The 72089-nt window shown below is 32.1% G+C and overlaps 1 protein-coding gene and 2 long non-coding RNA genes across 3 annotated transcripts; 1 reads left to right on the top strand and 2 right to left on the bottom strand.

Moving 5' to 3' along the window:
* Positions 1-29926: 29926 nt before the first annotated feature.
* Positions 29927-33202, bottom strand: LOC143058035 (uncharacterized). The gene is made up of 3 exons (XR_012972921.1): positions 32926-33202; positions 32006-32311; positions 29927-30211 (listed from the first exon to the last, which is right to left on the bottom strand). It is a non-coding gene; the product is annotated as an uncharacterized LOC143058035 (long non-coding RNA).
* Positions 33203-55238: 22036 nt separating this feature from the next.
* On the bottom strand, positions 55239-59757 carry LOC143058654 (uncharacterized). Its single transcript, XR_012973172.1, has 3 exons — positions 58935-59757; positions 57035-57144; positions 55239-56540 (listed from the first exon to the last, which is right to left on the bottom strand). It is a non-coding gene; the product is annotated as an uncharacterized LOC143058654 (long non-coding RNA).
* A 2152-nt stretch (positions 59758-61909) lies between these two features.
* Positions 61910-71833, top strand: LOC143058564 (uncharacterized). Its single transcript, XM_076232055.1, has 6 exons — positions 61910-61988; positions 66014-66183; positions 67558-67709; positions 68322-68447; positions 69941-70034; positions 71724-71833. Exons 1-6 carry the CDS (start codon positions 61969-61971, stop codon positions 71795-71797), a joined length of 636 nt encoding a protein of 211 aa, XP_076088170.1. The 5' UTR covers positions 61910-61968; the 3' UTR covers positions 71798-71833.
* Positions 71834-72089: the final 256 nt, after the last annotated feature.

Genomic DNA, 72089 nt, shown 5'->3' with positions numbered 1-72089 from the left:
TCAATATATTAACGTATGAAACTTTCAAGACCATTTGACATACCTGATAAGCGTCCAAGCATGTATCCTGTAGATAATGTTCCAAATAGCAAAATTATCATTCGAGGACCCAATGCACAACTAGACTTTAATTTAGATTACTATTAATAGTATTATTTCCTGCACTTCAATCTCAACAGCAAATTGTGTAGAATCCACTAAATCTGATTATTTCAATTCCTTTTCAAAAATGTCTATCAAGGCACACAAAAGGAAGCAAAATACAACTACTTTTCTTCTCGATAAGACTTTGAAGTTAACTTATTTCTAACTAGTTATGACAAATGCATATACAACAGATACGTTGCAAGTATTACTACATATGTCATTTCTTTTATCAATTGTTTTGACCAATTCTCATCTTCAGGAGGTTATTTAGGCTACATCACACTTTTTGTTTCTTTCAATAAAATCAGTATAGTAATGCCATGCAGAAGTAATAGTTTATACAATTTCGTTGTATGATTTGATAATTTGAGTAGCTATTGATTGTCTAATTTATATTAATTGTGTTTTAGTGTTAAAGAGTAGTACAACTGTTAAAAGTCAATATGAAAATCCAGAAAATACAACTTCTTCTGATTCGGATCGAATGCTTTTAACGCATCATACTTCAGGTGTGTGCTGCCTATTGTCTTGGGGGGGGAGGGGGGTTCTTGTATAACTTGATAATTGATATGTATGAACGCATATACTTTGTATTCTTATCGAAAAATAGGGTACTACATATTAAAAAAAAGATATGTTATGATTGTTAGTGATCTTCTTAGACAACTCGCCACAAGATGCCAAATGACACATACACTACATGTAGATCACCATATGCCCTTCAACCACGAGTAAAAAGTAAAATCAAAATACTGAACTCCAAGGAAAATTCCAAAAATCCCTTTAATGTAATCTTAAAATATATACCATATCGTCCGTTATAAATTGCCTCGAAATGAGAAATATAAAACAATTCTTGAAAGGAGAAAACTAAGGGCCTGATTTTTGTGTAAAAGATAATGAACGAAAAACAACTATGATACACAGCAACGAACACAGTATTGGAAAAAGTACACTAGTTGAAGAGGCTAACTCCATTTATTGGATACACACCGAAATACCTCTAACAAAACACATTGCGAACAAGACTCTTAAACATCCGAACATCAAAAAGACACTAAATACAGATATTGGAATAATACACCTTATCGCTTATCCCGGCTGACCCGGCCTCTTGAATTTCTGACGCATACAGCAATCACTTTACTATTATGGCTTTAGATATTTTGTTTTATGACGTCAAAATTTTACGGGAACCTGTATGATATGCAGTAATGGCGGACAAATAGTGATAAGGTGTATTGTACTTTGTCTTCATTTTTCGTTATGTTATCATGGTTATGTTACACTTCAATAATATATGTATTACATTATTTCATAAAAGCAAAATCTTCAAAACTTTCGTCAATACGATACTCCATAAAAAAAATCCCCTTAAAAATCACTGCGACGAGCAACGTATACAAAATAATGATTATACTAAACTTTACCAAATTATAAAGTGTAGCACGAGTTTTATGTTTTTCCGTTTTACTGAAAAAAAAGAAACTCGCTTTTTTCACGTAAACACTGAAGTAAACGCAAAAGAAAACTCCCGTTTGCTCTTTACAAAATTAGAAGACGTTTTTGAGTAAACGCTGAGGAAAACGGAAAAATAAAAGCCTGTTTTCTTTTTATGTCTACTGAAATTCCGTAGTTAAAGCAGAGATAACGCGGCGTTCACATGAAGTGCATGTTCGTAAATAAACTTTTCTGCCCGTCTAGATGTAATGCCCATCGACTGATTGTTGAATAACAGATGACCTCTGATTGATCGCTAAAATTGAAAAGCCAAATATTGCAAATCAATCATTGTACTATTTCATATAGAAAATCAACGTTTCATCAAACCCATCTGGCCGTTAAATAATACAGTATAGAATAATTTATTATACACATCGTTGATCAAATGCATGGCTAAATTTTATGTCCTTCTTATTATTTCTTCTGTTTTTCCTTGTTTCCTGTTCTTCAACATCGACAACTAATGAAATCCATTAAATTCATGCAACAAGCTTTAAAAGCTAGCCCAGCACAAAATTACTGTGAATGTATAACATCTATAGTTTTGATCAATCGGTTATGAGTGCTTATTTTCATCAACTCCAAGTAAAAGTTCTGTTATGTAATTAATGCAAAGGAACAATTTTTGATTGCTTATATGAAATTACCACTCACTTTTTTTTAAGGAAAGGGTGCAATTGATTTTATACCTAGACGATCTGAAATATATGGTACGTTATCTATAATTTGTATTATAACTATAGAAATGGAGATGTCTTATTGTCAAATAATGAAACTGTCTATATCAGCTTATTAATTACATGTGCATGCTCCAGATAGTTTATAAACATTTCTCAATCTTGTAGTATTTCTCAATTACGCTAAATGTAATAAATAAAATGTATGTTCATCAACAATATGTACGTGTCATACTAGTGGGAGATTTAGCGCTATAAAACCAGTGTCAATCCACCATTTTCTACATAAGGAATGCCTGTACCAAGTCTGGAATATGACAGTTGTTATCCAGTCGTTTGATGTGTTTTAGCTTTTGATTTTGTCATTGGATTATGACTTATATCTAGAAATTGACTATGGGGGTCGGTTGAAAGCAAAAAGTTACGACAAAAGAGATGATTTCAGCTTCCCAATTGTTACCTTTTCATTTGTGCAGGAAATGCTTACGCTTCATGAGCACCTGATTTCACTCCCGGTTTTTAGTGGAGTTCTTGTTGTTTCTTATTTCTTATTTATAATTTTTACGATTCTTTGTTTACTCCTTTGTTTTTTATTGTTTTTGTTTTTAAACCAAGAGATCATAATGGTGAAGTCGTAATCATTACTACGTAAATTTTACGGACGCCATCACGACTTGGTTGAACGTTATGGAATATTTGTCATATATTCGTCAAATACATCACATCGAGATAATCACTATAAAACAGCATTACCATGTAAAGAAAATTTGCTTGAGCTACCGAGGAACTATAACGTGACCGAGAACAGAACATCGAAAATGTTCCGTAGAATGAACAGGGAACTAGAAATACAAAAATTGTACAGTAGCCGATAAAACAAATTGTCCGATTGATGAAATATACTCATTGACTTGAAGGTTCGATATTGTAAATGCTACCAAATTTCGTCGATCTCATGTTTGTGATTTACATTGAGATTGTTCAGTAAATCTAATTTCTTTATACATATATATATATATATGACCCTTAAAGTGATTCTAATTTATTGTGAAATTTGAAATTTTATTTATTACGTTTTTTTCATTTCTTTTCACTTTCCTGTGACCGGAGTGTTACGAATTAACCGCAATACAGAGACACTTACTCGTTGTTAACGTACCGTATTGTAAAGTCACATGTTTATTACGTCTTTGTATATCATATCATTTTTATGTAGAAAAGTAAACAGTCAAAGTTTATACACGTCTTTAATCATTTACACAACAAAGCGTAGTACAAATACTAATCCCAAACACCCATATTTTGACTTTTTTGCCTATTGTGTCTGTTTTGATCCCGCATCGTTGTAAATATAACGTAATTTGATGCGACTATCATACCAGTGATATTTTTCAATTACGCTTATTGTAATAAATAAAATGCCTGTTCATCAACAATATGTATGTGTCATACTAGTGAGAGGTTTGGCGCTTTAAAGCTAGGTTCAATTTACCATTAGGAATTTAACATTTGTTGTCCATTCGTTTGATGTGTTTTGTCATTTGATTTCGACATTTGATTAGGGACGCTCCGTTTTGAATTTTTCTTACAATGTAAGTATTGTACACACCAATATCTATATAACGTGTGTATGTCATAGGGATCAGCCATGTCGATCGAGGTATTACAAGTGCGAGGTACTTAAATATCCAAAATGGTGCCTTTTTTAAAACCAACAGCGAAGATTGCGTGTGTTATTTGAGTCACGGTTGCAATTTTGGTTTGTTTTCCATCCGTCCCTATTTTGTAATGTAATGAAAAACAAGACATAAAACTTGATTTTACTCATAATGTTATAGTGGTAGGAAGAAAATGTAATCTCGGAATTGAATGTTTCTTTAATAATTTTGTAAGATTGAAAACCGTTGCTCGTATGTACATGTGATATACAAAGCCATTCGTTAATATCGCTTAATAAAAGCTAATCAAACCTTTAAACATACTTATTCGGAAAGGATAAAGTTAGAAAACTGTTATGTTAAGGATTGCATATGTTGCTATTAATTTTGATTCACTCATGGGGTCTTTGCTTTTGTTAGTCTTGTACGTTTTTTATTCTAATTCATTGATATCTTTTGGAGTTTAGTGTGACGTCCATTTTCACCTTATTATAACCTAGTGCACAATTTTATCTAGGGTCCAACTCAGAACTACTTCCTGGTGCAAGATTTTTCTGGTTGCGTTGAAAAGCCATTAGGGGCCTTCGGCTGCTATCTGCTCTTTGGTCGGGTGGTTGTCTTTTTGACATATTTCCCGTTTCGATTCTTAATTATTTTTTATAATACACATTGTGCTTCGCTTAACATTTGTTCACCACAAATAAGTTATAAAAAGAAGCATTAACTTCTAACTATTTTATTTTCCTCCTACAACCATACAACATTCAATTATATTTGCATGTCAAATAATCAAGATAATCAACTGTATTTTTGCGTTGTTCAATTCTGAAAACGGCTAAACAGATTGAGGTAACTAACAAAACTGAGAGAAAACACAAACACAAACAGTACTGAAACCGTTTGCGCAATCAATTTAGGCGTTCCCTGATATACTAGCATTACTCACAAAACGAATCCATTCTAAGTGTAACATTTAATGTAAACAAACTTGTCGAAATTATAGATAACACGACTGTTATGATATCTGAATACATGAGACTACAGAAATATAATGCTAGTGAGATGAGACACCAACATATCTTATAAGTCAATCAAACTGTTCTTCAGTTTAACAAGTGTTTTACTTATTTATCTGATACGAATTTATATTCGGTGACCCTAATTCTTCACAAAAAAGCCAAAGAGAATCCATCAACATGATGAAATTACTGTATTTTGATTTTCATTCTTCATATGGAAAACAAGTAAACTGTATATTGATTGTCTCAAAGCTTCATCACAAATGTAAATTTTATCCTTAACAAAATGTATTTTATTTCATTTAGGAGACGGACCGGAATGTGATGGCTTTGAAAATCGTATGTAAAACCTATCAATTTTTTTTCATTTTTTTTTTTGGCATTCTCAAATATGATTCTCATTTAATTTGTCTAACTTTTTTTTGTTAAATGCATACATGAGACGCATTTTATTTTAATGATTTCTTGTTCTGCCTATCACATGTATGATGTTACAAGACATTTAATCAGACAATGTATTGGTTTTGACCTATTGATAATGACTCTAAAGTAATGAACAATTTCGAATCACAATATTAACATTCGTTGGCCAATATGAAAGAATTAATACTCATAAAATAACAATCGGACACAGCAGGCACAGCGTGTTGCTCTGATTTCATGCTTTTGTTTATTTTCTTTTAACAATATGGAAAAGGGTAAATTATTTAGAGAACAAACTTTATTTCATCTATGAATTTTACAAATAAAATGCAAAAAACTTCAGACAAAGTTTAATTGGAACAAGTTTATCAACGACTGCAGGTTTCGCCTCGGCTTTTGAACTTATGTTGCGTTCCTTACTGTAAATTATTGATCAGTATAGTTTCTCCTCCTTTATAATGTTAAAGTAATGTTATTAAATACACATTGTTAAGTTGCGTTAATGTGTAATGGTTACCTCAAATACAGTAGCTGCCAAAAAGTCAAGGGGTTATTCTTCAGAGACAGCCGCTTTGGGTATCTTACCTATTTGAGTTTCCAAAAATACCTTCAGTAAATTAGTCAACACATTTAACAACTCTGAGATTTCCTTTATAGAAAATAGCTGCCCACAGAAATTGTGATATTGACGGTCTAAACGTTATTGATTAAACATCTTTTGAATAAATCCAACTGCTATTTTATAAAAAACCTTTTTGAAGAAAATATAGTTGTAAGATGAACTAGGTTGACCCCCGGTTAAATATTGTATTGCGAATAGTTAATACAGGATTATAACTTAGTACACCAGACGCGCGTTCCGTCTAGAAAAGATTCATCAGTGACGCTCATTTCAAAGCAATTTATTTGATGTCTTGCTAGACTTACTATTGATTACTTAAAATATTTTGTTTTAGATCTGCTTCGATTGCAAAAAAAAAGCGACAACTTTACACATGTTCCAAAACATAACGAAATTAACAACTATAGGTCAACGAACAGCCTTCAACACATAGGCACAGTCAGCTATTAGCATATTAAAAGGCACCCAAATAGCAAATGTAAAACAAAATCCAACAAAAAAATAACGGTCTAATGTATTTACAAAATAGAGAACAAATAAAAAAATATCATATATTGAAACAAACGATCATCAATGTTTTACATGCTCTTGAGGTTGAGCAGGCATATAAATGAAACGTATCGAGGTTAAACATGGTAGCAGGTGCCTAACTCCGTGCTTATTATTAGATTAAAAAAGATGAGTGCCAATGAGACAACTCAAAATGTATAAAGATAACCTTGGACAGTTTGGAAAAGACGGGCAAAATATATCAGAGGCACATTCAATGCTTAAGAAGAAAAAAAATAGTGCAACATATGACACACTATTCAAAGCACGCTAATTATCGTAAAACATCCAAAGAATGTGTTACACTATCAAATAGTTAATTCTACTGTTTTCTTACATGCTTTCTTCTACAGAACCATAATATATCATATTTATACACGTAGAAAATTTCTTTATACAATTTGAACATTTCCATTTGACTGTATAAGAATATTCATTTTCTTTTATTTGTTATCTCATCCAAAATTGTATGCATTTATTATGCATTGTCATTTTTAGGAAAACATTTTTTTAACTTCTCTGTTTTACCTGCACGGTTTTGTGAAAATACAATATCTATCTACTGTATATATATAAAAAAATGTCATAATTATTTGTTTGATAGTAGTTAATTCTGAGGCACTGGTTGATAGCATTGAAAGAAAACGTGTATAAAACAAAACATTTCTGTTGTGTTTTTTGTATGTATTTTATGTAGCCAATAAACGCATTCTTGAAAATAGGCCTTTGATTTTACAAATTCATTCAATTATCAAAGTGTATATTCCTGGTATATACAATGATTCTTGGTATATATATGCTAAAATATCTTGAAATAACTTGAAAGACAAAGTGGTTAAATGTAAGAATATTACAGATGAAAATCATTTTGAATCAGAATTTTTTATGACATAAATGACTATTTCATTTAACTCTGAAATAAAAACTACACCATTATATCAGACACAATTGTTTAATGATATAAGATTGATTTGATTATTAAAAGAATATGATACATATTTGTTTGTGCTAAATTACATGTAGTAATATATTTAATTTATAATATATTTTCAGCCGCAATTGGAGAAACAGAAATGTAATATGCTAAGTTGAAAACATAATGCTTGATTTGCAACGATTAACTTTGTTCATTCCGGTACGATTCATTATATATACAAATATACCATATATATACTACGCTAAAGTTATTTTTAACATAGACGTTATGTGAAATAAATTGACTGCTATTAAGAATCCATTTTGTTATATTTTTTTTTGTTATTCTGTTGTTGTACATGCCTTCATACATTGTATACTCTACATTTTCTTCAACATAACAGATGTATTATTTCTAAACATAAATTGTTTGCACGTCATATATTTTGTTTCTGAAAATGTTATTACAAGGTGTAATTTTTAAATGATAGAAATTCCTGTAACAGTAAAGTACAGTTTATTCATATTCATCATCTGGAAACTTTATAGTCCTTTGAATAATCAACGATTCCATTTACATTCGATAATGACTTTAGAATACGACAAAAACCAGCATCAACACAAGAATCTCTGTTTCATACTTTGCACGTGACCATCGAAATACTTATTTCAGTGAGTGGCACATAAAAGTTTCAACTGTATAGAAATCAGGGCTGATATGCATAAAACCACGTTAAAGTATTTAATCGTAATATCGTATCACATGGAGAAAAATTTGTCACTTCTTGACAAATCTATATGTATACATACATATTATGTTGATGATTATATGAACATTTCAGTCTCTTGTTAATCATCACAGCTACATTTACATTAAACCTTCGACTGGTCCCTGCCTAAATCATTGTGTAGCAATCACGTTAAGCAAGCTTCAAAGGTAAATTCATATCCGTCAATTTGAAAATACCTTAATAAAATTGAGAAAGGAAATGGGGAATGTGTCAAAGCGACAACAACCCGATCATAGAGGAGACAACAGCCGAAGGTGGCACCAATGGGTCTTCAATGTAGCGAGAATTGTTCAGAGGGAGCACAGCATGGTTTTCTTTGCTTTAGAAAGTTCATATTGGCGGCATAACGAGTTGAACAGACTTTGAACGTGCCATTGAATTACCAATTTTAGTTATTGGTACATACACGTTTCAAATGTATATAAGTCAGGGCTGACATGAATAATTATAGATTATCTTTGAGCCGGTATAGCGAAAGGGAGAAAAGAAATCGAGTTGAGATGACCAATAATAATCTGTTTATCGCTATTTTACCTACGACGACGTGTCAATTTCATGTCAATTTCATTAGCAACGCCATGTGCGACCTTAGTTCCTAGCGATATTTTTCCATCACAAGATCAAAGGAAAAATGCATAAAATAGCGATAAAACCACTTACATTTCAGTTAATATATCTTATCGTAGCTAATCTATCGTATGACATTAAGAATTCTTAACTTAAGAAGATTTATGAAGACCAGCACTGTTGCGAACTTTCTGTTTGTCTTTTTCATTTTTATCCATGGCGTTGACAGTTTATTTTCGATCTATGAGTTTGATTGTCCCTCTGATATATTTCCGGTAAATTCTTCCTCTCTCTCTGTTCGTTAGAATTCAAAGTATGTCTATTCTGGCTAGGAACAAAATACAAGCACAAATATAGGATTAGTTCTCGTAGTCACATATTTATATCCATTACGATACAATATGTTATTTTATTAAGTGGGTAGGCCTTGGTACACGTAACATCAAAATATTCCTCTCGTTTAATTTTCTTATATTTACATCATTGAAATGGTAGGGAGCCATGCATCATCTTCCAAAGTCTTTAGGAAATTCTCCGTTTCATTTTATGTTAGAGTATTTGAATATGACCAGTTTTGGGGTACTCTAAAAAACGGTTGAAAACGCTAGTAGGTAAAAATCATTGAGTGTGTTTGCACATGTTGTCATTAAAAATACCCCTGACTGTTAAATTGCAAAGAAGAAACATATTTTTAAAGTAAATCTGAATCATCATCGTTATAAAAATAGCCTGAATGTAAACAAAAAACGGTTTTAATAATTGATACGGGGAAAAGTTTGGCCAGTTCAGATGATACATTTTTTTTCAAATTTAGCCAAAAAAACAATTTTGTCGTTTAATTCCTGCAAAAATTTGTTTATTGACGAAAAGAGGACTACTTGATTAGACAATTGGGAACTGCTACACCTTATGGTTGCAATGACAAAATTGATGGTATAGGTATTCTATTTAGTCCTCCGTGTAACTCGGTTAATGTGATGAATATTTACAACTCGACTCCTCGACGTAGACGCAGTTATGGTCATCGTCATTATACATCACCTTCTCTGCATGATGTATCTATTAATGACTTGCTGACTTTTATACAAAAGCCGTAAGGTATTCATCTCATTTGCACGAAACATTTTTTATAACCCCTTTCAAAACTTCATTCTCTGTTCAATTTATGTTTGGAATACACTGTTACAAACTCTTTTTCAAACCAATACAAACTTGAAGCTATAATTTCTGATATTGTAAGTCACAGACTGTTCAAGCCAGTCCGCATTGGAAAAGATGAAAAAGATGAAAAAGAGAAAAGATCTTTCCTTTATCTTTCTTTTGCCAACAAAGGTCTCGATGGCGTCAACTTAGGCAATATCCTTCATCATAAATTAGTTCAATCAAAAATACCAGTCTGTACCAATCATTTCTTATACCTATACCAAACCTATTGCAACTAAAATTTTCAATTACAAACACGTTTTGCAGGATCTCGATATTGACGACTTCAAGTCTAAACCTCCTGATTGCTAGTTCCCAATTCACATATAATCCGGCTGGTCACGTTATTACCGGTGACCTCAACATTGTTTATAACACTTCTCTACGAAATGTGTTATCGAAAGGTCTGAAATATCGTGAGCCTAAATCTATCAATTTGAAATACAACTTCAAATCAAGATATATCAAAATTGTTTAAGTGTTTTTTCCCCTGAATAGTATCATACCTTTGCAATCTAATAACAGATATAAGTAGATGTGGTAGAAGAGCCAACGAGACAATTTTACATCAAAGTCTAAATATGTAAAAAATAAACAATAGTAAGTCAAAGAACGGCCTTCAACACGAAGTCTGGGCCCGAACCGAACAGCAATAACTAATGAATAAAAAACCAAATCAATCCGGAAAACCAACGATATAACTAGAGGCTCGTATCGCTTACCTGTACTTTGGTTATGGTAATCATGTACAATAAGGTTAACGTACATCATAATAAATAGTATAGGATCCCCTTAAAATGACTGAAAACAAGTTTAGTTTCATTCGCCCCAGTGGTTAAGTTCAAAGCAAGGTCATCCCGTTGTAGGCTCAATATAATTACTGAAGACCCTTTACCATTATTTTAATTCGGTTTTTTAAGTCGTGACCATTTGAAGTCATTTTTTTTAACAATAATCCAATAGACCTCTGCAATAAGTCCTTATGCTCTATGTGTAGCACGCGTGGCCATGTCAGTTGACAGATAGGCTAATTCGATGATATTTAAATTAATAAACCATATCAAAAATTGTGGCTTAGTTTAATTGTATTTTGCCACAGTAAATTAAATGTTAAAGATATATTTTTGTAAAAGATGTTCGGAAATTGGAAAATGTTGAGTATGTTGAATTATTTGTACAGGTTTTAAATTTGCTGAATATTTTTTGGCCGGACGACGGACACGAAGTGATGAAATAAGGATCACCTGGACCTTTCAGTACGCACATACATTTTTCATGTTTTTGATATTGAAACGTGATCCTATGGACTTACACGTGTTTCACTATATTTTATTCCAAAGAATGAAAAATAAATAAAATAGAAATATTTTATATGAATGTTAAGGAGGAGATATGAGAGCTTACTCAGAAAAATATACGAGAATGTTAAATAGCTGATATAAACATTTGTTGACGGTATTCAACTTATGAGGGTAGCTAACCTCGTGCACATTTTTATCTAGTCTTTCACTTTGACAGTTGTTAAACTAAACGGAACAGATTTTTAATATTCGTATTGCATTACATGAATCATGATTCTTCATTTAGGTGTATAAAAGTAAAGCAAATTCAACGAAAAAATTATTTGAAATTTGAAGTTATTATCATGAATTTAATCGTATTAACAATAATACTAACAGAACGGATAATACTTAGAATAGCACGTAGTATATCTGTTTGATTTTTATTTGTTGTCCATTCAAAGAAAGATTTATCTAATGTCCTTTTTATTTTGTTTTCACATTCATATACATGTACAAAAAGGAATTGTATCAATGATTATGATGATTATGGACGGCTCCTTAATGTCCAGTGTCAAAATATATGCATATTCAGAAAGAGAACATGTTAATGGAATATTGATATTAACCCTGCTTTGTACATGTACCAATAATATATAATCAGACACTTTGTGACGTATCTTAAGCGTGCTAGTTCACATGGTAACATGTCGCAAGAAGACATTATACCCACCCGAAGCCGACCATGCTTTGCTCTTAATATAGCGTACCAAGCGGAGAAGCAGCATATACACATTTTAAACTCTGTGGATTTTAAACTTACAATGCGCTTAAGGAAGATCAAAAGTATAAAAATTCAGAACGGAAATGGGATGTGTGTCAAATAGACAACAAACCTAACATAAAAAGACAACTGCAGAAGGTCACCAATTGGTCTTAAATATAGACTTTTCGAGACAGAACTTTCTTATAATCTGCCAAAATAAAGTTTTTACTATGCTTTCTTCAAAACTATAATAAAAAGCATGGGTCATCGTGCTATTTTTCAAGCGTTGAGTCGTAAAACATTGCCTAAATTTGGTTAGATTGTTCATGAAAAAAAAACACATTAATTTTGTGAAATAGAATTTTTAAATAAAATGTAAGAATATAGGTTCTTTTATATGTTTTATGAAAATAAAAATAAAAAAATGGTGTCACCGAACTTGTTTTCTTGCTACAAGTGGAAATAAAACAATTCCCTATCAAACCGGTATATTTTTTTTCTTAATGAGTTATCCCCTGAAACATGTTACGTTGTAAATGGTTCATTCGAAAAAAAATATTCTAAAAATCAAAAAAATAGAAAATTAGTTTAAGTATTTTGTATAATACAATCAATCACCAAGTTATCTTTATTTAATTAAACAATCTAAAAATCTGTGTCTTTAAATTTGCAAAGGAGTAGATCCGGTAAGGACCGATTTTGGCCTCAAATTTCAGGTTCATCTGACGAAAGATTTCGACCACTTTTAAACATTTAAGTGTCTATTTTATTTGATTCAGTTAGTTTATGTGAAATATTTTAACTAATTTAGTCATCATGGTCATTAGAAACTATCCAATTCAAGCTCAAATATGAAAAATCTACCAGATATGCCGGAAGATGTCATTTTTCAGATGTTTTTTTCTCAAAAATGAAAGTGGTCGCATCCGTGTTCATCCTCAACTTTTATATATGTTATGCATTATCATCAAATACAACTTACATTTCAATATTAAGGATGAACTCGAAGGCGGCTACTTTCGTTTTACACGGAAACCGTCTAAAATGTACCTAAAATGCTAGAATTGTGAATATTTCAGTAATTTAGCATGACTTAATGGTACTACAGTTGTAGTAGCCGATATATGTGCATAGTTTTGTCAAAAACAGCCCATATTTATGTAGCAGAAGCATTTTACTATCCAATAAATAACTAAAAATTTACAATTTAAATTTTTTTTAAAACTGCTATATTTTGGGCCCAAAAAAAGTTCTTACTGGACCTAGCGAGTAACTAGACCAACTTTGAACTGCGATTGTACAATCCATAATGGCATTCTACCTTGAATCTACCTTAATCACATCACCAAATCTAGTTTCAATGGGACGACAAGGGATTCCATAATTTGATAAGGAATTGTATACGGAATAGTTGAACGAAATAATGATGTCAGTATTTAAAAATGTGAACAAATAATTGTTTCGTACCGTTATTTTCTTTAAAAATTCAACCTCATTTTTTATTAATTAATTGTTTCAGTGTCTATAACAACATACATGTATGTGAAATTGTTTCGAACATGAGTCTGCAAGTATCAAATTATATTTAGTTTTATTTGCCTAAAACTTTATATTTTTAGATATAGAACATAAGTCTGAACATACAGCAGGAGACAAATGAGAACAAATGTTTCTTACTTGCAAAAGGTTAATTCAGCACTTCGCACGTAGCGGGCGTCTGGCGTATAAAAATATGTTTTAACCTGCTACCTTTTGGTGACTATTATTCGTTTGTTTCTCTGTCCTATTTTTTCTCCCATTTATCTGTTTATTTATTGTAACCCTGTCATGTAATGTTGTCCTTTTAATGTTATAATCAACACTGCCGTTAAAGCGAGAGGTTTGGCATGCCATAAAACCAGGTTCTACCAACCATTGTTTCATAAAATGCCCTGTACCAAGTCGGGAAAATGGCCATTGTTACATTATAGTTCGTTTTTGTGTGTGTTACATTTCGGTGTTGTGTCTCTGTTGTGTCGTAGTTCTTTTATATTTGATACGTTTCCTTCAGTTTTAGTTTCTAACACGGATTTGTTTTTTTTTTTCTCTTTCGATTGATTGATTTTTGAACAGCGGTATACTACTGTTGCCTTTATTTAAAATGAATATCAATTATAGGGTAGTTTTTATAAATTTCCTGGTAAAAAAAACTTTGAATGTTTCGGAAAACTAGGGACTTTCTTATCCCAGGAATGAATTACCTTAGCCGTATTTGGCACAACGTTTTGGAATTTGGGAACTCAATGCTCTTCAACTTTGTACTTGTTTGGCTTGATAACTATTTTGATTTGAGCGTCACTGATTTGTCTTATGTATACGAAACGCGCGTCTGGCGAATTGAATTATAATCCTGGCAACTTTAATAACTATTTGATGACTTGATTTAAATTAAATTATATCCATTAAGTCAATAAGCATTCATAAACATTTTCCAATATATTCCCAATTAGCCTCTGATAGAAAATAACATTGACGCATTGTGTAGTTAACTTGTACAATACAGCTGACAACATCGCGCTTTTTCTAACAAAGTTATGTATTGTTTATTTTCTTCTTCCGATATATATCAAAATACATTACCGAACTAGTAAATAAAGACAGTTTTAAATTATGATCTATTTAGAGGATTATTATTTATTTCCCACTTCCAGGTAACTGAAGATGGATTTGTTTAAGCTGATCTGAAATATAGAAAAAAAGGTTAATGTAAATAATAGATATTTTGTTAACTATCTTATGTTGTGTCGTATTAATTATTATTAACGTTGGAGCCTTGTGTAATTTACATTTCTACAAACAACTCTTGCGATATTTGATTGAACATTCCGTTATAGAGTTCCGTTTGTATGATTCTGTGGAACGGGAAATGAAAGCTATCAGAGGGAATTTTAAGATCTTAAGTCGAAAATAATTGACAACAGAAAAGAGAAAATACCACCAACAAACAATAGTACACAAAACATAGAAAATTATAGACAAAACAACGAACTCAACAACAAATTGGAGTGATCACAGGTACTCAGGAAGGGTAAGTAGATACTGCTCCATATGTGGCTACCGTTGTGTTGCTCGTGTTATTTGATATAAACCCAGTAATAAGTCTTTTTCATTTGGTCACATTCGGCGACAAAGGACGGGATTTTAGTTTAGACATAAGAAACATGGCCGCTATCATCTGTGAAACGGCTGTTCAATAACTATTAACCAACTCGTGATGGCGTCTATACAACTTAAAAAGGGTTAATGTCATCTCCATAACTTGGAACTCAGGTTTGAATAGCTTCCTTGTGAGTAGCAAGATATCATTATGGAAAATACAAGTCCTAGAATATCGATTCAAAAGGAAATTCAAAATACAGATTTATACTGCGTTAACAGGCGGTGATGGAATTTTTCTTTATAGACATTGTGTTAGTCACTTTCTGCAAGGATATTTCATTTAGTACATGTATGTAGTTATTCGTTTGATTGACACAACATCACAATATATAATCGAACCGATTTTTTATAACATCATTTTACAGAAGGAATTGGAAGAGTTGGCACGTTCACCAAAGGTCTTTGTCAAACTTAACTCATATAATTAACATTTGAAAATATGTAAAAAGTATTTTATCAGGACAAACACGTTTTTTACCTTTAAGCTTTAACTTTTCTGAGCAGGTACTTGTTTTGCCAAAAATACTTGTAGCTTCACATGAATACGTCCCTTGAGTCTCTATTGACATATTTACTATAATTGTTTTGCCATCTTGTTTCCAAGTTTTAGTAGAACTTTCATCCCTCTGAAAATACCATTTCCAACGTTTGATTTCAAAGAATCCTTTTGGTTTGCACGTTAATTCCACTCCATCCCCTTCCATTATATTTGCTGGATCATTTTTCATTTCATTCCCGCCTGATTTATATTGAAGGATCACAGAAGGTATACATTTTCCTGGAAAAATATATATTATTAAATCCAGTAAATTTTCAAAAGGACTTAGTTCTCCTCCTTTTACTGAGGCGTTTCTCTCAGTTTTAGTTTGTAACCCGGATTTGGTTTTTTTTTCAATCGATTTATGGATTTTTGAACAGCGGTATACGACTGTTGCCTTTATTTAGTTTGATGAAAAAGAAAGAGAGATGTACAATAATAGCGTTCTTGTAATTCGATCGAGGTGGTGCTTTTTGTTTTGCGCATTCGATATACTCATTTCTAAGGAAGAGTATAACGTACTTTTCCCGATTTCTTAAATGTTTGCAAGATAGCCAGCACAATTGCAAGATATTTCAAACCGTTGTTTTACCGCAATGTACATGATGAAGGTATATGGTTCAACAAACTCTAAACGAATAAATCATCGAATGAAAAAATTCCGCCTAACCAGATATTATATATTGATTTTACTTTGACGGATAGCAATGAGGGATCAAATTAAAACTGTAAACAATAAGAAGATTTTGTTTGGTTGCACAGCAGAGACCTTTTAACTAGTAACCAAATTACGTTGACGTGATCAACTATTTTACCTAGGATGTATAACGTTGGGGTACCCAAATTGCACATATTTTGACAGTTTTATTTGCACCTAGGTTTATTATGATCCAGACACAAGATTTTATTTTGTGTTTATTTTGTAGAAGTATCCTTGTTTACTTTATGTTTACAACTATTGTTTCTTTAATTACCGATAGACAAAAAAATCACCAGTACTGTAAACCAACCTATTTTCGTGGATACTTTATTTTGCAATTAACTCTTTCTATTCATTTTCATGGCGATTCATTTTGAATTTTTTAAATTAACTTGAAGTAATTGAATAAAGATCCAAATTTTACATATTCGCAAAAAATTATATTCGCGTTATTTTTCTACTCGCAAAAGCCGCGAAATAAATCGTTCACAAAAAAAAGGTATTTTACACATGTTACAGTATATGGAGTATATATATTATTTATATATATATATATATATACAGTCGACTCTCGTTATGTCGAAGTCAGCCGGACCAGAGAAATATTTCGAGATACACGTAGTTCGACTCAAACGAACACCGGAAGTTCGACAATCTAAGGGACACAACTCTTGCTTAGCTTGGTAAAGCTAAAATAAATCCGGATGAACATGGCAAGGGGATCGATATTCTAGTATCAGATCGATGTATTTGTATGTCACAGTCTTTTATTATTATTTATTATAATGACATTATTTTTACTTATTCAATTGTTTCAATTAAAAAAAAAATCTTATGGGTTTTCCAAGAGTGTAAATTCCAATCGATAGTTTCGTTATTCAGGTCGGTTATAGCTGACAAAATTGTTTATTCTCGGATACAAAAGATATAAGAAAATTTTGATTTCTATTCATTTTGTTTTATCTCACTCTTTCTTTTCAAAAGAAAATATAACAAGATCAAAGACGCCGTTTGAGTAGTTTTTAGGTGATCATCAACGGAAGCCATAATCCTCACTTTATACACACCCAAGCTCATAAGTGTAAATCACAAATTAATTGTTTTGTAAACATTTTAAATACTTTTTCATGAACATTAACAATGTATCACTAATTATTTATCAAAATTCTATAAAAGATAATCTTAGGTAAACACTCATGGAAATAGCATGTCATAAATCAATACAGTGGTCAATGACCGGAAATTTAATTACACGTGTATTGTCAGATTAACTCTTCAATCCATTTAAATCCCGGAGGTCATGTTATATATATATGCGTATGACAAAAGAGGAATTATGGCTTGATATAAAAGCATTCAATAAATGGAGAATATTTATGGTCACTCGATGGCATTTATGAACTAACTAAAAATAAAGTTCAATAACAAAAACACCCAACTCCGAAAATAAATTTAAAACGAAAAAACATTTAGCAAAGTAAATAATCAAATGCGCAAACACAGCACACGAATGGAAAAACCTGTCTTTCCAGATTATTAGCAGGCAAATATTGATGCAGGTTTGTGTTGCTCAGTTTTAAATGCTTTATTTAATGTTTAGATATCATGTGTTTTCCATTTTTCGAAATAATGTCAAATAATGAGTTTGAGTTTTAAATGTTCTCATGATATGTTTTTTCTTTTCTTGTCATTTAGACATATTATCAATTAAATGTAACACCAAATATCTGCAATTAACAGGTTTTGTCAAAAATAACATACAATGGGGGATCAACACAATTTTTTTATTTTGTTTTTACAATCTAATGCAATACGACACATGTTGACTTTACATACCTTTGAAACATGCTTTTAGTTTATTCCTATTCAAGATGGAAGCTATCAATGCAATAATTGACACCACCACACTTATTCCACCAATTGTACCATTAACTATTGTGTCAGCTAAAATAATAGATGTTGTGAAAATGCATACTGGTTCAATGTAATCAGAATAAAAAAATACTTTATTATGAAATACATATTATAATTGGTAGTTCGTGTCAGAAGCCATATCGGTTCAACCTTATAAAGCTTCTCTCGTACAACTGATATCATAATTCATAAGGTTTTATATTTGAATTCCTTTATTTGAATTCAATTAGAATGACATATTATTTCCTGCGTCCGAAGAACTTTTATTGCCTATAAATGAGTATAAATTGTATCTTTTAATAGATACATCTTTGTTAGTTTAATAATGTCTTCATTGTAATGTGAATTATTTACTCCCCACTTAGTCTTTTTAAGTTCATTTATAACGTTTTCAAATATATTATGTACTTACTATAATCAGCAATTTCACTGTCCTTCTCGGACTCGTCAACTGAAAACAAGATAAGTCGTTAAAAAAAATCTCTGATGAACAAATTATTGTTTATGTAAAACAATAGGATACACAAAATTAAGATTCATACGATATTCAAAGATGTGAAGTGAAAAGTTGTACACATACCTCATTATCAATCGCTTGATGTTAGTTAAGATATAATGATGACTTAATTGAATCTGTTGCATCCTTTATCTTAAAGTTGTTGGAATAGATACGTTCAACATACTCACCAAAATTCAAAAGAATTTAGCCATAGGACATTCAGGAGTAAATATATCATTATAGTTCCTTGTCATCCTGATTAACTCATGTATGAAGTTAGTCTCTTGTGAACAAAAGAGAGTCGGCAAGAAAAAAACACTTAACCTTTATATGATTGTCAATTGTTTGGTTCGATCGTCACTTATGAGTCTGTTGAGGACAAAACGCGCGTATAGCGTTATTATTATTATTGTCTCATCCCAGTTTCAATGAAGAGTGTGTTCAAATGTAAAAAATATGTTGTGGATCAAATGTTATCAAAGATAATGGGATTATAGTTTAGTACTACAGAAACACATTTCGTCTATGTAAGACTCATAAGTGACGCTCATATCAAAAAAGTTATAAAACCAAAAAAAAATGAAGAGCATTGAGGATAAAAAAATTCCAAAACAATTGTGCCAAATACGGCTGAGGTAAAGTTTTGTAAACAAGAAATTTATAAAAATGACCACATAATTCATATTCATACCAACACCGAAGTGCAGACTACTGGGCTGGTAATACCCTTTGGGACAAAACGTCCATCAGGCTATCAATAATCAACTTAAAAATATTGACAATTACTTGCCTTGATCATGATTTGTTTATATGTGATTGTCTTTCTTCATTTTGAATCTTACCCTTTAAAACTGTCGGTAAACTGCTAACTGTACCAACATTATTCCTTGCAATACACATATATTCTCCTGCCATCGACACTGACACCTTTCTAATTGTCAATGATGGGTCGCCAACAGTCGATCCTTCTATGTTCAACGTGCTTGATTTTATAATTGTATGAACATCGCCTGATGTGTGTCTCTGCCAATACACTTCTAGGGCTGGTGGAACGGCCTTTATAACACATTTAAGAATAACGTCATAACCAGCTACTGTAGAGAACGGTTCAAGAGGAACATTTACTTCTGGTAGATCTAGATTTATCAGAAAAATAGTTATCAAAGGTACCAGGATTATAACGTAGTACGCAAGACGCGCGTTTCGTGTACATAAGACTCATCAGTGACGCTCATATCAAAATAGTTATAAACCAAACAAATACAAAGATGAAGAGCATTGAGGATTCAAAATTTCAATAAGTTGTGCCAATTACGGCTAAGGTAATATATGCCTGGGATTTAAAAAAATCCTTAGTTTTTCGAAAAATTCAAAGTTCTGTTAACAGGAAATTGACCACATAATTGATATTCATGTCAACTCCGAAGTGCTGACTACTGGGCTGGTGATACCCTCGGGAACGAAACGTTCACCAACAAAGGCATCGACCCAATGGTGTAAATAGTTATTACATAGATATCAAAAGTACCAGGATTATAATTTAGTAGGCCAGACGCGCGTTTTGTCTGCATAAGACTCATCAGTGACGCTCAAATCGAAATATTTATAAAGCCAAACAAGTACAAAATTGATGAGTGTTGAGGATGCAAATTTCCAAAAAGCTGTGCCAAGTACGGCTAAGGTAATCCATGACTGGAATAAGAACATCCTTAGTTTTTCGAAAAATTCAAAGTTTTGTAAACAGGAAATTTACAAAAATGACCACATGATTGATATTCATGTCAACACCGATATGTTGACTATTGGGCTGGTGATACCCTCTGGGACGAAACGTCCACCAGCAGAGGCATCGACCCAGTGCTGTAAATAGTTATCAAAGGTACCAGGATTATAATTAAGTACGTAAGACGCGCGTTTCGTCTACATAAGACTCACCAGTGACGCTTATATCAAAATAGTTATAAACCAAACAAATACAAAGTTGAAGAGCATTGAGGATCCAAAGTTCAAAAAAAAAGTCAGGTTGTTCAACATTTAGTATTGCATTGCCCATCTGGAGCATATCATTCATGTTATATATTTAATATGCTCGGTGGAATATTACATGATTTTTATACCATTGCAATATTGGAAATACGTGGTTAATGATAGCAAATGTTATTTTCAAATACACCATATATGTTTTTTTCTTCCAAATACACAATATACATGCTATATGATATTTTACATGGGCATTTTATTTAAGAAAAACCCATTATATGAAACACTGTGAAATTGTTTAATTAAGTAGACCATATCTTTCTTATTATACCCCCACTTTAAAAAAGGGGGGTATACTGTTTTACCTCTGTCTGTTCTTCCGTCAGTCCGTCAGTCCGTCCGTCCGTCCCATGAATATTTTTCGTCGCATTTTTCTCAGGAACTACAATACAAGGATTTCTGAAATTTGGTTTCAGGGTTTATCTAAGTCAGCTATACTGTGTGATGCGTTTTCAGATTGATCACTTGACAACTTCCTGTTTACCGAACACTTGTATGACTTTACACATGATAGCCAAGTTGAAAATTTTCGTCACATTGTTCTCAGGAACTACAATACAAGGATTTCTGAAATTTGGTTTCAGGATTTATATAAGTCAGCTATACCGTGTTATGCGTTTTCAGATGCATCACTCGACAACTTCCTGTTTACCAAACACTTGCATATTTTTACACTATTAATATTATCCACTTGCGGCGGGGGTATCATCAGTGAGCAGTAGCTTGCAGTATCACTTGTTTATATTGTGTTTACATAACAATATATAGATGATGTTCTTTCATTAAATAATTCAAAATTTGGTGACTATGTGGAACGCATAATTCCCATCGAGATAGAGATAAAGGATACTACAGATACAGTTAAGTCGGCCTCATATCCTGACTAAAAATGCACAATGAGGGTCGGTTGAAAACAAAACTTTACGACAAAAGAGATGATTTCAGCTTTGCAATTGTGAACTTTCCATTTCTAAGTAGCAACATTCCGGCAGCACCTGCATACGGGGTATATATCTCACAATTGATACGATATTCCCGTGCTTGCATTTCCTATCATGATTTTCTTGATAGGGGTTGCTCATCACAAGGAAGCTATTAAACCAAGAGTTCCAAATGGTGCAGTTGAAATCATCCCTTCGTACATTTTACGGATGCCATCACGAGTCGGTTGACCGTTACGGAATAACCATTTCACAAATGATATCGGATATGTTCCTAACGTCGTAACTACAATCCCCTTCCCTTTCATGAATGTGACCTACCGAATTAGACTATTTACCGGCTAGTTTATCACATAAGCAACACGACGGGTGCCACATGTGGAGCAGGATCTGCTTACCCTTACGGAGCACCTGATATCACCCCTAGTTTTTTGGTGGGGTTCGTGTTGTTTATTCCTTAGTTTTCTGTGCTGTGTCATGTGTGCTGTTGTTTGATTGTCCTTTTTCATTTTTAGCCATGGCGTTGTCAGTTTTTTTAGATTTATGAGTTTGACTGTCCCTTTGGTATATTTCGTCCCTCTTTTTAAAATTTATTAAGTTGCTTTATATGCTATTTTATATATGTATTAATAAAAAATATATTCACTCTCTATTTACTAAAATCAACTGACACCAACAAATCTATACTACGGCTTAATTTAATGGTGAAAATAGTCCAATTACCATAAAATACTTCTGAAACATTCAAATTTTTTTTATTAACATAAAAAACATTAGTCACAATTTATTTCGATTAGCTTGTTTTATTTAGATTTTAAAGTTGATAAACATGTATATATGTTTGTAAGTGTTGACGAATATTGTGTTTAAGTTATATCATAATTGATTATTGTGAAATTTTAATTTCAATACTATATTGAAAAAACTTTGAATTTCAAGTTGTTGTTTAAATTTCATTTGTTTTAAAAACATTTCCTAAATTGATAAAAATAAAAAATCAGTTGGTATTTACAAGGAAAAGATCTAGGCTGATTCAGACTTGGTCGAGTATGGTTCAGATTACATGTAGGTCAAGAATGGTACAACTAGGTCTAACATGGTTCAGACACGTATAAAATGGTTAAGAACTGGTCGAGTACAAGTTCATACTGTTAAGTACGGTTTAAACTGCAGTCGAGTATTATGAAGTTAATTTCAGACCAATTCAGACTGGTCGAATAAAAATCAGTACAGTCGAGTACAGATTTAGGCCAATTTAAAATATTACTGGCTTGTAGTGTTATAAGCGTGTATTAAAATTAAATTACGCCAACTAACCTTAAATTGAACGTATACGGTTCCACATGTGCGTGTAATATTTCTTGAAGCGTGTAGGAGGTAGATACATGTATTTTGCATATTATATATTTCATTAACAAAGTTACGCTGGCTGATATCTATATAGATTTCGTTATTAGAGGGTATACACCTTACACACAATCTGTTTCAACTTAAATCGATACTATATACGCTTTGACACCACCGCCTCTAATTGCGGGAATTTAACGACGAGTACATATAGGCGAACTACCCAGCGATATGTTTCCGTGTTTGTAGATCATTGGATGCCAGTAAATACGTCTAATCTGGTTATTTTCATTCATCTTTGGGTCGAGATCATGGTTTTGTCGTATCTCCATGTTTAATCAAATACGCATGTAATGGATATCAAATAAAAATAATTACCTGCCTCTACAATCAATTTGATTGTTTTACTTGCAGTAACTCCAGCTGCATTTTGAGCATAACAACTGTAACTACCTTCGTTTGCAGGGGTAGTATATTTTATTGTTAGCGAAGGAGTCTCCACAGAACTTCCAGAAATTCCAGGAAATTTTTCATTTATAAATGTAACGTGATTTTGTCCGTTGATATTTTTATACCAGTAAATCTCGAATTCTTTTGGTGTTGCACGGACAATGCATTCAAGCGTGACTTCATCTCCATAATTAGCTTTCAAAACAGAGGAGGTTGTTGTGACTTGTGGTGTACCTAAAATGGAATGAAACTTGTTTTATTATCCATAATTCATGAACAGAATTTGTCTAATTAAAAAAAAGTCTTAAGGATTCTGTTAAGTGTTTAACTTGTGTAAGATTGTGAAGGAACCCAAACTTAAAGAAAATGATTGTGGGGGAAAAGTATCTATAATACTAAAATAACGAGACGACAAATCAAAGAATTCAACTTTATATATAACTAATATAGGACAATGGTGTAGATTAAAAATTACACCACTCCAGACCCTTTTGTTTTCCACATAATTAATAGTGCTAATCATTAACAAGTTCCGCGTCGAATCCGATACCGATACCAATAGTATATTCACCTGTTACCTATTACCTTATCTGTACGTTCCGCATCTGACAGGCGCACCATCAAATCGGTGTATTAAGGACTTTGTTATATACACGGGTCATAATCACAGGGTTGACACTACTAAATTCAATCATTGTCAAAATGTTCCTTATGGTAGTATTTTAATCAGTAAGACTTTCTAAGATAACAATACGAATACTAAAAATCTGGACTTAAAATAAAGCGTATAGTTACAGTTTTCAATTTGTTAGCAGGCAGGACGTAAAACAGCGAATAAAAGAATTCAACTTTATTTACAATGCTGTTGATTGAAAAAATACTCCATTTCAGGACCTTTTGTTTTCCAAAAAAAATAATATTACCAATAATTGATAAATTTTAAGGTCAAACAGAATGATTTTGAAAGCAGAGAAAACTGTGTATCTTATAATCGGCATGACTTTATCAGATGACAATACCAATACTAAAATAAGGCTTACGCATAGTTAAATACTTTAATTCAGTCTGGACCCGCGATATCACGGGTCTGCTCTAGTGAAATATATAATTAAGGCTTATTTTAAGCCCCTTCTTATTTTGTTTAAAGCGCAATGTTCTGCCAACAATGAAAGATGATTTGTCATAATCACAACAGCATTTTAAATATTTAGAAAACAGTTTTTTTTCCAAAACATTGTGAAACGAACAATTTTATTTAAAAAGCTCTTAAATGAATACACAATAACTTGATATGCCATTTCAAGTCCTCAATCTCCTGCGGTAAATTCGGCACTATTCGAAGTATTAGCTTGCTGTCAAATAGGATATGTTCAAATTCTTTTTTTTTTTACATTTGAACACCAGCATCGCTCTGAATGCACTCAAAATTCTAAGAAGAATATGCATTAGCTAATAAATTTAGTATTAAAATCATAAAGATGTAAGCTTGGTGGTACCATTCTGTACGAGTTGCTAAATAAATTGATATTATGTTTTTTTTTTAAATGGAAACAGTCACCATACCTATGTAACTGTACTAAATGCGAATTTTGACAATAAATATCTTTCAGTGAAGCTCGAGATCAACATATGTGAAAGTTAAAAAATATGACACACTGATGAAACAATAAGTTCAAAGTCACCAGTGTCTGAGCAGAATGTTGATGAACCAGGGGTATGTCAAAGAACGTCTCGTCCTTTTTCTAACAAAGTTCATCGGAAAGTACCAAAACCTTTTTGATAAATATCCGGATCAACTTCACAAATAATACATGATGACAAACGACAAAATTAGTTTACTCCTGTAGTAGTATAAACCATATATGGGTTCTTAAAAATTCTGAAGAACTTCTCGATAATTTTAAATATCGGTTTGTTTCTGAAATTAATTTTAACATAAATTTTGATTTTATAACCATGCATACCACCATTCCCCATGTTAAATTATAATTTTTCTTAATAGACATTCAACAACAAAATTACTTCCTATGTGCCGTTTGCATTTTCTGACGCCAAACACGCGAAATAATGAATATGTTTTTTTTTTAAATTAATAGATGATTTTTGTGTGTTTTTGTAAATGTTTGTTTGTGTTGAGATTGTACTAAAGTGATGACGGCTGTAACAATATTTTGTCTATTTTACTCATTATGTATGTTTTGTTCACGCCAAACAAAATAACGATATTTGATGCGACTGTCATTTAAGTGAGAAGTTTAACGCTATAAAATCAGGTTCAATCCACCATTTTCTACACTTGAAAATGCCTGTATCAACTAAGAAATGTGACAATTATTGTCCATTCGTTTGATGTATTTTATCATTTGATTTTGCCATTTGATTAGGGACTTTTCTTTTAGAATTGAGTTTAGTACTTTTGTAATTTTACTTTTTGAAAAGTATAACAAATGTCTCGTGGTTATCACTTTACGGGACAAGTTGACATTAGATGAATATGGCTGTAGTTATATCCTTTTTGTTATATAAAATATAGCTCTTCAATTTTTTTTTTTCTTAGATATATTTGGTTTTCAATTATTTTGTTATGAGCGTTCCTGGTGAAGGTTAATCGTTAAAAGCTATTCAATTGTATGAAATTTACGATATTATTTAAAAATTTCTTTCTTTCTACTTTTGAAACATCCAGTTATCTATGACGGACACTAACCAAGATTTATTTGAAAATAACTTTTCCATTTGTTACCAAATGGTTTCATTTACAAATTGGAATACCCTTGATTACTATTTACAAGCATGTAAAACCCAAACTTTAAAATAAACTGCATATACAATGGAGCTCATACATTTGAAATTGAAATTTAAAGCGTTTTAATCTTGAATGCAATTCAGAATAGTTTTTGCTAGTTGATCAAAATTTTAGAAAACCCCACAGCCAATCATACCAACTAGAGAAACTTTACCTCGTGTTCTTAGAAAACATTCTTTACTGTTTTGAACTATTGCTAACAACTAATTGATATTCAATTATATACAAATAACTGTCATTAGTTTTTAAATCAAAAATATTCTTATATAAACAAAATGTGTGGAATATTGACTACGCGCATTGAACAAGAACCTTATGCATAACCTTGGATTACAAAGACAAGGAAAAGAAGTAACACATTAGTTCTACTTACCACCTTTTACAAGTAGTGATGTAGTTTCACTGCCAGATGTTCCAACAGCATTTCTGGCGAAGCATCTATATTGTCCAGTATGGAATGTGGTACTGTGCATGATTGTCAAAGACGGATTTTTAAGTGATATACCCTGATATCCAACTGAACCTTGGTTGAGAATTGTGTTTGTGTCCACTATTTCCCAATACACATTGACGATAGGTGGATCAGAAAATATGTTACAGTTCAGTGTTACATTTTCACCATAAACAGACTGATACTGATTCTGTTCCACTCTAACGATTGGTAAATCTAAAATGACAAAGGTGATTAACAAGTGATTATTTATTTTTAATATTTATATAAATTATAACAATGTTTTATTGTGGATAAGACAGTTTTTATGTAAAAAAAAAAGTACGATTGTTTTTACTAAAAATAAAAAAAAAAACATTTACATTGGTATTAACATTTTATCAATTGAAGCAAGCACATGTATAATAAAACAAAATTAAAACAAAAAAAAAGAGATCCATTTCAGATTCGAAATGAATATGTAACTCCCGGATAGCTATTTGTATTTTAAGGTATTTGCTTGAAATATTAATATTCGCCATAATGCAAAATGATGTGATTTTAGTTTTAATGTTTAAAAATCAGACAAGAAAAGATTTCGATGCATACAAATTATAAGAGTTGTGTCGGTTTAATGAAGCTGAACTGCTAATCAAAGAATATACCTCCAATGACCTCTACAACAATTGCTTTACTACTTGCAGTACCAATATCATTTGTTACAAAACAAGTAAAATTCCCAGCTTCTGATGTAGTCACTGTCGGGATAAAGAGTGACGAGTTGTCATAACTACTTCCATATATGCCTATTGTCGCAGAATCAATTGTGGTAACAACTCCATTGTTATTCATTTTCCAGAACACTTTCCGAATAGGATATTTCTCATTGTACCTAATGCTAGTTATCAATGTGACCGAGTGTCCATGTAAAACCGTGTATTTGTCTTTTGCTACATCAATAATTGGATCTGTTAAAACAAGAGATATGTACTAATTATTGATTTCGTGTTGCTCATCGTCTAGTGGTGACAGTTTCATGCATTTTAACATGTTTAAGGGTAAGAACGTATATAATAAGTAGGTCCTGTAAAAGAGGCATCAACGAAAGAGGGTATAAAGTATGGCTAGCAGATCTCAAATAGTGTGTGCAAGTGTTCGTAATGTTATGACAGCGATACGGCGTGGCTGTATACCTGTATATACCCGCAATACGTATTTCGCCACACGTGTTTATACCCCAATAAAAAACCACAAAATAATTCATTGAATTCTTTAGTGTAAAGATTCTCACAACTAAAACCAAAAATAAATATGTTCATAAAAATGTGATGTACATCGTGTAAATCAAATATTCCAAATCGAGTGAATAGATAAACATTTATTACTATGATTTCTAGTATTAACAAACTAAGTTTCCATCTCAAACATGATATTTTGACCTTCGATGGACTTAGTTATTCGTTTTATCTTCATTTGTTAAGCATGCTCTTCGTATGTTTGGTATGAGCGCCTCGGGAGCAACAAATTTCAGAGGTTCAATTGGTATTCACATGATACTGTTGTTCCAATTCTAATATTCGGTTGTTAAGTAGGCTAAGTTGTTTGTGATTTTGAACTGACACGACTTATAAAATGCGTTTGCAACACATTTGTCTGTTTTATTAGACGATATTATAATCAGTTTTGCAAATAACTACTAATTGTAAAGATTAAACCCATAAACGGCATTTGTGTTTGAACACAAAGGAATTTAAAATTAAATTTTAATAATTTTGAAAATCGATATAGAAAGATACTTATACTGTGCATTTAGAAATAAAAAATAAAGGATTCATCTTACTGATTTTTGTGCGGAAACACACAATCCTATATTGACTTTACATTCTGTTATTTAAATGAAATCATCAGAGTTTGAAAAAATATGCTAAACATTAAATAGTATGTATTTATATATTATTCGTTAGAAGAAGATCATTAATAATTATATGGTGCTCATCTTGTATATGATGAGTCTACCATATTCCTACAAGACATATACTGATTGCTTTCCGGTGACTTATCATTTGAATTCCTGTGCATATTTTATTAAGTAAAACGTGTTGTTATGTACTTACATTGATTATTCGATTGACCACCTGATAAGCTGCGAGACTTTTTAATCTGTTCAACTGCAAAACAAATATACTCAAAATAATTACAATGAGCTGACATATAGGTCCTTTTTATATCTGTGATTATCAGTAAACATGGTAAAGTAATAATGAATAATGCTATTATAATTCGACAAAGGGAAAACGTTTATACATAACAATGAATAATACATATGAGTTCATTGAGATAATTTGCGAAAAGCATTTTAAAAATGTTGACATTATAGATATCACGACTATTGATATTTTTTTATTTTATATTTTCTGAGACGGTTTTACGATTTCATTTTTATTTTCTCAACATACCCTTTCATAGCCCTCAGAAGCATTGTTAACATAAACATTCATTTATACAAGTTCAAAAAAGAAAATATATTGTGTTAGAAACTTCCTTTTTTATGGTTTAAGTCTCTCTGTTCTGAATTGTCATTGGAGTTTAGTATTTATTGGGTTACATTTTGTAATGATTTGTCAAATATGTGATAAAACTATATATAATATATGAGCTGCGTCGGATAAAAAATGATCTTTTTCAAATGAATACTTATACATCTGTTAACCTATTTTTGGTTTACACATTCTGTCAAAGATCTGTAACTGTTTACAAATTGAGCACTTATAAGAAATTTCTACAGAACAGACCGAAAATCTTTTATTTCGTATTTGGATATTCCTATAGCAATCTATGTCTAATGCATATATTGCGTAAGGCCGATTTCTATCCGACGCAGCTCAATCATGATTATCATTTTTCAGCAACAGTAATACAAGCAATTTTTAATTTTACCTTTTAAAACCGTAAGTAAACTTCTAGCAGTGCCGATAGAATTTCTCGCAATACAGGCATATTCCCCAGACATTGATGCCGACGTTTTCTGAATTGTCAATGACGGATTGCTGACTGTCGATCCCCCAAAACCTAATGAAGTTGATTTTATAATTGTTTGATAGTCATTTGTATTTCTCTGCCAAAACACTTCAAGTGTTGGAGGTACGGCGTGTATACTGCATGTAAGTATAACTTCTAACCCAGTTTCTACTACTAAGTCTTGAAGAGGGACACTTACTTCTGGGAGAGCTGCAATAAAGATAAAACAATGGACTGTTTCTTTGGTTTATAAAAGGACATTCAATTAAATGTATTTATTTATATGTGAATGGATGTTAACAAATTCTATGAAACCTTCTAATGTCACACATTGTTTTTCAAAATCATAACGTTGTGGACATACATTTGTTTTCCATGATATGTGAGCCAGTCCATGAGAAAACGTAAACTATCAAAGTCGTTATGATATTTTTCAAAAACTGTTATAATCATAAAAATTCTTTTTTTATGTTAACTTTCATTAAGTTGGCAATGTGTCTCAAATTTGTCAGTGAAAATATAACAGACGTAGAAATTGCAGATTATTTTAACTAATATAAAAGTGAAATCATTGGTTACCCGAAGCATAGGATGGCATATTTAGCCATATCATTAGTGTGCTGAGATCATTCGTGTTTCCATGAATTCTATTTTGATTTTTGTTTGTTATAAAAAAGAATTCTGTCATGCATAAACGTAGACACATTTATGAATTGGTTGCTTTTTTTTCAATCTAAATTTATTTGGACCACTTGGAAAACATGAAATTACCATCCCATTCATTTGTCCTTGATTTTGAGATCACTTAATTTGTAATTTCCATGAAGGAGAAGATGAAAGGTGCCAGTAGTAGAGCAGAAACAAATTCATCAGTCAGGAATATGACAGTTTTTGTCCATTCGTTTTTGATGCGTTTTGTTATTTGATTTTGCCATGTGATTATGGACTTTCCCAATTGATCTTCCTCTAAGTTCAGTATTTTTGTGATTTTACTTTTTTTCATCTTTAGTGGTAACATGTTTGTGTTGCAACGTCTTGAGTTTCCGATGTAAGTTTGTGGACGTGTGTATATCCGTATCACTTTTGTTTTTCATCAACTTAGCAGTATTGAATGATATTGTTCCTTTGGGATTTTCTTTCTCTTTTATCGCCTTTTTTAATCACATTTAGCGATTTTTCAGCGATTAAGTATATTTAATGTTACTATACCTCAGCTTGTTTTTTTTCTGTATAAAAAATAATAAAATTGTTGTGCTATTTCATTCCACAGACTATTTGCCCGTCAATAGTTTCAAAGACTATTACCCCGGTTAATAGTTTTATAATCATCTTTCCCTTACTTTTTCATGCTTGTTTTTCATTGGACAATAATGATGTCATGAACTTTTCTGCTTGGATTTGTGTGCTTGGCAACGTCAAACTCGAATATCGTAAACGGTATAATCTGTTTGTGTCGAGTGTAATTTCACTTACACGAAGAAATTATAAAAGAGAAAGAAAATCTTTGCACGCATTTTCTAAAGGCCTAAAATATAGTACCTTATTTATAATATGGGTTTGGTCGTCGTATTCTAAAACTGTATTTGCGTTTGGTGTACTTTAGCTAGAATTTCATATAAACACGGACAGTTTAACACAAGTATTTTAATAGTCTTGATTACATTATTGAAATATTTACAAATTCAACGCGAACTATAAAAAAACCGCATAGTTGTGCACGTTCATCTTGTATCATTTTTCTTTTCTTTCAGATGATATATGTACACATTTAGAAAATTAGTTAATTTGGTATATGAAAACACGTAATGACTGTGTAGTGCAGTAAAATAAAACACCTAATGACTGGTTGTGCGGGTAATAGCAAGTGTGTTGTCCCATCGCATACCAACTATTACTCTCGGCTTTGCCACGAGCAATATTTGGTATCTCAGGGACAACAAACTAGTTATAACCCTCACACCCAATCAATAGGTGTATAATATTAACATGATTGATAATAATTACCTGCCAGCACTATCAGGTTAATAGGTTTACTTTCAGTTACTCCAGCTGTGTTTTCAGCAAAACAACTATAATATCCTTTGTTTGCAGGGGTAGCATACTTTATCGTTAATGAAGGTGTCTCTATAGAACTTCCGGATATTCCTGGAAACTCCTTATTTATCAAAACTATTGGAGAAATGTCGTTGTTTCTTTTTATCCAGTAAATTTTCGTAGGTTGCGGAAATGCGTTTACTAAGCATCCAAGCGTGATCTTATCGCCGAAGTTTGCCTTCAGAACCGATGATGTGGTTGTAACAGTTGGTTTATCTACAAAACAATAATATTTGTTTTGAGATGAAACACATAATTGCAAGAAACTAAATGATTCCGAACTAATTCTTTGATGTCAAACACTAAAAGGCTTTTTTCATTTTGTCAGTCACAAACCTATGCGACAACTTTAAACTCTCTTATTATATCAAAGGTGTAAGAATTATATTACACAATAAAAAATCGATTCACGAATGCATTTTACTGTTAATATTGTATTACCTATATGATAAATCAAACACACAGTTAGTATATCAAAACAACACCACTTCAGCATATTAAGGCAGTATCTACCACTACAGGGAGATAACTCTGGTAATTCAGCTTAACGTTTTAATCATTTTGTATTAAAATATTAAGCTTCTCAATGGTCAGGATAAGTGTTTGTTAAACTACTATATATCCATGAAAATTTTACGAGAAGCGCTTGATTCAATTTTTTTGGAAATTTTTTATATTTTTGACAACAGGTCAAATTGAATATTTTTTCAAAATTTTATGAAAATTAAACTAGCCAAATAAGTTTTGGTCAAGGTGGTGGGTACCACCTTAAAGAAGAAATGTATATCATATTTCGTATGCAAGTATAACAATATCCATAGAATGCTTACCGCCCTTGACATGTAATGTTGTAGATCCACTAACAGATGTTCCAACCACATTTGTAGCGAAGCATCTGTAGGTGCCGATGTGGGTTTTGGTATTATAAATGATAGTCAAAGACGGATTGGTAGATGATATACCGCGGTATCCAAGTGAGCCTCGGTTTATTATTGTTTTTATGCCATTTTGCACTCTTTCCCAATATACATCAATGATAGGAGGCTCCGCAATTACAATGCAATAAATTGTTACATCTTCACCATATACAGATTCATACATTTTCTTTTCAACTCTAACGTTTGGTACATCTAATTAAAGAAAATGAAATTTAAAATTTCAAAAAAACACAAATATAGCATGTAGAAAACAAAGAGAAAAATGTCACGTTTGAGGATTATGATATGAAATTGTTGCTTTTGTCAATTTGTTAGGTTTCATGTTTGAAAATAATTTAAAAGCACAAAAATACGGAACTCTGAGAAAAATTAAAAAAAAGGAAAGTCTCTAATAAAACGGCCAAATTAAAAGATCAAAAACATCAAACAAATGCTTAACAAATGTCATATTGCTGACTGGGTATATGCATCTTCTAATGTAGGAAAGTAGAGCCAAATATGTAATACTATACATGTTATAGAAAGGTTACCTTCGAGAAGTACAAATATTAAATAGGGGAAATTGTTTATGGAATGATAACTCGAATACTCGAATATTCGGACAATATCGGTAATTTTTCTTATGTCAACAGATCTATTACTTAACCTTGGAATGTTCAAATTAGATTTGTATCTAACAAATTAATAAATCATCAATCGAATGTATTTCAAAAGTAAACGAGTTTAAACTATCAATCATTGTACAAATACCACCCCAGATCGCTTAAGTGTGTCATGGGTTTATTACTAATTCAGGCAGATATTTTGGTGTTTTACATTAGATTCGAATCATTATGATCGTAGATAACTATAAAGAGTCCAGATACTCTTTGAAGAAAATGGTTGAAAGTTGACATTCAAAAGATGTTCAAAATGGATAAGTCTAAATCTAGAAAAGGATAAAACGACAAGACAGATGCATTTGCCTACAAGAGGGGACCTTTTCCCGCAACATGTTTAACCCCGCCACACTATGTATGTGCTTGCCTGTCCCAAGTTAGGAGCCTGTAATTCATTTTTTTTGTGTTAGTTTATGTGTTACATATTTGTTTTTCGTTCATTTTTTGTACATAAATAAGGCCGTTAGTTTTTCTCGTTTGAATTGTTTTACATTGTCATTTCGGGGCTTTTATAGCTGACTATGTGGTATGGGCTTTGTTCATTGTTGAAGGCCGTACGGTGACCTATAGTTGTTAATTTGTGTGTCATTTTGGTCTCTTGTGAACAGTTGTATCATACCACATCTTCTTTTTTATCTTTACATGACGTACTTACCTCCAATTACCTGTACACTTATAGGTTTACTTATTGCAGTTCCCCTATCATGAGTAGCGAAACAGGTAAAATTTCCAGCTTCTGATGTAGTTACAGTTTGAATGGTAAGAGATGGATTCTCAATGCTATTTCCAGATATCTTTTTAGTTTCAGAGTCAATCGTCGTAACAACCCCGTTGTTATTAAGCTTCCAAAATACTTTCCGAACAGGAGGGTTTTCCTTATTGGATTGAATGCTAGCCCTCAGTGTAACAGAACGACCGTAGTTTACCTCATATTTGCTTTGGTCTACTTCGATAGCTGGATCTATTAATACAAAGACGAATTAATCTATAAACGACCAATAAAAATCGAAACGAAATTCCCTTTTCAAATGGCAAAATCAAAAGCTGAACTTCTCACGTATATAACAGTCGTATACAATTCCATTTTATTGACAACAATGTGAGAACAAAACAACAGGAATAATAGATAAACAATTTTTTTCTTTGGGAGGCATCTGGTTTTCTATTACTGCAATTCCAGACATTTTGGTAATGTGTTAGTTAACATCAAAAATTATTTTGATATCTATAAATTCATGTTCGTTATGAAAGTTGACATATGTTAGTTAAACAAACATATTCAGATGGTAATGTTTAAGATTTCCATGTTTTATATATTACTGGCGTTAAAAAAGAAATGTAATATGTATGAATCGGACATTAGAAGTGCTCTCAACCAAAGCAACTTACAAATAAAAAAGGATGAACAACAACCTGATCGTGCTTACCTCCAATTATTGTAAGATTGATAGTGGGACTGTTAACAGTCGATGTTTGATCTGTACCATAGCAGATATACTGTCCAGAATCATCAAATTTTGCATAATTAATAATCAATGAAGGATTTTCCTGAGTCATGCCTTCTTTTCCTTGTCCCTTTCTTATTGACATCATGGTACCAGCGATGCTCTTTCTCCAGAAAACGTATACATTTGGATCTTTAGGATCTGGTGTTATTCGGCAATGCAGTGTAACTCGAGTTCCATATTGTTCTGTATAGGATAGTTTGCTGATACCGACTTCAGGTTTTAAGGAAAAGAAAGCGAAATGGCAAAGCATCAGTTTAAAAAGAGCTAATCCCAACATGGTAAAAACGACAATTAAGTACACAGAAAACGATATTCTGATAAGTTTTAAACTTAATCGTAATTCATTCGTAAAAAAAAACTGTTTTGCGTCGATGCTAAAATCGAGAAACAATTTAAAAAAAAACACCCAAAAATCCAAGATGCATTCCAAAACATCTTACACAACTTCAGGAGTCAAGCGGAGCGTAACACATTCAGGAATGAGAAACAACCAGTAAATTTAAATTTCTGTCTGTTGGTATTTTCTGACGTTGTGTTTGAATGTCTATCTGATATCTATTGTCTCTCTTTTCCATGTGTGTAAGTGTTTTTTAGTGATACCTAAACTACATAAGTGTCCATACAAACAACGGTATATTGCTGGGTCTTCCAAGTGCTCCACGAAACCTCTTTCTAAATTATTAACATCTATTTTATCAGCAATCAAAGACGGGCTTTAAAGTTATTGTGAAACTGCCTATTCTAGAGGTGGCGTGAATCAGATGTGGATACTTAAAAATTCCAAAGATCTTTTAGAGTACATACAATCTAACTCTCTTTCATCTTGTAACAGTATTAAAACATTTGACTTTTCTACTCTTTACACAAAGATTCAACATTCCAAACTAAAAGACAAATTGAAAGAGTTGGTATTACTTTGCTTCATAAACAAGAATGGCCAATGTAGATACAAGTATCTTGTCTTAGGGAGGGATAAATCATACTTTGTAAAGAATCACTCTGATTCAAACAAAAAATTCTCTGAAACCGATATTATCAAGATGCTTGATTTCTTGATTGACAACATATTTGTAACGTTCGATGGACGTGTTTTTCAACAGACTGTCGGCATCCCAATGGGAACAAACTTTGCCCTCTACTTGCCGACTTGTTTCTTTATTATTATGAGGCTGACTTCATGCAGGAACTTCTTAGGAAGAAAGATAAGAAGTTAGCAATATCCTTTAACTCTACTTTCCGCTATATAGATGACGTTCTTTCACTAAACAATTCAAAATTTGGTGACTATGTGGAACGCATCTATCCCATCGAATTGGAGATAAAGGATACTACAGATACAGTTAAGTCGGCTTCATATCTTGACTTACATCTAGAAATTGACAATGAGGGTCGGTTGAAAACAAAACTTTACGACAAATAAGATGATTTCAGCTTTCCAATTGTGAACTTTCCATTTCTAAGTAGCAACATTCCAGCAGCACCTGCATACGGGGTATATATCTCCCAATTGATACGATATTCCCGTGCTTGCATTTCCTATCATGATTTTCTTGATAGAGGGTTACTACTCACAAGGAAGCTATTAAACCAAGAGTTCCAAACGGTGAAGTTGAAATCATCCCTTCGTAAATTTTACGGACGCCATCACGAGTTGGTTGACCGTTATGGAATAACCGTTTCACAAATGATATCGATATGTTCCTTACTTCGTAACTACAATCCCCTTCCCTTTCATGAATGTGACCTACCGAATTAGACTATTTACCGGATTTGTAATCACATAAGCAACACGACGGGTGCCACATGTGGAGCAGGATCTGCTTACCCTTCCGGAGCACCTGAGATCACCCCTAGTTTTTGGTGGGGTTCGTGTTGTTTATCCTTTAGTTTTCTATGTTGTGTCATGTGTACTATTGTTTTTCTGTTTGTCTTTTTCATTTTTAGCCATGGCGTTGTCAGTTTGTTTTAGATTTATGAGTTTGACTGTCCCTCTTGTATCTTTCGTCCCTCTTTTACAAGAAAATCATTTGCAAAATCAATCACTATTCAATAAAATCGAAATAATGAAAAGGTAAAATCACAAAAAAACTGAACTCAGGGGAAAATTCAAAACGGAAAGTCCCTTATCAAATGGCAAAATCCAAAAGATTTTAAAGTTAGCACTCGTTGCTATTTTTCATACGGAAACACAACTTCCGTAATTCAGTTTCAAATGATACATTTTTGTAAATATATACTCATCATAAACAGTGGAGATCACTTCTAACCTCTCGTATGAACTGTCAGAATAATCTACGAGCCATCCTGACTCCCGGAATAACAAATGTAAAACAATTCAAATAATAATCACCCCCCCCCCCCTCTATAATATTAACGGCCTAATTTATGTACAAAAAATTAATCAAAACAAATAATTTATGTAACACATCAACAAAAACAAATCACTGAATTACAGGCTCCTGACTTGGAACAGGCACATATTGTGCTGAATATGTCGGGGTTAAACATAGTATATTGATTAAAAATCTGAAATAAAACCGGCAAAATTGCAAAACTCTATATAATATTAATCGCTATTTCGCCGAAGCCTTATATTTAGACAAAGAGTTCTTAAAACTTATAACATCAATTCTAGCCGGTGAATTTATAATCAATTCTAGCCGTAAAATTTATAAATCGATTCTAGCCGTAGAATTTGTAATCAATTCTAAGCGGAGAACTGTTCTAGAAGTAGAACTTACTAAAACTGATCTAGGGTAGAACTGTCAAGATCAGTTCTAGGTAGAACTGTTTGAATCAGTTTTAGGTAGAACTGACCAAGTCAGTTCTATGTTACACGTAGTGTCAGTCTGACAGTTCTACGTACTTTCCTAGAACAGTTCTCCTCACAGATTCTGACAGATTTAACGAGAGATTAGAAGTAGAGACGCATACTATTAAACAATCCTTCTGCAGAATACAAAATAAAAACCGCATAAATATACTATTGCGCGTATCTATGATGAATTTTTTTTAATAGATTGAGTAGCAATTTTATAATATCAAAATATAAATAGTATACTTCAACTCTCTTCTCAGTAAACTGCACTAGTTCTTAACATAAAGCTTGTAAAGGTATACGTGTGATTTTTTAGAATGTCATCAATGTATTAGGCTTATCTGTATACCCGGGATAGTTATGCATATCATGGCGTTAATGAATTAGTATTTTAAATTTGCAGTGTTGAACATTTTACCTTAGATCGGAAAAATGAGTTATCAACGGTACCAGCATTATAATTTAGTACGCCAGACGCGTGTTTCGTCTACATAAGACTCATCAGTGACGCTCATATCAAAATATTTATAAAGCCAAACAAGTTCAAAGTTGAAGAGCATTGAGGATCCGAAATTCCAAGAAGTTGTGACAAAAAAACATATCCGCATAGTTCCTCATCAAATAATAAACAAATAGTTGAAAACAGACAACTAGATAAAAATGAAACATATATTCTCTGAACAAGTATGCAGACAGACACATAAGAAAGAATACGAGAAAATAATTAAGGACTTCTTAATTTTGTTTGAAGGAATTTCACTTACCAAATACAGTTTCCACGTGTAAAGCACACATAACTGTAAAATTCAAAAAAGATATTGAATATAATATAAAGAATAAAGAAAAATATTTTGTTTATAATGTCTCATACAATGTTTTGTGATTATGATTTGATCCTGAGTTGAAGATATATGTTGAATATGTCCCGATTGATATTATTAGTAATGGGGGGCCATTGTAGTGTTTTACCCAATAATTAGCTTGCATTGTATATTAGTACTTCGTTAACTTTAAATCAAACATGTGTGTTATTTGTCTTTTAAGTTATGTTATGTTGTAAATATTAATATGTTGGCGGGCACTTTTCAATTGAATAGATTGACGTGATAGTAGACGTATGGTCGGTCTTTTCCGATTGAAAGTAAAACTCTCGCCAAAGTTGGGCGCCCGATTAATTTTGCGAAATGAACAAATACACAACCACGTCTGGACGGAATTGAATCCCATGCCCCGTGTAAAGAGAAAGCTACGTTTTCTGCACATTAGGAACCCGTCCAACAACTCATTGAGGGTCCAAAGGTGACCTTTTGCAAGACAACATTGCTGCCCCTATCCAATGTACTCGCAGTTTGTTGGTGCAGTACAAATTTCTCGACCTTCGTCCCGGAACGCTTCTATAATAGAAAAAGTCTTTCATATGTGTTGTTAACTTGGTTTCATCCTGAACATGCATGAAATAGTTGCCACATGATTTAAAAAAATCTTCTATCAATCATTCATAGTCTTCTATTTATTTTGTTACATAAAAAGATTAGTGAAAATCGCATAGAAACATGCAAAAATGATACACTCGAGTGGTTGTTTTTCTAGTTATATACTAAGTCGAAACCATACGATTACCTGTAATCGTTAATATGTTTTGTTTTGCATAGGATTCCTCGTTTTGCATGAAACAAAACTCTATATTTGTAATTTTAGTACTCTATAGAAACTATATTCCTGTCGTGTAATGGTGTCATGTTAGTGTTATGTTTAACATTACCATAAGAGTGTGAGGTTTACCTAGCCACAAAATCAAGTTCAACCCACTATTTTTCTTTAAAATTTCCTTACCAAGTCAGGAAATTGACAATTGTTTTCTAATAGTTTGTTTCTGTGTGTGTTGCATTGTCGTTTGTTTTTTTGTTCACTTCAGTGTTTCTGTTGTTTCGGTGTTTTTTTCTAATAGTTGATGTGTTTCCCTCGGTTTTAGTTTGTAACCTGAATTTGTTTTGTCTCAATCAATTTATGTCTGTCAAACAGCGGTTATAATACTGTTGGCTTTTTTATCAGTCAAACCATAATGAGAGTTGATAATTATTTGTCCGATCGCACATCCGTATTCTCTAATAGCATTATACAAACTAACATGTATTCTAGCGTGTTTTTTTTTTTTCTCAAATAGCAGATAACTTTTATTGTTTTAACATATTATATATCCGCATACAGATTTCATTTACCTATTAAAAGGAAAAGTGCAACATCCGAAACACGCAACCGCTTTGTCATTGTCTGAAATAAAAAAAAAACATTGTATGGATTTAAAATATTTTGAACTACACTCATTATAAATACGCAAATTCATTGATTTATCATTTGTGTATTTTGGGAAATGTGTTTGTCGTAGCATATTTCAGTAGCAGTGAACTCTTGGATTGCAGAAAAAATATATAGTTTGACTTTTATTCAACAGCACATGCTATTCGATAACGTGGAAAGTGGGCAGTCGGTTCCCGGTGGTATAATAAACTCACTTCATATACAGTGCTTTGGAACTACTATTACACATTATTCTTCAATGTTTTGTTGATTCTAAGAAAATATGAAAAAAATATAGAAAGTTTCTATACTATCTCAGGAAAAGCGGACCATAGACGAATTTTATTTCCCCTCTTGTCATTTAGATCTGTATAATTTGTTTCAATAATGCTGTCATGTCTTGTCTCAGTATTTCAGATGGTTTTTCAGCGGTTTTAATATAGCTAAATTAAAAAAGGTGTGTTAAAATCAGAAAGAGTTATTTCTGTAGACTTTTCTAATTTTCTTTGTATTTTGTTAACTTCTTCCATACGATATATTTTCCACCAAACAGTGAAACATCATAGTGCTTTTTATCGATGATCATTCATATACAAATACATATAATGGTTTTGCAAATCACAGAGCACAAAAGGAACAGATCAATTACATTGAAATCTAATAAAAAGTGGGATCTGGTTATAAAAGATCAAATCAAATACGAAATTTAAAAGCATTTTAGAACAGTGCGCCAAAATTTCACCAGCAATAGCATCAACCCAGTAGTTGTAAAAAGCTTATCAAACACACCAAACGACATTTGCGCGTTCCGTCTACATTCAATCAATCAGTGGTTTTGGAATAAAACGGAAAATAATTTAACGATGAATTGAAAAAAAATATATAAGGATCATTGAAACAAAAACTAAATGCTATGCCAAAAACGGTTAAACTCAACTATGCATATGAGAAAATATTCGAAGTTTTACTATAAGCAGAACATTTTAAGAAAATGCTCATATCATTGATATTGCATACCAGCGAACAAACTGATGACTATAACTGGTGACATCCTTCAGTATTTGTATCGAGAAGGTGGTTTAAAAACTTATATAAAAAGTTACACTTTCTGCAGCATGAGAAGTATCGTTTAAATTGCTGATTTAACATTACGTTGTTGTAAAACATTTTAAAGTGCTGACAATAGTTATTGTGCATGACGAAATGTTGATAAATCATTTATGTTCTATATTGAACTATTACAAGATTATATCTTCTTTTAAATCAACATGTATATATAAATATGACATTTGGATATAATTCAAGATTGTGCCCTTCAATATACACCTCCTTTGAGATACGACTAACCGTATTATTTGTAGAAGTCACATGATGCTCGAAATAGATAGATAGATAGATAGATAGTTTATTCTCATAAAACCATGCAAGTACAAAGGTTACAGAGAAGTTAAAACTATCAACACTTTAACTGAAGAACAACATGCAGGCATTTTTGGACATCTGGCAAATATCATGAATGTTATGTCAAGTAGTTAAACTGATAGTGGTGTAAACACACATGAGCAATTCAAAAACAACATTGCCATTAAATATAATAGTGTAACATGATATCAAATATAAGCGAGTTCAGTTTTCAGAAAAAAGGAACTGTCCTTTTTTATACTTTTGGTTTAGCTCGTATGACATTACAATAACTTTTAATAAAATCAAAATGAGAGCACTTTTTATTTAAGGGGCTTTGGCGAAACAATGACTACGACTGCTTTGATTTGAAAGGAAATTCAAACTTAATGCTTCCTATTCAAATTAGGAACACGTACTATATCCCATTTATTCACCTGTTTAGCATTAAATTTTCTATATCTTTACAACCATGCAAGTTGTTAATTTCTTTGAGAATCACACTGGACAAAAGTAAGAACGTTTTTTCGTATTATGATATAACCTGACGAGTTAAGTTTTGTTCAGCTGCGTCTAAAATGCATACATATAAAGTCGGTTAGAAGAGCGTCTGATATTAAAGCCAAATACCATTGCCGATGATATGTGTATACGAGGTCAGCCAACAATTTAGTAAGCCAATGAAGATCAAACCGAGTGTACAAAGAACATTATTCTATCTAAACAATCGACATTTGATCGTTGGCTGTTCAACAATAAACGTTCGTGCTGTATAGCTTGAATAGGTAAAAATTAAATCACCAAAACATTGAACTCTGACGAAAATTCAGAAAGGAACGTTTCTAATCAAATGGTTAAATCAAAAGTTCAAACACATAAAACGAATTTAATGTAAATAAAATTACATTGTAGTTATTTTCAATAGAGATTGAACATTTTGTTAATTCTGTTTATTATTAGAGTATGAAACATTACTGAACTTTTAGACAAGGTGGTACTTAATTCAACAAGCAAAACAGACCTCATTTTAATGTCATATTTTATATTAAATGCATATTTTTGATAATCTTCATCAAATACGCTCATAATTTGAAATATAATGGATGTTTATCTATTTCGAATACATCTTTTTATAATATAACCTGACGAGATTAGTTTTGTATAGCCGCGTCTAAAACACATACATAAAAGTCGATTAGAAAAACGTCTGATATATTAATAAGACGTTTTTGATGGATGTATCTAGTATGCGGCTCCAAATCAGATTTGAGAATTCGGGAATAACAATGCAATGTATTTTTTTTTAAATTTAACATGGAGATTTTTACTATCACTTATTTATTAACTGTCAGACTTTATAAAGCTCAATACATGTATATGATGGCTATTAAAGTCTGAACTTGAGAAATTCATACGGTTACTGCATACACACCTTCAACTTCACAAATAACAAAAAAGTTTAAAACAACTGCTTTAGGGCATTCTACTTCATACTTGTCAGCCTGCATTAACAATTTAATGGTATATAAAAAGTTACACTGATTAAGACAGCAATGTTACATTTTAATGTTGTGTCGTTGTTCTCCTCTTATATTTAATGCGTTTCCCTCAGTTTTAGTTTGTTACCCCGATTTTGTTTTTTGTCCATGGATTTATGAGTTTCGAACAGCGGTATACTACTGTTGCCTTTATTTGTAAATAATGATAATAACGAGTAACTACATGTATATCAATTCATAAAAAGATTAAACCCAGCCAGAAACATTGTCTCCCAAGATACATAAAACCAAAAACTAGCATCAGAAGTTTGCAATACAAATAATTTTGGTGTTTTTAAAAATACTACATGCAAAAATTATAAAGCCATATATGTAGTAAGCAAGAAAAAAAGAAATTGACTAACCTGCTAATAAAAAGCTAACAGAAACGTATGTAGATCGGTTAAGAAACTGCGCTTTATAAAATTCATCCGATTATTTGCTACGTATTACCTGTTAGAAATCAGGACAAGCGACCTCGATACAGGAGGGTTGCCAAAGCTTATTTTCAAAAAATTAACTACCCCCAGAATCCAATAATAAGGTGTAGACAATTTAAATAGAGCACTTGATTTAAAAACACGTGACAAGTGATTGTTGGCTGTAAATCAGCTTTAAAACAGGTTCAATCCACCATTTTCTAGATAAGAAAATGCCTGTACCATGTCAGAAATATGACAGTTGTTATCCATTCATTTGATGTGTTTGAGCTTTTGATTTTGCCATTTGATTAAGGACTTTCCGTTCTGAAATTTCCTCGGAGTTCAGTATTTTTGTGATTTAACCTTTTTCAGTATATTTCCAGATTGTTTGTTGTTTGTAATGGAAGAGAATACATTCGTTTTTGATGCGTTCTGTTATTTGATTTTGCCATGTGATTCTGGACTTTCCGATTATATATTCTTCTTGGTTCGGTATTTTTGTGATTTTACTTTTTATACAAATAACAGAGGCATCTAAAGGGGAAATATGCTTATATGGTCATACCTGAATAAGAAAATCTTAGTTAAAATATAACCATATTGTATTATCACCTGCCATGTGACCTGAAGCTCCTATAATAATTAATTGATTGATAGAATTGTGTGTAATGACACTTTCATCAATACACGCTACTTGGAGAACAGTCTTTATTTGTTGTTGAAGTCAAAGAACAACCAACCTTCGGCAGTATAATTGGCAATACTAGTCAATTGATATTTAAGGAGAATGCACCTGCCACGTGAGGAGTTACTCTGTAGAACTAACAACCACAGTGTTGTCAGACTAAATAAATGATGCTGTAGTTCAACTACTTAGTCCTCTTGGTCACCAAGACAACAGAAACTCTAATAACTTGTCCTTTTAACCTAAAAAATACAAAATTAAAGGTTGTAGATTTGAACTAAATTAAAAGCAGAACCACTAAAAGCAGTTTATTTTTAAATCTTCATCTAAATTACTTTTTTGTAGTTCTCACTACAGCCGACTCTATTGGGTTTGTTGACAAAGATAATATCTTTGGTTAGCTTACTGGCTTATTGAACCGTGAAGTCATTATAAGGTAAGGTATACTACCCTCCTTTCGAAATAGATTTATCATACAGACCGATAGATTGGTTATCTGCCGGCCCAGACTACTTTTTAAGGAGGGTAGTTTACCTGACTATATGATGACTTCACGGTTCAGTTAGCAAGCAAGCTAATCAAAGATAATACCTTTGCCTACACACTTTATGCAATCGGCTGTAAATGTAATAATTTATAATTATATATGTTTACTACATGTTTAGCTTTTTATAAAAGGCACCTTAATATTAGTATTTTAGTAGTTTGGTTTCTATTCTAGTTCAAAACTAAATCTTTTAATCAGGTACAAAGCATACAATTAACAATGCATTGATGAGTGCTATTGTGTTTAAAGATGAACCTGATTTTAACCCCGGAGATTGATTTGGTATATAATTGATTATGTTACACATGATCTGAGGTCAAACATTTTACACTGTTCAATGCATTATAGTATAGAAGATGAGACTTTTAAATGTTTTAATTCAAGGTAAACCGTATTGTCAACAAAAACATGGATCTTGCAATCAGCCAACTAGTGTACAAATAACATGCAAAACATGAATAAATGTTCTTGTTCTTTCAATGTGATTGTTTGAAATTTTCTTTAATCTCAGAGACCCGGGACAATTAAGAGTATGACATACCTTTTGATAACTATTTACACCACTGCTTGTGTACGTTTCGTCCCCGAGGGTATCACCAATCCAGTCGTCAGCACTTCGGTGTTGACATAAATATCAATTACATTTTTATAAATGTACTGTTTGCAAAAGTATGAATTAATCGAAATACTAAGGATTGTCTTAGATTGTCAATGCTCTTCAACTGTGTACTTGTTTGGTTTTTAACTATTTTGATCTGAGAGTCACTGTTGAGTCTTATGTAGACGAAACACTCGTCTTGCGTATTAAATTATAAGCCTGGTACCTTTGATAACATATATATATATATATTGTATAGAACTCACCAATAGTGAAGACTGTTTTTTGCTTCTCGAAAGACTTTTGGTTATTTTTCTTAGTTGGTTGTCTCAAATTGATCAGTGCTTAGTATCTTCATTTTTTTTATAATAAATGCGAAATAAAGGAAAATGTAGAAGTACTAACAGCGGAAACACATGTCTCGTTTGTATTTTTTTATTTAATAAACAAACAATTGTTTAACTTTAAAACCAATACAGATTTTTTTAGAAATATAGTTTAGTGGAATAATACATGTAACTGCAAAGTTGACCCGTCACCGCCGCGTTAAAATGATTGAAACAAAACAAAGATAAGATAATACTAATCAGGCCAATAAATCCACCTTAGCATGTGTAAGTTAAACTCCGTGTCCAGCAACTTTGAATTTCTGAAAATTTAACTATTTGTTTTTGATCGTCTAGTTGCCAATTTTAAAAATACATATTTAAGACGAGATCATGCTAATGTATGTTGGGTATGAAGCCACGGCCCGTATGCATAAAAACACTCAAGTTAAGATATTCAATCAAAAGACTAATTTATCGACAGACAATTTGAAAAAGCCGTCCGATCGGAACAAATCTTTTTAGTAGCTTTATGCATACATGCCCTGATCTACTAGACCGACATGATGAGTCGACAATCACCGTGTTAGTTCACAATACATCAGTCCAAAGGACGACATGTACAATGTAACACTACAAAGAAACATCTTTGGCTCCGAGTCGACCAATATTTGCTTTAATCAACGTAACCTCGATGAATTCTATAAAGTCTCAAAGAGTTCAATGTATATTACAATGACAAATCATGCATGCTATTATTATTCCTCTTTCATGTACATTTCCTTAGTCCACTGATTCAAATTCTAAATGTGTAAGTTTGGAATGAAAAATTATTTAACCTGGGTTAAACCCTTAAATAAAAAAGTAGATGTCTTATGATTGTCAAGTATGCAACCCTCATCAACAACAGACCAAATGACATAGAAATTAACAACTATGTGTCACCGTACGGCCCTCAAAAATGAACAAAGCCCATACCGCAGTTGTCTATTTACGTCAGGAAACTTGTCAGCATCAATCGTTTTGAATATATTTGAGTGTTTTTTTTCAAATTTTTTAGATTTTTTAATACCTATTCACACTTTTTTAACGAGTTTCATTCCACCATTTTCTACATCAGAACATGCCTGTACAAATTTAGGATTATAACAGTTGTTATCCATTCTTTTGACATGTTTGAGCAGTAGATTTTGCAATTTGATTACGGCCTTTCCGTATTAAATTGTCTTCGGACTTCGGTAATTTTGTTATTTTTACTTTTTATAGACCAGCAGCGATGAAGATATATCGTATAAAAAATGTACATACATGTTTTTATATTGTTGTTGATCGGATGCTGTCACATTGACAATACCAGATAAAATCTTTTATTGTTGTCAACGAAGTTGGGAAATTTTAATACTTGTCAAAGGGAAAATATTGCACAGTTATAATGGCAGGTTTAAAAATGATGTTGACCATTAATTTTTGTATACCAGTAAATCTCAAATGCTTTTTGGAGTTGCACTGACAATGCATTTAAGCAAGACTTCATTGCCATAAAAACTTATTTAAAACAGATGAGATTGTTGTAAAAAGACAAATATGTTCAATCATACTTACAAACCTTTTTTTGTTTTCCTGTGTCTGTTCAAATTTACCGCCCATTATTTCGATCAGAGAAGGTTTCTAAACAAATATCTTATCATTGAATTACATGAAATGTCACTGGAAATCATTGCAAAAAACAATCAAAGATCATTTACTGTTTTATATTTACGCAGTATAAAACCGCAAAAACTGTTTGGTATTAGAAGTTGATGCATTTTACACGGTCAAGTTTTTAAATGTGCATCTAAATCCTCTAATTATATCAACGATATCAGTCTTACGGCACCAGATGACCACTTTGAATTGAATTCGAAATATGGAGTTTTAACACCACTTTTAAGTACCACATTTAGGCTATTTGGTGGCGGCCAGTATTTATTGGTGGAGGAAGCCAGAGTGCCCGGAGAAAACCACCGACCTCCGATAGGAAAAATGACAATCAGATTAGAGTCGAGTGCACTCACGGAGTTCGAACTCACCTCCTCAGTGTGGACTGGCTAGTAATTACAGTAATAACTACTTAGACCATTCGGCCACCGATGCCCACTGTGCACTTTGTCATTTACTGTCTCTATTGTTATGTTCGATGCCAAAACGTTTGAAAATCTAAAATTTAAATTTTAAGGCTTAGAGCTAATGACTCGTAAAAGCATCACGTAAATGTGTAGGTTTCAAAATGATTTACAGCAAAATCATCGTATACAAAGGGGAAAGAAAACATATTTACAAAAAGTAAAGGAGTTCATGTTTGTTTATAATAATTAATCGTCCCGAACATGAATAAAATATTTGCCACTGGACGTTAAGCAACCAACAATCAATCAATAAGGTTGGATCTCGAGGTTTTAGATGTTGTATCAATATTTGATTAGCGACAATAGGTAAGGAGTACATTTAATTTTCTTTCTCGTTTCACTCCTCCGTTTTTCTTTATAGATAACTAGCTATCGTAGCAAACAATAAACACTGTATAGGGTTGTGCGCTCGATATTAGATAGAAGCGACAATAGGTTAGTAGTACACATTATACAAATATCCATATATTTTTATCTGTTTGTTTGTTATTAATCAAGTTTTTTTTTTTAACTTAATAGAATTGAGAATGGAAATGGGGAATATGTCTCTTTAATTCAGTGATGCTCGTAGCAAAAACATTTGTAAACAAGAAAGTGTCCCAAGCACACGGATGCCTCGTCCGCACTATCATTTCTATGTACAGTGGACCCTGAAAATGGGGTAAATCTTTCATTTGGCATTACAATTAGAAAGATCATATAATAGGGAACATGTGTACTAAGTTTCAAGTTGATTAGACTTCAACTTCATCAAAATCTACCTCGACCAAAAACGTCAACCTTAAGCGGGGCCGACGGACGGACGAACGGACGGGCGAACGGACAGACCAGAAAATAATTCACATAAATGGGGCATAAAATTATAAACATAAAAGTAATATTAATAAGGTTAGATAGGTTATAATTGCATAATTATTTGATCAACAGTTGTAGGCTAGTACATCTTATATCTATCTGTTTGTCAGTTATAATAAACTGTTAAACGACATGGTACGGGTGTATACTTTTATGATAGTACATAATAAGTCAAATATCCTTTTAATAATTAAACAAGTGCATCATCCAATCAATAAAATTTATACATTATTATATAAACAAGTATGCGTAAATCTTAAAATGCATTCACTACCGGGTGAATAATCGTTAATATCTATTTATTAATAGAATGCATATTCATTCGATTTTTTAAAAGGTAAAATATTTTATGAAACTCTGACAAATATTAACTCATTAGTTTAATGGCATGCTGCGGTGGCAGGTTTGTCATATTTTTCATTGTTCTTTTTTTTTTATTTTTTCAATATAGTTTTCTTCGTCTTTTTCTTTTTCTAATTATTACCATAAACAGTATATATCATGTAAATGTATCATTATAATCATCATTATTATCATAATAACTATTTTGTTTGCAGTATTATCAAAGCAACCGCTCATAATTAAATCACAAAAATTAACCATTATTCAAGATTGCAGAGATTACTGTATATTGAATATTCACTACGGATTAAGAATGGAAGCGGGAAATGTGTCAAAGAGGCAACAATTCGACCAAGGATCAGAAAGAAACTAGGGCCATCAAGGGGTCTGCAACGCTGTAAGAAATTTCCGCACTTATCTTATACAGCTCCCTTTCTAACTCCGCAAACTGTGCAACGGCAAAATTATTGATTGAAAGAAAGAAAAAACGGAGCATTTGGGTTTTTTTTATATTTGTTTTCTTACATGTTATATTATTGTATTCATTATTCAAAGGAAAATTCATTTGTGAATTTTGTGAATAAACAAAACAAAAAACTAATAATAGTAATAATCATCATAGATGTCTAGGCACCTATCTTATTCTATCCCCTCCTAGCTCTTGATCTTGGTTTGTGGGGACATTAAACAAAACATGATTTATGTCCGACTTTATTAAAACAATGTTTTTGTACGTAAATACTTCGTCTCCTTGTTCAGTGGTTGTCGTTTGTTTATATGTTACTTGTTTTACGTCTTTGAATTAATGATTCCAGTCCTGCTATAATTGGTTTGAATTTCAGATCGGCGGGACGGAATGTTTCAACGTTAACATTGTTTTGATTGCGAACAGTATAATGTATTTGTGCACTTTAATGTACTTTTAGAAGACCATACAAATTACTCTCTTTCGGATCAAAGTCACACAAGTACGCTATTTCCTTCTCGGTTAGCAATCTCCCATACAGACAGAGTTATCGTCCTTTCCTCCTAAAGGACGATAACTCTGTCTGTATGGGAGATTGCTCGGTTAGGTGGCAGAAACCAGTTTTTTTCACTAATTCACGTGCAAGTGTAGACCAAATTTTAAAAAAATTCTGTAAATAAATCTGAAAGATATAAACATGCTTTGATAAGTTTTTGGTGTTCAGAATTGATTAAAATTGATAGTGAAGTACTTCTGATCAATGTTTTTTACGTGGTTTCCTTATCCCGCATTACCTACTTTTCCCAGTTAACGGACAAAATCCCCACAATTTTTTAATTTGGCACCCTATTCCAGACCTCAGTGCATCAAACCTGCTAATTACTGACAAGAAAATCATTCAAAAATATCTAATTTAATCACTTGCAACTCGAATAAACAACAGCTGAACCTATCCTTACCATCAAAATTTGGCACTTTCCAGTGTCCTTAAATAACCACCTGTTTTGACCAATGGAAAACAGGATAACAATGTATAGTTAGCCTTCAAACAGTATGTATATGGGACTCTAGATTTTTCATGTCAAACAAGGATAAAACCATGAAAGTTGCATATCAATGTAATCAGGAAAGGTAACATTGTGTAATGCAAACTTAGAATTATAGATCTTTTTATTTATCACTGCTCACTGAAGTGACAAAGATAGCCAAAGTTTTTTAATACTAATTTTCTGCGTGGGACAATGGCACAGAGGCTAAGAACTGGTACCTGCCACCTTAGATATTGATCTTAGTCTTTTATCAGTGTCTTTATTCTCTTGTTAGTCAGTCTATGGAAGGTGCGATACGATAAAATCTTTTCTTATATCAATGAGCGATATTGTCTTATATCAACGAGTTTATGTCTGCATATTTACAATTGATATTAGACAATATCGCTCATTGATATAAGAAAAGTTTTTATCGATACGCTTCTTCCATAGACTGTTAGTTGCTATGTCCATGTTATTTGTTACTTTTTTGTAATATTCCTCATCATTTAGCTGTTCCAATACTTTTACTTTAAAACAGTCGGTATCCCTAATGATGATGGCCCATCCTTTATCTGCTTCCTTAATGATTATGGAGTCGTCATCTTTTAGACTTTATAACGCATCCTGTTCCTTTCGGGTTACGTTTACCTGTACGGACGGGAAATTGTGTTATTGTCTCTATGTAAGTATCTAAATAATTATCTTTGTCCGGTTTTGGGGTGTAATTTGATTTCTTTCTTCCGGGAGATTTATCAACGTCCTTTTTATTCCCGAATTCTTCTTGTAAACGGAGGCGTCTAGGAAAATTGTTGATATCAGCTTTCAATGCCGGAACGTTTGAATATGGGATGGGAGCAAATTTAAAACCTTTTGATAACAAATAAATTTCATTTTAATGTAATGCTCTTTTTTAGAGGTTTATAATTTTGGGGTCTATTGTCGGTTTGGGATCGTTTGGAAGTTGTGTTGCAGTTGGAATCGGGTCGGGTGGTTGTAAGTTTTGACCTCTCTCTAAACAAGCTTGTCGTGCACCTCTTCCTAGACTCTGCTGTTTCCACCACGTTTAGTTATGCCCCCACCTCTACCACTGCGATCAGAGTTATCTTTTATTCAACGGCCTGTTCCATGTCGTCCTCCACGTCCTATTCCTCTATTATCCATTCATCATCATTATTTTGTTGGAAATGTTCTGGGGACGGGTTGCGGCTATGAGTGTTTGGTCTCTGACGATTAATGTGGTGTTGTCGATTTTCTAAAGAGTTGATTTAGAAGCAACGGCGGCTTATTTTCCCGTATTGGTATTCTTTGAAACATAGTTGATTTAGGGGGTATTGATATTTCCATTATTCAAGCAGCTGTAAACGGTTGTTTCTACCATAGAGCTTTAGATGTCTCTTTTTCATGTTTGGTGTCCTGTGGACACATCTCATGCCGTTTTGCTTCAAATATTACTTTTACATTTTCCCGATATCTCGGCTAAAACTGTAGTGTCTATTGACAGAAATATATATAAAATTATGTGACACACAAGAATTAGTCCAATCGAAATAAGCTAAAAAAAAATGCCAGCTGTGTAATTGTCTATGCTTTTTGTTACAAAAATTGCAAAACAGTGAGGGAAATTACTTAATAGCTATTGCGTGTTCCCCTTCCTTGAAAATGAAAGAAAAATCATGTAAATAATCTTACTTATTCAACCTTCGATAATTGCCGAGTATCAGAAAACGGTAATGTTTTTTAGAAAATATATCGCAGACTTATCAAATACAGCTTTTTAGAGTATGAATATTGTTCAAAATTATTTGGTTTATATCTACTTCTGGATCACTTTTTGTAGATCTCATTAAATTGAATAATTAATACTTGTGTTAACCTAACTGTAAAACTTTGCATTAAAGGCGCCTTATTAAAGGAAGGATTTTAGCGGTTCAGCTTCTAATTTCGTTCAAATCTACAAGCGATATAAATGCAATACCGATGAGTGATAATGTAGTTTAAGATAACCCTGATTTAAACCCGAAGATTAATTCCATTTTTGACAGGTAGGTTGTATACTATACGTGATCGGGGTGAACATTTTATATTGTTCATTGCATTTTTTAAAAGAAGTTGAGACTTTTAAATGTCGATCTGCTCCGTTTTCAGATTTAAAGTAGATCAGTGTCGTAAATAAAAACATGAACTCGGTAATAATATCTTATTTCGAAGTTTTATACGGATATACTTAAAACACGTGATTAACTTTAAACGAAATATGTTCTTACACATCACTGGAATACAAAGACATAAAATTCAACACAGAATCACAATAACTGTCACGTATTAATTTTGTTTAATCATTTAAACCAAGATGTCGTTAAACGAAATTATATAGTCTTACATAATGCATTTATCATAAAATCAAATCGCTGAAAGACCCCTCCACCATTATTATTAACTACCAGTAGCTATCATTCTGCATTGCCAATATTATATAACCGAGGCCCCTTAAGAGGCAATGTCAGAGAGCACCAGGCAGGACTGTTCAACTAAAAAAGTTTAATTTGGTCAAACATATATTTTACCCTTTCAGTATAACATACTGACTGGGAAAATACAATTTTTTTTTTTAAATTTGTGAATTTGACATTTTTTTTAATGAAATTCAATATAAGGGCTCAAACTGCTAATTTTCATTGAAATGTATAGGGAAAAAGCCAGTTTCTAACCGTTTTCAATGATCCATCATCGGAGAAAAACAACACTTATGACTAAACTACCTGTATGGAAGTCTAGTATTATATTGGTGTAAAAAATAATGAAAATAAAATTTTGGGTATCTTTTGGATTTTTTTCTAAAAATAAGGTAAAAAAATGCTAAAATAAGGAAAATTGAGAATATTGAGAAAAGCCAGTTTCTAACTGTTTTCAATTATCCGTCATCGGAGAAAAACAGCAGATATGACTAAACTACCTATATGGAAGGCTAGTACTATGTTGGTGTTAAAAATAATAAAAATAAAATTTTTGGTATCTCTTTGATTTTTTTCAAAAAATAAGGTAAAAAAATGCTAAAATAAGGAAAATTGAAAAAAAAACCAGTTTCCAACCGTTTTCAATTATTAATTACCAGAGGAAAACACCACTTATGACTAAATTACCTATATGGAAGTCTAGTTCTATGTTGGTGTAAAACATAATGGAAATAAAACTTTTGGTATCTTTTTTATTTAAAAAAAAATAAGATAAAAAAAATGCAAAAATAGAGAAAATTGTAAAATTGAGAAAATTATGCTTTGGCAAACCAAAATGGTATTACATCGATTAAGTTGCAAAATACCATAAACTTTTGCATCTTTATTGTATTTATCATGTTTAAGTGATAGTTTTTGATGAAAAAAAATAAAGAAAAAAAGTTGCAGTCTCATCACCACTTTGTTCATTTGGTTGCCATAGCAACCATAAAATGTACACTATACATTTCTTGTCCTTTTTTGTACAAATTTTCACCATGAATGTACTTAGTTGGAAAATGCAAGAACATTTTCATTGAATTGGCATGTAGATCATAAGTCAATGCCACAGATACCTACAATACAAGTTTTGGCTGTACTTTGACCTTTGACTTCAAAGTAAAAAGATGATTTTTGTTTACACTTTTGTGTTCGGAGCATGATTTGTTTGCCCTGTGACAAAATCTTTTGATATTTGGCACATGTGTGCAGCACCTCAGGATAATGTGTAGTGTTCCATGGACCATCATCCCCAAATTTATCCCAACCTTCCTTTTGGGGGTATTGAACCTTCTTACTAAATTTCATAGAAATCCATTCATTAAAACTAAAGTTAATGTCCGGAAACCAATGTGTCTTCAGACGACAACGATGACAACATTATACCATTATATGATCCCAAAAATTGTTTGCAGTCATATGAAAACTGATTAGATCCTCATTTTTAACCTAATATATTCTGAACTCCCAACTGGCATGACCATCATGACCATAGATCTTGTCCATTTAATTTTTTTTTGGGGGGGGGGGGGAGGATTTAAAATCATTTTTCCAAGGTCAGCTTTAGTTCGAAGACGGACACAAGATGAATACATTAGTATATGCACATATATACTTGATAGTGACAAAATAAGCATGCTCTTGGTTTTTGCAAAATCAAATATGATATGCAGAGTGGTTATTTTTTTATTAAAGGCTGTACATATTACTATAAACTTTTACATTGTATGGTCTCTTAATGGAGAGTTGTCTCATTACAATTATACTACATCTTCTGATTTTATTGTGTTCCATAGCAGTTTCTTCACAACCTTTGGAAATAGAAGCATTGTTTATCTTGAAGACTTCATCACTTGGTTTGTATAAAAGTCAGAATAAGACAACAGATAATTCTTCCCATACGTCACAAGGATTATGACTTAAGGATAACTATGATAGGTACCGTACATGTAGCTGTGAAATTGGCAATCATATCAAATCCCCCTTTTTTTATAAGATGGATAACTTGGCCTGATTAAATGTGACATATACTTAGCTACAGTGTTAACATAACAATTAGTTTATCATGTTTATTCAATCGATGGATTTTGAACAAGATTCAAATGCATGTACTGCACAAAACAAAAAATAAACAAGGGCATACCACAATGATACTTATATAAAAAAAAAAATTTTTTGGTGCACATATTTCTAAATAGCACAGAAATATTAACACAATTATTTTGAAAAATACAACTTTTGACTTTTTTTTCCCTTTTAACAGATTTGTTTTAATATACATTGATCCCATTTTCTGTTAATCTGTAATAATTTGGAATTTTTTTAATCAAGTTCAACACATACACATCTTTTTTTTAATTCATATAACGTCAGAGTACCCAAATTGCACCTATTTTGACGGTTTTTTAACCAACGTTTATTTATACTTCAAACAAAAGTTTTCATTATATGTTTATTTTGTAGATGTATCATTATTTATTATATGGTTTCACCAATTACATTTTGAATCCATATGGAATCATAGAAAAATTGGTCTAAACTGACCTCCAAACCATCAATGATTCTTAAATGAGGAGTACCCAAATTGCATCCGTGCTTAAATTCGCATCGTCAAAAGTCTAATAACAGAGCTTTTGTTTAATTATTTCAAATATTTTGAACAATTGGATATTAGTCCATGCTTACTCTTCATTATTTTAGAAAAAGATGCTTGTAACATATTATATTTGCTCATTTTAAAAAGATGACGTTTTGATGACGTCGCATGGTGACGTTTCAGTACATTTTGCTTTTTCAGTAAACACTTCATCTGTTGATAAATACTATGAACGTTTTGTGCATATCTAAATAGTTTTACCTATGTTGAAAGATGTGCATAGCACATGTAGTATCAAATCATAAAAATACAAATTGTTTAGTCTCTAGGAAATCTTGTAAGATTTCCGCTGCTATTTTTTCTAAATAGGTGCAATTTGGGTACCGTTACGTTACATGATATTAACCCTTGCTTAACATAAATGACATATATAAATATTTGCCTATAAACACATGAAACATAATAAATATCTAAATAGTTTCAGAAGAAATTGAAATATTCTTTTAGACACACACGGCCAGTAGTATTTTAAAAGATAAAGATCCATAAACAATAAAGTTGGTAGTCTTATAATTGTCCTCTATCAAAATTGTCATTTTCAACATTGATGTGTCTCATTTACTGAAGAAACTGCCGAAATATTACCAAAAGTCAAACATATACATCAAAAACTTAAGAGGTATTCAAATGTTATGTTGGTCACTTTGATGGTGCTAAACTGGTTACATTTTCATGTGTGTTTTTCTTTTAGCTCAGTCACCTGAAAAAAAATAAAGGAACAGTTAAGCTATACATTTATACATCAGTTTTTTGCTTGAAAATGTTTTAAGTTAATTATATTAAATAAGATGAATTTGAATATTATATATACATGTATTCAAGTACACATATTTGAAGTTTAATATAATTTTTTAGAGGATTTCACATTCAGGACTTCATTTTCATTTGTAGTGGGAGATTAAAACCCTTCTTGCATATCTGGAGTACATGGTCTCATTAATTTTTGTATGTGTGTTCTCTGTGTTTTAATTTTGTCTTAAAATAAGGTGACATGGGTCATCTAATAATTGTTTAACAGTTCAATTGTTATGCCTTCATATTATGATTTGCATTATGTACATGTATGTACTGATGTATAATGTCTAGTATATAATATACTGGATTTAAGATTCCACATACTTTATCTTATATGGTACTCTATCTAAATGAAGATACACATGTAAAAAATGTACTTTAAGAGATACTGGTACTCACTTCTGAATTTTTCATATAAATGCAGTAGGTTAACTTCAAAATCAAGTTCATCCATTTCTCTAATTAAAGGCTCCTCTACATGTAAGTCTGTCAGCTGATGTATCTTTTATCTGTTTAAAGAAATAACAGCTTATCAGGTGATCAATTATTCTTTGAATTGAATTTGGAAAATTGTATTTAATATCAAATTAGTTATTTTATTATCCTAAGAACCTGTGGAAAATATATAATGATCTCTTAACCTCTTACCATATTAAAACATAGAAAACTTATTCAACCTTTCAAAGTTACAAGACTTTTTTGTATGATTAATTCTATTTTTAAATGGACAGGTTAATGTACAAAATGATCTAAATGAACAATTTAGAACAGAAAGGTAAATTGTGATTAACTTTTTACTTTACAAGTTTACTTGATATATTTGAGTCAAACTAACCTTATATGCTCAACATGATCATACATGTACATCATTTTGTACATGTACAAATGTACAATGATGTATCTGTAAATACTAATGACAAGATCTCAAAATAAGCTAATTTTTTTTCCAGTTTTGTACTAAATGTTAAAAGTTTGAAATCATTGTATCATGTATCAGAGGCGGATTTAGGGGGGAGGGGGCTTTTTGGGAAAAAATTTGGTTGCTTATATAGGGAATCATTGAAGCATGACTGGAGCAGGCCCCCTCATAGGTCAGTCAGTGGGCCCCCACTTATGAAAATTTCTGGATCCGCCATTGTGTATATCATGTCTAGATTTTGTTTCTAAGGACATGAACATGATGAAGGACAATAAACAACAAATTTATGAAACAAAGGTATTGCCGTCCCAAAAGAACCCATCTAAATAGTGGATTAACAATACAATTATCTAAGATTTGATATACAAGTTTTATTTTTTTAAATAAATATATGCAATAACCACTTTAAAATATATGAGTCTTTCGTATGTCATAAGGTCATGTAAAATATAGGTACATTGTATATGTAGCAATCAAAATTACAAAAAAAAAAAATTTGACTCTCATAATTTAAAAAGCAACAATTTGCTCCTGCTTTTTAACAAATTAAGCTTACTTTTTACATGTATATCTGACATAAACATATATGACTATCCTGATAACTGTAGGATTGTCTTTTATAAATTGTGACCTGGATGGAGATTTGTATCATTGACACTCATACCACATCTTTTTATACATGTATCTATTCTACATGTATATACAAATGTATTCATTTGTAGTTGCTTACATGTACAGGATGTACATGTACATATTAATGATAAACATGATAAACATAATGAATAAGATGACATGGTCTGTTGTGTATATGGAGGATACATGTAGTTGTACATGTGATTTTCTCATTGGCAATCATCATGATCATACAAAATCTTCTTCTTTTGTAACTTTTGAGTCTGATAGTGTTTTTTTTTTTATTTATATTATTATCCTATTCAACATGTTCAAATAATGTTTGAACATGATGAATAAAATTGTACAAAATTGCATTCAGCACAGATCATAAATTTGCAGATAATAATTTCACATTGTAACTAAAAATATGGGGGAAAGTGGGGATTTATTGAGATTATTAAAGAGGCCTCATGATTGTCAGTTGGGAAAACATTGTAATTGGTAAATGACTTCTAGTTTTCAAAATAAAGCAGCATCAAACAAATGAATGTGTCTAGAAAATTCAAACAATAATTTTATTTTAATTCGATTTAAAAAAGACATTTTGAAAAGTATGTTTAGTAAAATTTATTTAATCTTCTGAAAAAATTATGCTTTGATCTGGGACTTATTTATACTAGTTTAATAGTCCCAGCTTTGATTGAGGCCTTTTTGTATCAATTTATCCCAGAAGTAATTTCAAACTTCCATAATTTAAACTATTACCTGTTCCAACTGGTATAACTGTCACAAAGAATTCTTTTATACATTATAACTATCATCTGCTTCAAAGAGATCCGCCTTTCCAGTTTTCAAGATGCCAAAAATTATGGCATTTATATCTTTCTTTGTCTTCGGTGTCCTGTCCATGATATATCATGTACTGTTTAAGGTGGGAGCAAACTGTATCATTTCCAGCTGAATCATCAAAATTAGTCACGGATGGCTTTAAATTCCTCATATTCCACATTTCCAGCAAATAGTACAATAATTTCAGTCTTATAAATAATCCTCATTCCCGTACAGAATTTGTAACTGCCTTTATTAAACCAATGTGTCTAGGAATAGATCACCCGTACATGTATGCAACAATCTCTTGATGAGGGAAATAAGTTTCCCAACACCACAAAGTTATATACTTTTGTTAAATCGTATCAAAATGGTCAATTATGTATAAAAATATGCAGCAGAAGTTCATTTAACCAAACAGCTGATTACAATCTTTATCGGTTTTTAAATTGAAGAGCATCACTTTTGGTATGTCTAAACACCAAAAAGTCGAAAACAAACTGCTGTTTCCCGACAGTTTACTGCATTAGAACATTTACATATCAACAGATACCAGAGATGTTATAATAATTTCCTGCTGTATTCATGGTCACCTTTTAGAATATATATCAATTGTTATATTGTAGGCTGTTTTTGTTGAGAAATTAATACCCATATTTCCCTATATAAGCAGTCAAATTTACTGAAAAATCAAATTCATTTTTTTATACATAATAACCCAATATGACTTTAAAAAATGTCATTTCCCAACAAAACAAGGTGGATACATTACAAAAACACATTTATCTCAAAAAGGTTGTTGAACAAAATTTCCAAGTTCTGCCTGGTTTTCTCTGGCATTGCCTCTTAAATCATTTTGAAACCTACATATTTATGTAATGCTTTAAAAATGTATATTAAGCTCTTTAGCCTTTGTAATGATTATTAGATTTTCCCTTTTTTTTCTCTCGAACATAACAAAAGAGACAGTAAATGTCAAAGTGCACAGGGGGCCTCGATGGCCGAGTGGTCTTAGTAGTTACTACTATAATCACTATCCAGTCAACACTAAGGTTGTGAGTTCGAACCCCGCTCGTGCGGGTGCACTCGACTCAAATCTTAATTGACTAGGATTGTCAGTTTTCCAAGCGAAGGTCGGTGGTTTTCTCCGAGCACTCCAGTTTCCTCCACCAATAAAAACTGGCCGCCACGAAATAGCCTAAATGCGGTGCGTAAAAGTGGCGTTAAAACACCAAAAAAAATCAAAATGATTTACAGCAAAATAATCGTATGAGTTTATTTAAAACCCCTGGGTCGATGTCTGGTTGAGATTTATTTCCCCGAGGGTATCACAAGCCCAGTAGTCAACACTGTTTGTGCTGACATGAATTGTCATTGATATGGTTATATTTATAAATTTACTGTTTACAAATTTTTGAATTTTTTGAAATACTAAGGCTTTTCTACCACAGGCATAGATTAACTTAGCTGTATTTGGCAACACTTTTAGGAATTTTGGTTATCAATGCTCTTCAACTTCGTACTTTATTTGGCATTTTTAACTTCTTTTAATTCGAGCGTCACTGATGAGTCTTTTGTAGACGAAACGCGCGTCTGGCGTGTATACTAAATTTAGTCTTGGTATCTATGATGAGTTTAGATACAAAGAGGAGAACACAATATTTACAAAAAGTAAAGGAGTTCTGGTTTCGTTGTTTGTTAATTACAATAATTCGTCCCGAACATGAATGGAATATTTGCCACTGGACGTTAAGCCACCAACAATCAATCAATAATAATAAGGTTGGATCTCGAGGTTTGACTGTATATGTTGTATCAATATTTGATAATCGACAGTAGGTTAGGAGTACACGTAATTTTCTCCCTCGTTTCAATCTTCCGAAAATAAAGTTACTAAACTAGATATCATAGAAAAAACCAAACACATTATAGTGTTGTGCGTTCAGTACAAAATAGATTATTGTATCAATATTTGATTAGCGACAATAGGTTAGGATTACACGTAATTTTCTCCCTCGTTTCAATCCTCCGAAAATAAAGTTTGTCTGAACTAGATATCATAGAAAAAAACCCACAGTACATAGGGTTGTGCGTTCGCTACATGATAGAGAATTGTATCAATAAAAGCGACAATAGGTTAGTGGTACACATTTTACAAATATCCATATATATTTATCTGTTTGTTTGATATTAATCTAGATTTTTTTTTGACACTTAATAAAATTGAAAATGGAAATGGGACATATGTCTCTTTTATTCAGTGATGCTCGTGGCAAAAACATTTGTAAAACAAGAACGTGTCCCAAGTACACAGAAGCCTCGTCCGCACTATCATTTCTATGTACAGTGGACCCGGAAAATGGGGGAAATCTTTAATTTGGCATTACAATTAGAAAGATCATATCATAGAGAACCTTTGTACTAAGTTTCAAGTTGATTAGACTTCAACTTCATCAAAAAACTACCTCGACTATAAAAAACTTTAACCTGAAGCGGGACGAACGGACGGACGAACGGACGGGCGAACGGACAGACCAGAAAACATAATGCCCATAAATGGGGCATTAAATTATAAACAACAAAGTAATCGGGTTCATATTTTGTTGTTTGTTTATAATATTAATAAGGTTAGATAGGTTACAATTGTATAATTATTTAATCAGCTGTAATAGGTTACATGTTGTACACCATATTATTATCTGTTTGTCAGTTATTAAACTATTAAACGACATGGTACGGGTGTCTTCTTTTGTGATAGTAAATAAATAGTCAAATATCCTTTTAATAGTTAAACAAGTGCATTATCCAATCAATAACATTTAACCATTAAGTATGCGCGTAAAATTTAAAAATAGTACATTCACTACCGGGTGATTATTCGTAAATATCTATTTAAAGAACACATGTTCAATCGATTTTTAAAAGGTAAAATATTTCATGAAACTTTGACGAATATTAATTCATTAATATAATGGCATGCTGTGGTAGCAGGTTTGTTATAACTTTTAATTATTTTTGCTGCTATTTTTTCAATTATTGATTTATTCGTCTTTAATTCTTGTTCTACTTATTCATGTTATTATAATTATAAAGTTAACATTTAGAACATGTACATTCACTGTGTCTAAACCACACCGGCAAAATTTGCTCGGACTCGATGGTATCTAACATCCGGCACAATGACGGAACACCAATAGACAAAAGAAAGGTAGGTTTCTCCTTATTTTTTTATTCTTTTTATGATATCAAAGAATATATATACATATACAACTATTTTCTATTGTGAGATGCAATATTTTCTACAACCTTTCTATATTAACGGAGAAATAAGTCAAAATGCATGTCAAAATGACGAATTGAGTGAACCTTGCCTCGAAATTGTTTAATTTCTCGTTAAATTGTTCACATTGTACGGAAAGAAAGGTACGGGAAGAGAGATATTGACACGGAGATTGCAAATTTAGTTATAATGAGCATCTCCATAATTGTATCTCTGTGTATGGAACGAAAGAAATGGGTCATGTCAAAATGGAACTGGCCGGTTTCGTCAATGTATACAACCCGGTTTCGTCATAGATTTCAAAATGCATAACCCGGTTTGGTCAAATAAAAAAAATCATAATCGCATTACATTATAATTGATTATTTAACTTCAGCGTTCAAAAGGAGTTTTGTGGGTCGTTGGAAAACAAATTCGTTCACCGGACAAGGGCTTATTATTTATATGAGTCTCAGATTCAAATAAATAATAAGCAAAAACTTGAATTCCTACTCTTATAGAACACAAATATTTTAATTTACTTTGCATTACGAAATTTTTTAACAGCATATTGAGATTAAAGCTCTCTAAATATGCGTTTTCTATATGAGTTATGGGAAAACATGTTGAACATGTTAAAACTTGAAATTAAAGTTTACGGTCTTAAAAATCGAAACACACAATTGATATGTGATTTTCTCGCACAAAAGGATGGACACCTTTATAAGTAATCTAATCATTCTATGTATGTAATCTTTTCTACAATCGTTAAAAATAAATCTTCTTAAGGATAAACGTTGATAATAAGACAACTGTATATGCATGCATAATCGACATAGAAAATGAATGTAGGATTACAACTACCATGCATTAAAATATTTTTTTTTATCCCTTATTGTAACTATACTGCTATGTACAAACTAGTATAATAGTATAATAGTCTCAGGTCATTGACAAAATTCAATAATAATTATTTTGTTAACATTACTAAAAAAAAACGAGTCTGTACTGTCGCCGTTGTGTTATGATGATCGTACACTGACGTTGGTCAATATATTTTGACAATATATACGGACAGACGGATTCAGTTTATTTCAAAGTGGACGTATTATTTAAAAATGTCTATCAACATGAAAAGTTCATACAAATTCTGAGCGACAACAACCCGACCATGGAGCAGAAAACAGCCGAAGGCCACAATGGGTCTTCAATGAAACGAGAAACTCCCGCATCCGGTGGCGTCCTTTAGCTGGCCCCTTAATAAATATTTATACTAGTTCAGTGATAGTGGACTTCATAGTAAACTGCGAATACATGTATATTTATTATATTTAAGGGATAATTTTAACTATGATACAAATTTTGGCACACATCGCGCATTTACTATACAGGATCTGTCCTCGGACGAGTTAAGGTTTTTTCATCATTTTTTATCATTTGTACTTTTGTTGTACTGTTTGTGTCAGCGACAACACTTTGACTCAGTCCATTCCCGAATCACACGCTTGTAATTCCATGGTTGTCTTTGGTTGCTTTATACCATATGCGTTTTGAACATAAAATAGGCAGGTAGTTTTCTTGTTTGAATTGTTTTACATTTATAATTTAGGGCCCTGTTATAGCTTGCTTTCATGCAGTTTGTTTTCTCATTGTTTAAGTCATACGCGGACCTAAACTTGATTAATTCAACATAATTTTTGTGTCTAAAAGAAAGTTGTCTCATTGTCAATGTTTATGGGATAAGTGGTTACCGTCACTTCTTAATAAGACCTAGATATAAATGACGGTCATGTTTTGCAAACCAACTTTTATCCACATTGAAAATACAAAACTGTCAGATATTGTTTTCGAAAGTTATCTTGAAGTTTCAATTGAATTTGAACTGTACAAAAAATGAATTTGAACTGTAAAAATAAGGTGAAAAACATGCCTATGAAAATAAATGTGCCTACCAGAAACGGGGAGAAAGTTACAAATCTCACTGCTATGTTATGGATGCTTAAGTGTGAAAACTCGCTTTAGTGCGCAAGTAACATAGTATATATAGTACCAGAAAATCTGGCAGGACTGCATGCATGATTAATTTGTGCAGAACAGTATAGACTATAGTCGGTTTGGGACTGTTCGTCAATGATTGAATGCATAAATGTATTAATAATTGATAGTAAATATTGTAAACTAAGTGTATATAATATAGTATAGTAAATTAAAATTATGGCACAATCAAAACACATCCTTTTATTTTTCATCTTTACATACTACTATTGTAAACAAAGAAAATATAATAATGTTACAAAATAATTAGATACCAGTGTTTGCTATTCAGTATTTATATTCCATTTAAAATTAGTTTGAAGTTAAGTGAAATAAGGGATACGCCTTTCATTAGGAAAATGTGTATTATCATAATTAACCATGTCCAAAAGTGCCCGTTTAAAGTAGATTTTAACACGCCAAGTTTACTTTACAATAAATATATATTTAAATTCTCGAAGGACAATGTTCAGATCCGTGCCAAAGTTTCTTTTCATAAATTGTTTGTTCAAAAAAAAACAAAAAAAAACCGGGTGATATATATATAGACGAAACCGGGTGATTGTGTAGTAACAACATTGACGAAACCGGTTTATTTGAATTTGACATGACCCTTTTCTTTCGTTCCATACACAGAAATACAATTATTGAGATGCTCATAATAACTAAATTTGCAATCTCCGTGTCAATATCTCTCTTCCCGTACCTTTCTTTCCGTACAATGTGAACAATTTAACGAGAAATTAAACAATTTCGAGGCAAGGTTCACTCAATTCGTCATTTTGACATGCATTTTGACTTATTTCTCCGTTAATATAGAAAGGTTGTAGAAAATATTGCATCTCACAATAGAAAATAGTTGTATATGTATATATATTCTTCGATATCATAAAAAAAATAAAACAATAAGGAGAAACCTACCTTTCTTTTGTCTATTGGTGTTCCGTCATTGTGCCGGATGTTAGATACCATCGAGTCCGAGCAAATTTTGCCGGTGTGGTTTAGACACAGTGACATTGTAGCATTGTAACCATCAATATTAGTATTACAACTTTATTTGATTTAATCTTTTCCTCAAAAACAATGTACAGATTCGAAGTAGAATTACTGTATGGAATGTACGAATGGCAACAGGGAATGTGTAAAAGAGACAGTAACCCGACGAAAAAAACAATAATGGGTATCCAAAGCAGAAATAAAATTTCACACTTAACTAAATTAACTGTATTTTTTCTCCGGAACTAACAAAGATAAAATACGAAAATTTATTAGATATCTTCAAGAGTTTATAAGATATCTTATATAATTTATAAGATATATTATATAGTTAATAGGATATTTTGATAGTTTATAAGATATCTTATATACAATTAAGAAAAGTATAATATGAGATGTTTTTAATATAACGTATAACATGCATTAGATTTCTTATAAAGTATACATGTATGAAATATCTTATAAAGTTTACATGTATGAGATATCTTATAGAGTATACTGTCATGCATGATATATCTTATAGAGTATACGCGTGATATATCTTATAAAGATTAAATGTATGAGATATCATGCCATAGGATCACATTTGCATGAGCAGCTTTACCGAACAATCCATACAGAAATAAAGAAATATTTAAAATCTAGATACAGTAATAAAGAAATAATATTTATAAAATAAAATAGAACAAAGCCCTTGCAATTAGTATACGTCTTTATTTTTGTCCAGTGACAAGCCATGTTACAATACAACCGATTCACTCACGAGAAGCAAACATGCCGTGACGTCAAATCAGCTGAAAATAGTTCTGGTAGGACAAGGAGGCGTTGGTAAATCTAGTATCACATTACAGTATGTAAAAGGACAATACAATGAATACATTGATATGACCATTGGAGGTACGTAAAATTGTATTTTTTTAGATGCATATTTTTTTTTACCTATGCTGCATTTGGCAAAATTTTTAGGCCTCTTAACTTTTTATAGAATCGAGCGTCACTGATGAGTCTTTTGAAGACGAAACGCGCGTCTGGCGTAAATACAAATTGTTATGCTGGTACATGTATCTATGAGTTCATTTACATTATCCAAACTTGGTCTTTTGTGGATAGTTGTCTCATTGGCAATCATACCACATCTTCTTTTTTATATTTGTATATATATGTAAGCAAAATCATAAACAGTGTATTAATATATTTGTTACAAGGTGCTTAATGATACCATTGAAAATTCACCATTTTGTTACTGTATTATTGACCTTTTGCACTTAGTTTAAGATTGAATAGCCTCCTCTTGTCTGGGTAGTGGTGTGACGGTACAACACCTGAACTAACTATGTAAAACAATATTACATGTCATTGAATGATTGCGTGTAGAAATAGATTATTCAATTCACTGTTCAATTCATGTCGAATATGAATGTAGATTCGGACGGTTCACAGATTTTAGTAAAACAAATTAAGGATGTTCGCTGCTCAGTTTCAAAATAAAAAAAAAATTTCATACAGCTAGTATATATTGATAGGGAATGAATTAAGGAATCAAAAAAGCATTAAAATATTGGGTTCAATTTGCTTGTTTTCGAGATATTAGCCATTTGAAGTTTGGCGGGAAAATGTTCTCTCTTGATTTTTCATAGCGTTATCATTGACTAGTTAAGGTTCTCAAATACTATTAAAGAATAAATAAAATTTTATAAGACTTTTACAAGTGGCTTATAATTATACATATAAAAGATTTATAAAAGGAAAAATGGGGTTTCATGGGGAAAATTTGTTAAGGCATTCAAATGGATAACACCAGAGGATTCCGAAAATCTGACAAATTAAAAATTCCAAAACATGACAAGCAGACGAGAAAACTAACTGCCTGACTTTATAAACAAAAAATTAACGAAAAACAAAAATGCAGGCTCTTGACTTTGGACAGGCACACACATACAGAATGTGGCGGGTTTAGATGTGTCCTCTATCCTAAAACAGTGTGTAACAGTCCAACATAAAAACAAACTATAAAAATCAGTTGAAAAAGGCTTAATTCATCAGAAGGTTACAAATAGAAGTACATCTAACAAAAACACAGAGTAAATGTATATGTGGCCGAGTACTTTTACATTCGAACAACAAAAATACACTAAGTACATATCTGAGAGTAGTAACAGTTTCTGACAGCTAGTTCAAAGCCAATAGCAACTAATGAAAAACATATCATGCATCTAAGACTGTGTCTTTTATCGGACTCCAAATCATTGTTTTTCGTGTTTTTCATTAAAGCGGCCTATTTCTACAAAACACTATCGGTTAATGGTAAGGATATCAAGCTAGATATATGGGATACAGCAGGCCAGGACAGATTCCGGTGTGTAGCAGCAATGTTCTACCGAGGCGCAGCAGGAGCAATAGTAGTGTATGACATCACAGATAAGGTATGAATTTTTACATACATGTGTAACATTGATCTTTCGGAAATTGACGATTGTTGCAAGAACATTTCATAAAGAAAGTAAGACATGTGTGATAAAGTACAAGGATGTATAAAATATAAATTAATTCTGTTTAGTTGTCGAGCTGTTTATAATTGTAACTATACGTGATGCTTGTTTACCAATTATGGAGATATTGATAACGCAAATTGTCAATTAAACTGAGACTACTATAACGTTATAGAAGAGGGACGAAAGATACCAAAGGGAAAGTCAAACTCAGAAATCTAAAATAAACTGACAACGCCATGGCTAAAAATGAAAAAGACAAACAGACAAACAATAGTACACATGACACAACATAGAAAACTAAAGAATAAACAACACGAACCCCATCAAACACTAGGGGTGATATCAGGTGCTCCGGAAGGGTAAGCAGATCTTGCTCCACATGTGGCACCGATGTAAAATACCAAGATTGATTTAAAATGACTCTGTTAGTTGGATACTAAAGCGTGGCCTTTCATAATAATCATGTCTTTGTCTGTTGGTTTGGAAGCTGATTTATTACCATTTATCCGACACTTTCTTTTAATTGGTCTTTTTTTATTACAGGAATCTTTCTTTGGGGCCCAAAGTTGGATAAAACAACTTTTACAGAATTCCAACAATCCAGTTCAGATTTGCCTCGTTGGTAATAAGCTTGATCTTGCAGACTCAAGAAGATCAGTTTCTAAAGAGGTATAGACGTTTTTAATTTCGCAATAAGTCTGTGCATTGTACGATATAACTACATTGTAAGCTATCTATTTAAAGAATTGAACAAAATTCTCTAAACAACACAGTTACTAGCTATTTACTTACAGCCAACTCATTATAGTTGCACACATATTTGTTAGTACATCTGATGCTATAAGGGAAATAAATGTGATAACTTTTGTTTAGAGATAAATCGCTTATTGAAAGTAAAAGAATTTAAACTCATTCATGATTCATTTTTTTAAATAAAAGAGCGAGTATGTTGCTTGTTTCAAGACCAGCGTTCTACCACTTAGTATTGCCTTTTTATCCAGAAATAACTACAATTTTGAGACCTATATATAGCTACTTATTGATGTATTGTATGCATGGTTATTTTTGTTTTAAAAAAGGCGCGAAATACCAAGGACTTGTATAGTAAGATCTTACTATACAGACTTGTATAGTAAGATCTTACTATACAAACCCTTGGAAATACCAAGGCGACATTTAAAACTGACTATGTCATGGCAACATAAAACGAAATGACGGACAAATCCAAAAAACACTAAAGATTGAGCAACACGAATCCCACAATAAAAATGTTGATAAATTCATTTTAAGAAGTGAATGCTTCTTTTTGTAAATTCATTTGGGTGTAAAAGCGTTGACCGAAGTACATTTTGTATGAAGCGCGGAAGCGCTTCATTCAAAAAAGTACGCACGGTCAACGCTTTTACAATCCTATGAAGTTACAAAAAGAAGCATTCATTACTTATTATTACATATTTTAGCTATGATCATGAAAACACGAATTTTATATTATTTTTTGTTTAATTCACCTGTGCACTTTATTGTGGGACCACGTGTTATCATGGATGATAAGTTTTATTGAGTGATGCAATTGCTGAAGTAATAACACGTGATGTGCAATTAGCAAATCAGAATAAAGTATTATAATGAAACATACATCTCATGTAATTATTACATATTATAGAGATGCATGCATATTTGAAACGGGTCGTTATACAAATAAAAATGGAGCAATCAATCTGACATCGGACTCGGACTTGTTGGGCAATGAGTTTTACTGTGCGTATTGTTGTGTGTTTGTTTTTTTTCTACATTGGCTAGAGGTATAGGGGGAGGGTTGAGATCTCAAAAAAAACATAATTAACCCCGTTGCATTTTTGCGCCTGTCCCAAGTCAGGAGCCTCTGGCCTTTGTTATTGTTGCATGTATATTTTTTTAATTTTAGCTTCTACCGTACATTTCGGAGTTAAGTATTAAATTCATTATCACTGAACTATAAATTTTTAGTTTAGGGGCCAGTTGAAGCATGCCTCCGGGTGCGGGAGTTTGTCGCTGCATTGAAGACCCATTAGTGGGCTTCGGCACATGTTGTCTGCTCTCTGTTCGAGTTGTTGTCTCTTAGACACATTCCCCATTTCCCTTCTCAATTTTAATCTAAATGAGTCGTTTATTATTTGTTATAGGAGGGTAAGTCCTTTGCTGAGAAGAATGGTTACTTGTTTGTTGAGACGTCAGCAAAGACTGCAGAAAACATTGATGGCTTATTCAATCAATTAGGTAATTACAAAAATGTATCAACTCATACACCAGGATCTTGAGTATGATGGAGTTGTCTATCTTTGTCCAAGTTTCTTTTTTAAAAAACGTTCATCACATGATAAATTTATGTCTATGAGATAATATACGAATATCTTATTCGAACAATTAGGTAAATATCACCTCATACACTAAACTATTCAAACCAGGATCTTGAGTATGATTGAGCTGTCCATCTTTGTCCAAGTTCCATTTAAAAAAAAACGTTCATCTGATCATATGATTAATTTATGTCTATGAGATAATATGCGAACATCTTTCTAGCCAATCAGACTTGTTCCTCCAAAATTTAATTATTACAATATATATTTTTCTAATTGTCTCAATAGTATATTGTGTATAGAATTAATGCTGGCATCACACATTGGCATATAGACTGGCGTGCATCAGACGTACAGAGAAAATTGATTAGGTCCATACAGTTGCAAGCCAGCTGAACGCTAAGCAATCGTTCAACACACGTTGCAAAAGTTTGAAGTACGTCGAAATGCAAAGATATACGCTTGGTGAACGCTGAAACTCCAGAAAATTTGTATGCAGCATAAAAAAATTCATCCAGCTCAAGCGTTTGTCAAGTGTATATATTGTTGGCATGACACGGGTTATGTTCTTCTCATATATGTTATGATGGTATGATACTAAACCCCGAACGGGAAGGATTGTGCCTGATGTACATATGATGAAATCATAATCTTTCAGTCAGATTAATTGAAGTCTGGAGCTGGCATGTCAGTTAACTGCTAGTAGTCTGTTGTTATTTATGTATTATTGTCATTTTGTTTATTTTCTTTGGTTACATCTTCTGACATCAGACTCGGACTTCTCTTGAACTGAATTTTAATGTACGTATTGTTATGCGTTTACTTTTCTAATTTGGTTAGAGGTATAGGGGGAGGGTTGAGATCTCACAAACATGTTTAACCCCGCCGCATTTTTGCGCCTGTCCCAAGTCAGGAGCCTCTGGCCTTTGTTAGTCTTGTATTATTTTAATTTTAGTTTCTTGTGTACAATTTGGAAATTAGTATGGCGTTCATTATCACTGAACTAGTATATATTTGTTTAGGGGCCAGCTGAAGGACGCCTCCGGGTGCGGGAATTTCTCGCTACATTGAAGACCTGTTGGTGACCTTCTGCTGTTGTTTTTTATTTGGTCGGGTTGTTGTCTCTTTGACACATTCCCCATTTCCATTCTCAATTTTATACCTCTACGCTACACGCACGTAATACATACGCTACAAGCGCGTTGAAAACGCTACAGATAAGTTTGAGACACGTTATGGCACGCTTCAAGATCGTTAAACTATAACTAAAACGTATGCGGGTTACGTATAAGAGACTATTTTCCCTCGTAGCGTGCATTCCACCTACGTTAGACAAACGCAAGAAATACGCCAATATACGTTACTTGAAAGCCTGATAAATGCTTAGGTACATGTACGCTTCTCGTAAGTTCAATACACGCTTCAAGCTCGTTGTGCACACGATACAGATATGATTGACAGGTTGAATGCATCGATAATAACTAGCGTATTGTCAGCGTAAATGATTTTTTTTTCATCACCCAGCGTACGTATGAGCTTTACGCTATGCGTGACGCCGATATTACTGATTATATACATTTTCATTCAGTTCATTGTTTACTTCTTTTAGTGAGAAAGATAGTTAATGCAGATGGAGAAGTGCCAGCTTCGTATGACAACGACAACAATATCAATTTAACATAATTTTATGTCTCTGCGTGGATGATGTCATTAATAAAAGAAATATGAAAAAAAAGGAGACTACTTCTCGAAAACAAACTTGCCAAGGCCATGATATTGTTACAATTTGTTTTGGAAACAACTGGAAATGGAGTTTTTTTTCTGATTAGAATTCAATATAACTTGTTTGTACCTCTAGCCTGGGTTGAGTATTTTTTAATAACCTATGATTGCTCATCTAATTAAATGCTTTAAACAGTCAGTCGGGAGATTGCGGACAACACAAACTCGTATTTGCAAGTTTTGGGAACTAGTG

This window comes from Mytilus galloprovincialis, chromosome 14 (assembly GCF_965363235.1).
Source record: "Mytilus galloprovincialis chromosome 14, xbMytGall1.hap1.1, whole genome shotgun sequence".
NCBI lineage: Eukaryota > Metazoa > Mollusca > Bivalvia > Mytilida > Mytilidae > Mytilus > Mytilus galloprovincialis.
This window is presented reverse-complemented; position numbering and strand designations above follow the sequence as displayed.

Excerpts from the sequence above, each read along its gene's own strand:
- LOC143058564 (XM_076232055.1), top strand. The coding sequence starts at position 61,969 with ATGGCATGCTGTGGTAGCAG. Across the intron at positions 66,184-67,557 it reads CATTGATATGACCATTGGAG|CGGCCTATTTCTACAAAACA; the intron begins GTACGTAAAATT and ends TTTTCATTAAAG. Across the intron at positions 67,710-68,321 it reads TGTATGACATCACAGATAAG|GAATCTTTCTTTGGGGCCCA; the intron begins GTATGAATTTTT and ends TTTTTATTACAG.